Below are 51679 nucleotides of genomic sequence, written 5' to 3'. Positions count from 1 at the left end.
AAAACATCCTATAAGTTGCAAGCCTCATGCATCGAATACCAATAGTGCTCGCACCTTGTCCTAATTAGCTCGGATTTCCATGGATTATCATTGCATTACATATGTTTCAACCAAGTATCACAAAGGGGTACCTCTATGCCACTTCGTACAAAGGTCCAAGGAGATAAATCGCATTTTATTTCTCGATTTTGATAGATCTCAACTTGAGGACATCCATACCGGGACAACATAGAAAACAGATAATGGACTCCTCTTTAATGCTTAAGCATTCAACAACATATAATGTTCTCATAAGAGATTTGAGGATTAATGTCCAAGCTGAAACTTCCACCATGACACATGGCTTTGGTTGGCGGCCCAATGTTCTTCTCTAACAATATGCATACTCAAACCATTTAATCATGAAAAATCACCCTTACTTCAGACAAGACGAACATGCATAGCAACTCACATGATATTCAACAAAGTTGTAACAGTTGATGGCGTCCCCAGAAACATGGTTACCGCTCAACAAGCAACTTATAAGAAATAACATACATAAGCGACATATTCTTTACCACAATAATTTTTAAGCTACTTTCCCATGAGCTATGTATTGCAAAGACAAGGAATGAAATTTTAAAGGTAGCACACAAGCAATTTACTTGGAATGGCGGAGAAATACCACATAGTAGGTAGTTATGGTGGACACAAATGGCATAAGTTTTGGCTCAAGGTTTTGGATGCACGAGAAGCATTCCCTCTCAGTACAAGGCTTTGGCTAGCAAGGTTGTTTGAAGCAGACACAAGTATGAACCGGTACAGCAAAACTTACATAAGAACATTTGCAAGCATTATAAGACTCTACACTGTCTCCTTGTTGTTCAAACACTTTTACCAGAAAATATCTAGACTTTAGAGAGACCAATCATGCAAACCAAATTTCAACAAGTTCTACGGTAATTCTCCACTAATAGGTTCAAACTACATGATGCAAGAGCTTAAACATGATCTATTTGAGAGCTCAAAACAATTGCCAACTATAAAATTATTCAAGACAATATACCAATTACCACATGAAGCATTTTCTGTTTCCAACCAAACAGCAATAAATGCAGCAGCTTTTAACTTTAGCCATGAACATTAAAAGTAAAACTAAGAACACAAGTGTTCATATGAAAAAGCGGAGCGTGTCTCTCTCCCACACATGGATTGATAGGATCCGAATTTATTCAAACACAAACAAAAATAAAAGCACACAGACGCTCCAACTAAAGCACATAAGATGTGACGGAATAAAAATATAGTTTCACTAGAAGTGACCTGATAAGTTGTCGATGAAGAAGGGGATGCCTTGGGCATCCCCAAGCTTAGATGCTTGAGTCTTCTTGAAATATGCAGGGATGAACCACGGGGGCATCCACAAGCTTAGACTTTTCACTCTTCTTGATCATATTATATCATCCTCCTCTCTTGACCCTTGAAAACTTCCTCCACACCAAACTCAAAACAAACTCATTAGAGGGTTAGTGCATAATCAAAAATTCCCATGTTCAGAGAGGACACAATCATTACTAACACTTCTAGACATTACCCAAAGCTACTGAAAGTTAATGGAGCAAATAAATCCATTCAACACAGTAAAAGAGGCAATGTGAAATAAAAGGCAGAATCTGTCAAAACAGAACAGTCCGTAAAGACAAATTTTTTAGAGGCACTTAACATGCTCAGATGAAGAATCTCAAATTGAATGAAAGTTGCGTACATATCTGAGGATCACTCATGAATTTTCGCAGATTTTTCTGAGTTTCCTACGAGAGAGTTCTACTCAAATTCGTGACAGCCTAGAAATCTGTTTCGCACGTAAATCCAAATCTAGTATCAACCTTACTATCAAAGACTTTACTTGGCACAACAATGCAATAAAGTAAAGATAAGGAGAGGTTGCTAAAGTAGTAACAACTTCCAATACACAACAAAATAGTAGCAAAATAAAAACATGGGTTATCTCCCAAGAAGTGCTTTCTTTATAGCCATTAAGATGGGCTCAGTAATTTTAATGATGCTCACATAAGGATGAGAGTTGAAGCAAAGAGAGCATCAAAAAGCAAGTATGAAATAAATTTAAGCCTAACCCGCTTCCTATGCATAGGAATCTTGTACACAAATAAATTCATGAAGATCAAAGTGACAAGCATTGGAAGATAAAACACGAGTAACTTCAAAATTTTCAGCATGTAGAGAGGTGTTTTAGTACCATGAAAATTTCTACAACCATATTTTCCTCTCTCATAATAATTTCCAATAGCATCATGAACAAACTCAACAATATAACTATCACATAAAGCATTCTTATTCACATGCATAAAAGTATCATTACTCTCCACATAAGCATAATCAGTTTTATTAGTAATAGTGGGAGTAAAACTATCACAACCATCATTGTAATCATCATAAATTGCAGGCATGGTATAATCATAATAAACTTTATCCTCCATAGTAGGTGGCACCAAAATACCACTATCATTATAATCATCATAAATGGGAGGCAGAGTATCATCAAAGAAAAGTTTCTCCTCAAAACTTGGGGGACTAAAAATATCACAACCAGCTTCCCCAAGCTTAAATTCTTCCATAACATTAGCAATAATAGTGTTCAAAGAGTTCATGCTAATAACATTGCTACAACTATTTTGCAAACAAAGTTCCATGGGTTTTTTAATTCTCTCTTCAAACACATCATGTCCTAATTCCATATAAAGTTCATAAAGATCTCTAATTTTTTTTGTTGTTTTCCATTAAGCCTAACTAGTGAAATAAAAACAAGAAACAAAAAGATATAATTGCAGGATCTAAAGGAAATAGCTTCGAGCACTCACACACCGGCAACAGTGCTAGGAAATAGCTTAGTAGTCGGAGGATGTGAATACCTTTTACCTTACCTCCCCGGCAACGGCGCCAGAAAATAGCTTGATGTCTACGCACGCTTCTATTCCTGTAGACAGTGTTGGGCCTCCAAGAGCAGAGGTTTGTAGAACAGCAGCAAGTTTCCCTTAAGTGAATCACCCAAGGTCCCCAACACACCTAATACACTTGTCAGATGTATAGGTGCACTAGTTCGGCGAAGAGATAGTGAAATACAAGTAATATGGATGATTGCAAGTAGTAATTGCAATCTGAAATAAAAATGGCAGCAAGCGAACATATAACAGAACTTGTTGGAAATGGTGTTTCAATGCTTAGAAACAAGGCCTAGGGATCATACTTTCACTAGTGGACACTCTCAACAATGATCACATAACTGAATAAATAAATGCTACTCTTAAACACTCTCTTGTTGGATAACAAACACCATTCATTGTGTAGGGCTACAAAAGCACACCTCAAGCCGGAGTAAACAAGCTCCACAACTTCATCAAGGAATCACACACGATGCGCACACTGTCACCATCACACCGTGGAGAGTGAATCCGGAGTTCATATTAAAGTAACCTCTAGAGTGCATAATAGACCGTTGCAATTTAGACCGAGTACTAACATAGCATACACACTATCACCAATAGCTATGAAAGGGGGAATAGATCACATCAATACTATCATAGTAATAGTTAACTTCATAATCTACAAGAAATTACAATCATAACCTATGCCAAGTACTACATGATGCACACACTGTCAACATTACATCATGGAGAAGGAATAGACTACTTTAATAACATCACTAGAGTAGCACATAGATTAATAGTGATACAAAGCTCATGATCACATAAAGATCACACCATGGGAGAGAGATGAACCACATAGCTACCGGTAGAGCCCTCAGCCTCGGGGGAGAACTACTCCCTCCTCATCATGGGAGACAACAACGGCGATGAAGATGGCGGTGGTGTCGATGGAGATGACTTCCGAGGGCAATTCCCCATCCCGGCGGCGTGCCGGAACAGAGACTTCTGTCCCCCGAAACTTGTCTTCGCAATGGCGGCGGCTACGGAACTCTTCGTGGAATATCGTCGATTGTTTTAGGGTTTTCACTTCTGGGAGAATATATAGGCGAAGGGGCGATGTCGGTGGAGTCCCGAGGTGGGGTCCCCACCTGGCGGCGCGGCGGAGGGGTGGCCCGCGCCCCCTAGGGTGTGGGCACCTCGTGGCCCCCCTTCGTCTCTCCTTCGGACTCCGTGAAGCCCCTGGAAAAATAAGAACGTGGCCTTTTGTTTCGTCCAATTCCGAGAATATCCTGTGTAGGATTTCTGAAACCAAAAACAGCAGAAAACAGGAACTGGCGCTTCGGCATCTTGTTAATAGGTTAGTGCCGGAAAATGCATAAAAGTGATACAAAGTATGAATAAAACATGTAGGTATTGTCATACAACTAGCATGGAACATAAGAAATTATAGATTCGTTTGAGACGTATCAGTGAGCACATGCTCGCCATGACCGGGCATGCGAAGGAACTCTGTGACTTGGGGATAGTGATTCCTAACAAGCTGGGGATTAATCGTGTCCTCCAATCACTGTCACCTAGTTACAAGAACTTTGTGATGAACTACAATATGCAGAACATGAACAAGGAGTTACCTGAACTCTTCTCCATGCTAAAATCTGCTGAGATTGAGATACAAAAAGAGCACCAAGTGTTGATGGTCAACAAGACCACCACTTTCAAGAAACAAGGAAAACCTAAGAAGGGCAACTTCAAGAAGGGTGGAAAGAAAGCTGCCGCGCCTCCTGAGAAGCCTAAGGGTGGCCCTAAACCTGATACTGAGTGCTATTACTGCAATGGGAAGGGGCACTGGAAGCGTAATTGCCCCAAATACTTGGCTGATCTGAAGAGCGGCCTTGTCAAGAAGAAGAAAGGTATATCTGATATACATGTTATAGATGTTTATCTTATCGGTTCTCGTACTAGTGCCCGGGTATTTGATACTGGTTCGGTTGCTCACATTTGTAACTCGAAACAGGAACTACGGAATAAACGAAGCTTATCGAGGGATGAAGTGACGATGCGCGTTGGAAATGGATCCAAGGTCGATGTGATCGCTGTCGGCACGCTCCCTCTACATCTACCCTCGGGATTAGTTTTAAACCTTAATAATTGTTATTTAGTGCCTGCGTTGAGTATGAACATTATATCTGGATCTTGTTTAATGCAAGACGGTTATTCATTCAAGTCTGAGAATAATGGTTGTTCTATTTTTATGAATAATATCTTTTATGGTCAAACGCCTGAGAAGAATGTTTTATTTCTATTAAATCTCGATAGTAGTGATACACATGTTCATAACATTGATGCTAAGCGAATTAAATTGAATGATAATTCTACTTATATGTGGCACTGTCGTCTTGGTCATATTGGAGTGAAACGCATGAAGAAACTCCATTCCGATGAACTACTTGAGTCACTTGACTTTGAGTCACTTGATAGATGTGAAGCATGTCTAATGGGAAAAATGACTAAGACTCCATTCTCTGGTATTATGGAGCGAGCTACAGACTTATTGGAAATCATACATACCGATGTGTGCGGACCAATGAGTGTAGCCTCGCGCGGTGGTTATCGTTATGTTCTAACCTTCACAGATGATCTGAGTAGATATGGGTATATCTATTTCATGAAACATAAATCCGAAACTTTTTAGAAGTTTAAGGAATTCCAAAGTGAAGTAGAAAATCAACGTAACAAGAAGATCAAGTTTTTGCGTTCTGATCGCGGAGGCGAATATCTGAGTTATGAGTTTGGCATGCATCTAAAGAAATGCGGAATACTTTCACAATTGACACCGCCGGGAACACCACAGCGTAATGGTGTGTCCGAACGTCGTAATCGAACTCTCTTAGATATGGTTCGTTCTATGATGTCTCTTACTGATTTGCCGTTATCGTTTTGGGGTTATGCATTAGAGACAGCTGCATTCACTTTAAATAGGGCACCATCTAAATCCGTTGAAACGATGCCGTATGAATTATGGTTTAATAAGAAACCTAAGCTGTCGTTCCTTAAAGTTTGGGGTTGCGAAGCCTATGTAAAAAAGTTACAACCGGACAAGCTAGAACCCAAAGCGGAGAAATGCGTCTTCATAGGATACCCTAAGGAAACTATTGGGTATACTTTCTATCACAGATCCGAAGGCAAAATCTTTGTTGCTAAGAACGGAACCTTTCTTGAGAAAGAATTTCTCACTAAAGAAGTGACTGGAAGAAAAGTAGAACTCGACGAGGTTACTGAACCTTCTATCGTTGATCAGAGTAGCGCAGTATCGGAAGATGTTCCTGTACCGTCTGCACCGGTAACAGAGGAAGCTAATGATAATGATCATGAAACTTCGAGCGAGATATCTACTGAACCTCGCAGATCGACAAGGGAACGTGCCACTCCTGACTGGTATGATCCTTGTCTAAATGTCATGATTGTAGACAACAATGATGAGGACCCTGCGACGTATGAAGAAGCGATGATGAGCCCAGATTCCAACAAATGGCAAGAAGCCATGAAATCCGAAATGGGATCCATGTATGATAACAAAGTGTGGACTTTGGTAGAATTACCTGGTAGTCGCAAGGCTGTCGAGAATAAATGGATCTACAAGAGAAAAACAGATGCTGATGGTAATGTTACTGTCTATAAAGCTCGACTTGTCGCAAAGGGTTTCCGACAAATTCAAGGTGTTGACTACGATGAGACTTCCTCACCTGTAGCGAAGCTAAAATCTGTGAGGATTTTGTTAGCAATAGCTGCATTTTTCGATTATGAGATTTGGCAGATGGATGTCAAAACGGCGTTAATGGTGACATTGAGGAAGAGTTGTATATGGTACAACCCAAAGGTTTTGTCGATCCTAAAAATGCTGACAAGGTATGCAAACTTTAGCATTCTATTTATGGACTGAAGCAAGCATCCAGGAGTTGGAACCGACGTTTTGATAAGGTGATCAAAAACTTCGGGTTTATACAGTGCCATGGAGAGGCCTGTATTTACAAGAAAGTGAGTGGGAGCTCTGTAGCATTCCTGATATTATATGTAGATGACATATTATTGATTGAGAATGATATAGAACTATTAAGCAGTGTAAAAGGTTATTTGAATAAGTGTTTTTCAATGAAGGACCTTGGTGAAGCAAAGATACATTTTAGGCATCAAGATTTATAGAGATAGATCAAGACGCCTATTAGGGCTTTCACAGAGTACATACCTGGACAAGATTCTAAAGATGTTTAAAATGGATGAAAATAAGAAAGGATTCTTACCTATGTTGCCAGGTAAGGTCTTGAGTAAGACTCAAGGTCCGGCTACGGTAGAAGAAAGAGAGAGGATGAATCAGATCCCCTATGCCTCGGCAGTAGGCTCTATCATGTATGCCATGTTGTGTACTAGACCGGATATAGCACATGCAGTTAGTTTGACTAGCAGATATCAAAGTGATCCAGGAATGGAACACTGGACAGCGGTCAAGAATATCCTGAAGTACTTGAAAAGAACTAAAGATATGTTTCTTTGTTATGGCGGTGACCAAGAGCTCGTTGTAACCAGTTACACCGATGCAAGTTGGAACACTGATCCTGTTGACTCTAAGTCTCAGTCTTGTACGTGCTTATATTGAATGGTGTTGCAGTAAGCTGGTGCAGCTCGAAGCAGTGCACGGTGGGGAAGTCTTCAACAGAATCAGAATACATAGCGGCTTCAGAGGCTTCATCGGAAGCGTATGGATGAAGAGGTTCATTGTTGAGCTTGGTGTGGTTCCTAGTGCATTGGACCCACTAGTCATCTATTGTGACAACATGGGTGCCATCGCCAATGCACAAGAACCAAGGTCACACAAGAAGCTGAAGCATATCAAGCTGCGCTTTCATTCGATTCGCGAGTACATCGAAGATGGAGAAGTAAAGATTTGCAAAGTACACACTGATCTGAATGTAGCAGATCCGTTGACTAAAGCTCTCCCTAGGGCAAAGCATGACCAACACCAAAATGCAATGGGTGTTAGGTACCACAATGTAATCTAGATTATTGACTCTAGTGCAAGTGGGAGACTGTTGGAGATATGCCCAAGAGGCAATAATAAAGTGATTATTATATATCTTTGTGTTTATGATAAATGTTTATATACCATGCTATAATTGTATTAACCGAAACATTGATACATGTGTGTTATGTAAACAACAAGGAGTCCCTACTAAGCCTCTTGTATAACTAGCTTGTTGATTAATAGATGATCATAGTTTCATGATCATGAACATTGGATGTTATTAATAACAAGGTTATGTCATTATGTGAATGATGTAATGGACACACCCAATTAAGCGTAGCATAAGATCACGTCATTAAGTTATTTGCTATAAGCTTTCGATACATAGTTACCTAGTCCTTCAACCATGAGATCATGTAAATCACTTATACTGGAAGGGTACTTTGATTACATCAAACGCCACTGCGTAAATGGGTGGTTATAAAGGTGGGATTAAGTATTCGGAAAGTATGAGTTGGGGCATATGGATCAACAGTGGGATTTGTCCATCCCGATGACGGATAGATATACTCTGGACCCTCTCGGTGGAATGTCGTCTAATTAGCTTGCAAGCATATGAAAGGTTCATAAGAGACCACATACCACGCTACGAGTAAAGAGTACTTGTCATGAGACGAGGTTGAACAAGATATAGAGATACCGATGATCAAACCTCGGAAAAGTAAAATATCGCGTGACAAAGGGAGTCGGTATCGTATGTAAATGGTTCATTCGATCACTAAGTCATCGTTGAATATGTGGGAGACATTATGGATCTCCAGATCCCGCTATTGGTTATTGGTCAGAGAGAAGTCTCAACCATGTCTGCATAGTTCGCGAACCGTAGGGTGACACACTTAAGGTTTGATGTCGTTTGAGTAGATATTGAATATGGAATGGAGTTCGAAGTTTTGTTCGGAGTCTCGGATGGGATCCAGGACATCACGAGAAGTTCTGGAATGGTCCGGAGAATAAGATTCATATATAGGAAGTCATTTTATAAGTTTGAAAATGATCCGGTGCATTTATGGAAGGTTCTAGAAGGTTCTAGAAAAGTCCGGAAGAAATCGCTATGGAAGGTGGAGTCCCGGAGGGGACTCCACTAGCATGGCCGGCCAACCCTAAGGGGAGGAGTCCCAGGTGGACTCCATCCAAGGTGGCCGGCCACCCCACCTCAAGGAAAGGTGGGAGTCCCACCTTGAGTAGGACTCCCCCCTTGAGTAGGTTTCCCACCATATGGGAAGTTTTGGGTTGGGGTCTTATTCGAAGACTTGTAGTCCAACACTTGGGGGTTCCACCTATATAATTAGGAGCAAGGGGAGGGGGCCGGCCACTCAAGCCTCCCACCTTGGCCGCACCCCCTTGAGGCCGGCGCCCAAGACCCCCCTCTCCCCAAACCCTAGCGCCCCTCCTCCACATACAACTCCCGCAGCCGCATAGGCGAAGCCCCGTCGGAGTTCTCCACCACCACCGTCACCACGCCGTCGTGCCGCCGGGATTCCAAGGAGGATCTACTACTTCCGCCGCCCGCCGGAACGGGGAGAAGGACGTCGTCTTCATCAACACCGAACGTGTGACCGAGTACGGAGGTGCTGCTCGATTGTGGCACCGTCAAGATCTTCTACGCGCTTTGAAAGCGGCAAGTGATCATCTTCTCGCAACAACGAGATCTAATCTCGTAGGCTTTGGAAATCTTCAAGGGTTAGTCTCGTGATCCCCTCGTTGCTACCATCTTCTAGATTGCATCTTGGCTTGATTTTCGTTCTTGCGGTAGGAATTTTTTTGTTTTCTGTGCTACGAATCCCTACATCTACTACAACAATAATAATTCTCTTGGCCATATCCTATCATTTGCAATGTGTTCGACATGGCCACAATTGTCGAATCGAAGCACATGTACACAAACTTTGGAGGAATTCACACAATTTTTAGGTTAAGGAAACATTCTCACGTGCAGTTATGGTTAAATCTGTAACATTTGCAGTTATTATCTTGCCTTCATAAAAGTAAGCTTTCTCGCCTATTGATCAGGCTAGTTCACTCCTACTATGATGTCAATTCGAGATTCAAAGTACTTATTTGCTGATTTGAATTCCAGACCAATACCACCTGCTTCCTCCTAGCTGAGCTTGGTAGCCGATGCATCAGCTCCTTCCTCTTTCATTTCAAGGTTCTGTCTTGGAGGAAGAAAGATTTTGAAGACCTCAAAGATATGCTAGGATCTTTTAGCCTTATTTTTACCATGTACTATTTGTTACTATAAATATTTATGCTATCGATTGTCAAAAAAGAAAAGCTATTGGAGGAAAATAGTTGGGGAAAAAAAGTACTATTAGAGAGACTCTTTTGTAAATATCGGAGAAGACAATGACTAAATCGGAAAAGGCCTAGTAGTGCGCTAAATCTATTTTTTCAGCAAACCTGGTGCGCTAAATCGGTTCCTACTTTTTTTGCTCCCGGCTTTCGCGTTGCAGCCGGCATCGCATCTCCTGCCGTTTTCTGTGCGCGCCCTCCTCCCCTCACGCTCGGAGCTCAATTCGCCGCGGATTCCTTGGCCTCCACGCAGCGATCTCCCCCTGGGTTCGCGCGCCGTCTAGGGATCCCGGCTTCCTCCTCCGCGGCGACCGATGGCTGCTCTTCTGGCGCCCGCCATCTCCGGCGAGGTACGCGCATCCAACCCAACCCCTGTTTCGTACGGAAAACCTAGATCGCATCAGCCGGACAGCCGCGCGAGAAATTACGCCCCGTTTAGTTCGTAGGAGCCTGTGGGTTGTCGCTGTTGGCGCGGTTACACTTATTTTTTTGCGGGGGAGCGCAGTTACGCCTTGTTCATGCTTGATTTTTGCCAGGATTGGCAGTGGGCACGCGGCTGGATCATGCTTTGAGTTTGCACTAGAAGAGTTTGTTAGATGGTGAATTAGTGCAGTTACTTTGCACCATGATTGTAGCGTTCCTCTGCCATTAATATGCTGTAGGTTAAGGATGCCATCTCCAATCCTAGTCGTTGGATGCTAAATCTACATCGTTATATGTCCATTGAACAATGAGTTATAGATTAGGCGCAAAGGATTTGTGCTTCGCGGGTTCAAATTTGACTTGGATCTGATAGGGTCAGCCGGTCAGGATATGGCTGGATTCAGCTCTAAAATAACTGTTCTGTTTCACCGCATAGTCATTATTGACCAAATTAAATTATGCTGTTCCTCAATGTTGTTTGGTGTGCTTGATCGTTCTGGTGGTCTGTTTCTGACGATCCAAATAGTTGAACGAAATCATAGGGTTAGTAGTGTTTACAGTGCCTCTATGGTTGCGTTTGGCATTGAGGTGGATCATGATAATCCAGCTTTGGCCTATTTTTTGTTTTGTTTTGCCAACCAACTTTTGCCTGCTTCCATGGTTTTTCGCAGAAAATTATAAAATAATCTCAGACAGTTCAGGAACCACAAACTGAGCCTAAGTGTGGCACTTACGATTTTTTAGTTTGAGATTGTTCATCTAATTTCTGGTGACCTATTGATTGCAACTGTATCTTGTACTTACTTTCTGATAACTTGTCTATAACTCGTAAGCTTTCTAGATGGATTCTCACTTCGTCTGAAATTTTAGGATCTCAAATGCAATCTTGACTTGTAAGTGAAAGTTATGCTTTCTGCTGAAAGCCTGAAATTTCATTTTTTTCTCACAGGTGGGTCTACGGCTTTTACTGGCCCCATTAAGCTCTAATATTGTTGTCCGCACTGCCAGGTATACTTCACATCATCTTGTTTATTTTCATGTTGTGTTTCTTGTAAGTCGATTGTTTTTGGCAAGTTTCTTTGTTAAGTGGTTGGCTTATTGTACTTTTAAGAAATTGCATAGAGTTTGTTAACAAGGTAAATATACAACTGTCCAGAGTTGATCAGCATTGTTAGTCTACATCTTATAAACTGTCAATATCATCAATAAATATTTCCTTTATAGTAGCAAGAGCCAATTATTTTGTGCACCCTGAAAGCAAATATCACATCTCATAGGCATATGCTCATTCGGTTCTTGCTACGTGAAACTAGCATAACCTGTATTGTGCACTATATTCTTATTTGCTGTTAGGTAAGAAGATACTAATGTGCAGTTAGATGATGGTCCAGCACTACAGCTGGATACAACTTATACTTATTGCAGCAAGTAGCAACCGTGTTAATAGATGAGCTAGTGTTTTTTGTTTTCGATGAGAAATCCATCATTGTTTATGATACTCACTCTGCTGGTGCAGTTGCGCAGTGGGCATTGGTCTGCCTGTATACTCAACTTACAGGGCTATAGAAAAGAAAGATCAAGCTGAGAAAGAACGGTTGCTCCTTTACTGGGCAGGTCTGTAATAAATTGATTTGTTGTGCATTTCTACCGCCGAGGCATCTTCTTTCAGTGGACATTCCTTGCGACATATTGCTGTATTTATTTCACTAAATAAAAGTAGAGTTACCTTTTGAAATTATTTGTGTAGTATCTGCACTTGTCAAATAAAATTCTCCTATTTGCAACTTGCATTACTCAAATAGTTTGGATGAAAATGCTGTCTTTGTCAATTAAGGAACAGCCGTATGATGATACGGCACACTTTTTATATGCTACCAAATGTCAAAACCATCACCTTGTCATCGTAACATGATGGCATTGTTGATTGAATACCAATTGGACTATGGATATTGGTATAAAGACTTCAATAATTTGTTTATTTAGTATGCGATTGGTATGTACATTTGTGTGCAATATGAAACAAATGAGAAAGTTAGTGTTACATGAACACAAATCAATAATTCAATAAGTACGTGCATCTTCACTCCATTTGGTTTAATGTTTGTGGCCAAGGTTTTCTTATGTTGGTTTGGTTATTGCTTGTAACATTTGTATCCCAATGTTTTGCAGCATATGGATCCTTTAGCATTGTGGAAGTCTTTGCCGATAAGCTTATTTCAAGGTATAAACATTTTATGTCATGATTGAAGGGTACATTCTCGTTACTTGCAGCATGGGTAGGAATGGCAGTGCAATGTGAAGATTACTTTCACATTATTTGTAGCATGAATATGAATATGAATATGAATATGAATGAGACTGCAACATGGCATCCTTTGTGACCTTTTGGAGCTGCTCTTTGCATTTTGATATCAGATTCCATGTAGACATGCTTGACTTAAATATGCATACTGAACATGTCTTGTTTATGAAAGCAGTAAATTCTCATAGTACGCAATTGATTTGCAAGCATATTATTTCAAAATTTGCGAACTATTTTAGTACTAATGCTGTAATGCGTAGAATGCTTTTGGTTGCGTACAAATAGTATTTGAGTAGCATCAATGAGATATCCTGTATTATGATTACCTCTGACCGTCAGCCTGTTACTACTGGTATAAGCTGCAATAAAAATGTAAATAGTGATCTCATGGTGCACTGTTGCTTGATGATTTATTAAATTTATGTATGTTATATATTTTTTAACTGGAACCTTCTGGTGAGAGCATTACCGCAGAATGCACTGCAGTCCTTGCGGACTGCTCCTATTAAGTTAGAATACCTGCATGGACGGTACATCTGCTGCCTTACTTCAGAGAGTAATACAGTTCCAAATAGCAAGTGTACAGGAGTTGCCAGGTTTCTGTTATTTTATATTTACTTATTAGAGCCCAATTCTGCTTCCATGAATCAGATCTTAAAAGTTTTGAAATTCAAAACTACTTTGTCAAACCAGAACACTTAGGTTTATGGGAGAAAATCCAAACCATACAGGTGATTAGATAGAGAAGTTGTACTGGGAACTTGTAACAGTTGCAAGAGAAGAAATAAGACATGAGAGCATTACACATGTCGACTGAAAAACATAAAAACAAAATGAAGCATTCCAATATTACTGTGAAATTTTGAAGCAGGACTGTATTAATTGTTATTGCTTTATAGCCATTTTACGTAACTTACCTCAGTTTTATCTGTCCTAGAAACTATTTGACCATTTTGTACTCTGCTGATGTTTCTGCAGTGTTCCTCTCTATTACCATGCGAAATTTGCTATCCTTGTGTGGCTCCAGTTTCCTTCAAATGGTGTAAGTCATAAACCAATTCTGCATCCAAAAATGTTACTCCCTCCGGTTCATATTAATTGACTCTAATATGAATGTATCTAGACATATTTTAGTTCTAGATACATCCATATTGAAGTCAATTAATATGGATCGGAGGGAGTAATATGCATATGTATTCCTATATGTATGGTCAAAAACTATACGCTGTAATAATTGTTGATTCTTTGAAAGATCTGTATTAAGGAAGTGAAACAAACAAAGCATATCTTTTTTTAGATAGATGATGTTCTGTTATTACTTTAAAGAAGTAAAATATTCCCTCCGTCCATAAAAGGATGTCGGAGATTTGTCGAAAGCCGGATGTATCTATATACTAAAGAGTGTCTAGATACATGTAAATTTAGACAAACTTCTGACATCCTTTTATGGACAGTGGTAGTACATGATATGAAAAGACTAAATGTGTTATATGAGTATCAGCATTGGACAAGGCGTGTTAAACTTTGTCAACACCAAGTTCATTAGAAGCAGTAAACAAAAAATCACCTGACTGGTCCAGTGCTCAATTTGAATGGTTAGCTGATAAGATTTTGACTGAAAAGAGTGCAGTTATAGTGTAAGCTGGCAATTGATGAGGTTTATATTTTCTCATAGGATGATGTAGCCAGCAGCATCTGGTTCTTGGTTATACAACCTGGAGCTTGAATCATGTTATTCATCTATTCTCAATTCATTCATTGGCCCATTTAGTTTTTGTTTAACCATGAATTATTAATTATTAATTCATTATATAGGATATAGCTGAAAGCCTATGATCTGAAATTTTGTGTAGAGCATTGAACATTGCAGTCATACTTGTGCCGTAGATATCTGCTGGTTTTCAGCCAGATGATGACAACCCTAAACATACTGTTTTTTCTTCATGGAAGATGGTGACATACTGTTGACTAGAAGCTCAATCTAGGGTGTGTTCGGTTTGGGAATTAGGTGGAATGGAATGGAACCATTCCATTCCACAGTCACGGAACCGTTCCATCCCTGTGTTTGGTTTGGACAAAAAAATTGTCACGGAACGGTTCCATCCCTGTGTTCGGTTTTGGAATGGGATGAGAATGGAATGGAATGGGTGAGATTAGTCACCCGATTAATTATTCTAAACTCGATTAACTATTTGCTAAACTTGATTAGTACTGCTAAACTTGATTAATTATTGCTAAACTTGGTTAATTAGCACGCAGATCGAGACATTCCACCTCGTCCGGCCGATTTGCCCGGACGGGTGCGTTCCGCATCTGGACAGAATATTCCCTTTCGAGGAACGGTTCCATTCCATCTTATCCCTGAACCGAACGCGAGAATGGCTCCGAGGAATGGAATGGTTCCATTCCATTCCACCTAATTCCCAAACCGAACACACCCTAAGTGATCTGGTAGAATTATGGGCCTTTTAATACTAATAGATGTGCTCCCTTTCCCTTTCAGGGATCAAAGCATGTGTACAGAAGATACTTGCGCCCGTTTTTCCGGAAGCACCAAGGAAAAATTGATAGAATTCTGAATATTTTGTCCAAGGAACTTGTAAGTGTGTTTTAGTATTTCAGTATACATGTTATGATTAATATATTACTAACGGAGGTCATTTTGTAACTAAAAAACCAGACGAAGTTTGTGAGCAACCATGAGGATGAAATTCGTTTTGTTGAGAACATGGCTGTCAGGGGTGCTACAACAGGTATATTAGAACATCTACCATTTGCAAACAAAGAGCATGCTTGTGCAAATAATGCTTAAGATTGGATGTATATGAAAAATAAAAAATCTGATCATAAATTGGGATCGTTTGACCACTCACCTAATATTTTGAACTAAAGAAATTCTGTTCATCTTGTACCTGCAATGGACCATGTTGTTTTATTGATTTCACATTAAGAACTCCAAACTTCAAGGTAAAGAAGTAATTCGTTTTTTCTTGTGTGGAGTGCAGCAAGTTATATAGTAAATGGCCTTGACCAGCCTGGACAATCAGAGGAAGTTAACGTCACTGAAGACCGGGATTCAATTCCAACGGAGGAGGCTGACACACCTAGAGGCGAAACTCGAGCTTGACTGCCAGTCTCCGCAAAATGCATCTGCTGCGAAGTAATATCTTGTTTGATATGCTGCAGAAATGGCCCTTTTATTCAGCTTGTTATGCCATTGTGAATATGTTTTTACCGAAACAATAACTCAAACTATGTTTGAAGCTTTAGGAGTAGATACTACTATGGTGCTACAGAAATTTGCAGTACCAGTTTGTGAGTAGCTGTTTGGAACTGACTGGAATATGAGATATGGTTTAGTACATTGTCTGGTTGTCAGTTTATAGGTTTTTGCTTCGCCTGCAATTCAGGTCGCTGAAATTCGGCAGCCACGAATCAACCAGTTGCTTTTAGTTTATTGAGCATCGAGCTATTGTATGGTTCGCCAGTCTAAGTTCATCTATACAGTAAGCAATAACACTGTCTGCTGCTGATCGGGGTAGAAATAACAATCCCAATTCCCAATCCTTTTCTGGAGTCATTTTTTTTATTGTTTCTTCTGCATTTTACGGGCCAGAGGCTGAGCTGAATGATATAATGGGTGGGCGGCTGGTGAGGTCCTCGACAAACCATACACCTGATCGGTTATTGATGGAGCGACTTCTTGTTCTATTTGTCGAGCCTGTTTTCGAATTGTCAGTCGATATTTTATTTTGGGACGGAGGTGGTAGTACTATTTGAATACATAAACTAGGATTGATTTTTCTCAACAACAAAAAAGCATTCTATAATTTGCTAAAGCGATGCCACCTCATGGTAGTTGAAGCTTGTTTTTGACCAGAACTGTTCGTTGAGATTGCTTTTGACCGGACAGGCCTCACGTTTTCTTGTTGGAAGGCGGCTACTTTATTCGTCATCTCTGACTAGTATGGTAGTTGAGCATTAAGAAACCACTTGAGCAACTATAATACGAATTGTGTACGAAAATGCAGCCGAGCGAATATTCAATTTTGAACAAATGTTTCTTTTCCGAGCAAACGAGCTGACTGCTTTTGGGGGTATGATTTTTGAAGAACTTTATGAAGTGCCTTGTGTAGTTGCCTAGTTGGGGGATGATCTAGATAGAAGTAGTAGAACTATGAAATCAACAACTACAAAATCGGGCATCCGACACTGTCGAACTCTGCTGAAACCATGAAGTAAAAATACACAGTTCGAACCATTGGCACATAAACCTCTGGTGAGTTTGCATGGCTGTTTTACCAATCAATTGCTCCTATTTTCCTACGGTCACCTCCTCTTCCATGGCCGCTGGCTCCTTCTGTCATGCCCTCACGATTTTTATTTAACCAACTTGCAAAACCACTTTAGATGTGAAGATTTTGAGGTTGGGGGATGTCTAGTTTTACTAGTTCAGCTTGGGCTCATGGACCCATTCACCAGATTCCACAATTGAGGAATGGCTCAGCGCCTCAGGCCCTCAGGTAGATATAGCGATGCAAACCCAGAGATGTTTTATGTTTCATGTTCCGATGATTGGCATTTAATCATGATGTACTCTACAAATACACGGCATCACAATGTGACAAATCCATAAATATATTTTTCATCATTTGCCATCCTACAAAGGATGTGAGAAATTAAAAGTAGTTTAGTTGGCTTCAGAGTTCGGACAGCAGTTCTACAAACAACTAAAAAAGAATACTTGCATGATGCGAAACATACATAGTACTCCGTATTTCATTTACCAGCATTATGTGATGATTTTGTGGGCGCATAGTGAACAGGATTAGGAGATGTATGATAAATAAAACATGTTTCAGAATATGTGTTAAAATTACTTGAATCATTGCATCATATCAATTTGTGAATGAAGCATATGTTGACCTGGTACTTCATAATTCTAGTTTTGAAATAGCAATGTGAATACAATTAGCAGCCAGACACAATAATAGGATGGGAACGTACAACATACAAGTAGCAGCATTAGAAAAGTTGCATTCAACTGAGCCAAATATACTGGAATTAACAATGGTATCACAAATTCATTCACTTTGATGAAGAATGGACAATTCTAATCTCTTTTCAAGAGCTTGAAAACAAAACAAAAAAAAAACATGGTGGAGCCTATAAATCTCTTCATAATACCATGGAAATGAAAAGAATAAAATCCGTCTCAACTAATCAAAAGAATACTAGTTAGGACGCTGATGATGTAAAGAAGTTGTTTACTGAATATCCTGAACTGCTTTCGGCTACCAATCTGTCAACGGATGCTTTGTTGAACACCACCGTCTCCGACTTTGCCACCAAAAATTCAAGAATGAAAAAGAATAATTATTATTTACTAGGACCAACAACTATTCTTTGGGTAGATAACCTTGCAAAACGATGGTTTCGTCAATTGCGGACTTGGCAGCCTCCGTCACAGTCACTTCTGATCCATGTTCAGCTGCTCAAGCCAAGCACCATTTACTGTCTGATCAAACAAATCAGACTGATTGTTCCAGTCAGGCCTGTTTGTCGATGCAGAAGCTATACTGCCTGCCCTACCCAGCATTTCACCACCCCTCTTGCTGTTTGGTGACTGCCCCCATGCCACATCTGGCTCCTGTTCTGCAAAAAACCCTGATTGTTCAGGGCCTCTTAAGCGATTGAGCTCCTCACCGTCGAAACCCCAGTCCACCTTACCCATGGGAGAACCCACATTGCCCCATGAAGCATTAGAATTCCGTGGCGAACCCACGGATGGCAGCTGCTGCTTGTTCAGAGAAGCAAACTGCTCGTACATGTCACGCTGTGTGGCTCCGAAACGGGCACTAAGTGGGGACGTTGGCTCCATAACCCGAGGGGAGCGAGGAGACATGCCGCCAATTGGAGACTGGACAAGAGCTGAAGGATCAAGAGACCTCGGTGAGTACATTCTGTTGGTGTTGACAGGTGCAAGGAGACCCTTCTGCTGATGGAGCTTGTTAAGGATGGCTGATTTGTGGGCGGGCGAGTAGGCGGAGTGTCCTTGGTCAGTGAACCTTGGCGACATTGCCATGTCAGAAGCATACATGTCCTCGAGAGTGGAGGTGGCAATTGCTGTTGGCCTGATGCTAAGGCCAGTAGTGTAGCGGGGCTGCGCGCGGCTGCTGGGTGGGACGCAGAGTGCCCGCAGATACTGCGATTCCCAGTCGAGGAGGTCGTCGGCGGTCACATCCCTCGCATTGAAAGAAGAACGCAGCCTGCTGCCTTGCATCCAGTGCGCAGGGCTAGCTGCGGCGTTGTTGACAGCAGACGGTGACCCAGGAGGCGGCGCAAAGTGCCTGGGAGATCCTGGGAGGAACCCAAGCGCAGCGGCAGCAGCAGTCATGTCAATAGATGAAGCACGGGGAGAGAGCAGGCCGGCGCCGGTATTGTGCGGCACATGGCGGAGCTCATCTTCGTCGTGCGCGAAGAAGCAGATGCGGCGGGCGCAGGCGGCCCCCTCCTTGCAGAGCCTGGTGCGGTACTGCGTGGGGTGGAGCCAGCTCTCGAAGACGCCGTGCGAGTACTCGCAGTTGTCGCCGCTGGGGCAGCCCCCGGGGCGGCGGAAGCTGGGGCAGGGCACCGCGGTGTAGGGGTGCTTGCTGGGGTCGCGGCGGCGCGCGTTCTCCCCCGGGTGCACGAAGGGGCACTCGGTCCAGTCGTGCGAGTAGGCGCGGGAGCAGGGGCGCACCTTGAATGCGAACATGCGGAACTCGTCCGAGGCGTAGACGCTGCTCTTGATGTCCGGCAGCGTCGGGTCCACCGGGTACTCCTTCTTGGCGCGGTCGATGGTGATGGTGGGGGAGAGTGAGGACGAACGCGAGGACGGGGACCGGGGGGTGCCCTCGTCGTCCGGCGAGGAGGAGAGCGGCGGGGAGGACGCGCCGGAGGTGGCCACGGTGAGGGGCTGGCGGCGGCGGCCGAGGAGCGCCTCGAGGTCGGTTAGGGCGTCTGGGGAAGCGGGAGGCGCGAGGAGGACGTCGGCGGGGAGGCGGCCGGCGGAGTCCGGGGCGGCCGGGTCGGCGCCGGCCGCGATGAGCAGCTTGACGACCTGGACGGCGTTGCGGGAGCCGCCGGACGCCGCGCAGTGGAGCGCGGTGAAGCCGTCGGTGCCGGGGCGGCGGGATACGTCGACGGTGGTGGTGAGGTTGAGCAGCAGCGCGAGCACCCGCGCGCTGCCGTAGGTGGCCGCCACCATGAGCGGCGTGCGCGGCTCGTACGCCTTGCTCCGGCCGTACCAGAGCCCGACCTCATCGGCTAGGTCCGCGCCGGACCCAGCCAGCGCGTCCTTCATCGCGTCGGCGTCGTCCGCCGCGGCCAGCTCGAGCAGCGCCGCCAGCTTGTCCCGGCGGCCGGCGAGCTGGGCAGGCGCGAGATCGGGGAGGTCTCCCATTGATGCTGCTGGTACTCGTCGACGGGAACTCAACACATCTGGAAAAGAGGCAGCAGCAGGATGGGTTATATAGATTCAGCGGAGGTAGCCACGGAATCGAGATCAGGAGTCGTGGAATAAGGAAGTTGAGAGAAAGGAAAGGTTAGCTCGAGGAATCGGAGCTGAGCTTGGTTTGGAAGGGCACCAATCAGGCGATGAGGATAGCAAGAGCAAGCGGCGATCCGAAGACCGGGATCGACGGGGAGGGAGGAGAGGGATAATTAGGAAAGCAATAAATGAGCAGTATCAAATTACCTCCCGTCCCGGGAGTCCAATCCAATCGTATCCAATCCGGCCCGGTTGGATCGAGCGGCCTCCCGCCCGGCGGTCACCGGCGGCGGCGGCTGGCGGTGCCGGAACTGGCTTGGGGAACGGAGCGGGGGAGCCGAGTCTAGTCTAGAGAGAGAGAGGGACAGCGGGGAGGGTGGAGGAGGAGGACTCGCAGTTTACTGGTGGTGGTGCCGAGGAGTTAAATTGTCTCATTCCTCGGGCACCGCGGCCCGCGCCTGCCCGGAAATCTAGCCGGGTATCTTCCGCCGCCGCTGACATGTGGGTCAGACTGAGAGGTGGACCCACAATGGACCACCACTGTCACACACGGATGGGCGGTTAAAATATGTAAGGGGCGGCGCGGTTGAGGAATAATATTTACTGCGTGGTGGGGCAGCGGGGGGATTCAAACAGGCGGGTGCCGGTGCGCGTCGCGGTGGGGTCTGGGCGGCTGCTGGCGTCCGACACGAGGCGCGCATCTGGCCGTCGGTGGGAGGATTGGACGGCCGGGATGGCGCGGGGCAGGTGGCGGACGTGGGATTCGGCGCCGAAAGCCTCGGTTGCATCTCCGTCGACCCGTACGGAGGAGGTCGGCTCGCTGTGGTGCGCTGCGAGGAGGAAGAAAGGTCGTCGGTGGCCCCCGTGGACGGGGTGCATGGACCGCGCGCTCCGGCAGCCGGACGTGACAAACGTGGGTTGGTGGGCTTGATCCAGGGATGCGCGCGGCGGGCGGACGCGCCGAGGGGACCGCAGAGGTGGATTGGAGATGGGCTGGTGGAGTCCGCGGGGCCCGGAAGGCAGTCAAAGCTCGTGGGACAAGACTGTCAGTCAGTGGAAGGAGGGCGGAGAGCCGGAGAGAACGGATGACCTACGCACAGCACTGAAACGGTCATACGTTTTCTCTACCCGCTTCAGTTTCTTGACTTTCTTTAAGCGGAAATTCAATTCCGCTCTTGGTGCATATGATCTCTCTACTGAATGTTATATTTTAAAATATTACTTTTTTAACAAATATTTCATACATACATCTTCACAATATATGTATTCGTCAAGATTCATGAGAAACCAGTATTTTATGGTATGTAAAAAAGAAAAAAATATATCTTCGAAAAAATATTATTTTTAGCATTGCATTTTATCTTTTTATACACGCCACACAACGCGACTCGCCGGTTCCACGCTGTCCACACGACCAAGGAGACAGGCCAGCACCAGAGCCCATGGCAAGAACGCCAACCAACATGGCTCCCACCTTCCAGGGCCGCCGCCCCGGCTTTCCAACTCTGCACATTGCGAAACAGCGGAAAAACGAGCAACTTCGCAGCGAGGCCTTTGGACGATGAACTAGGAGCAGGCCGGCAATCGCAACCGACAACGCAACCAGGGAAACACCAGCTGCCAGAGGCCACCTGCATCCCCCATGGTTGCAAGACGCCCGCAGATCTGGGCGGAGATGGGCTCGAAAACAGGCCCGGGGCACTGCCTGGACCCGGAATCGTGGCAGTCAGATCCGTTGTGACGCTGAAAGTGCATGGAGCTCTCATGTGTGGTTTTGGTAATTCAAGATGAGCCATCTTGTAATATCCCAGGTTTAGAAACGATCGAGGGGTACAATTTAGGAAGGGATGTACATTTCATCGTAAAATGCGGGAAATTTCGCGCTTTTATAGAAAAACTGCATCGAAGGGGGCCAAGTTTCTCTCTCGACACCATTTAGGATTAGGGTTTCGAGAGTGCGATAAACTTGGACCTCACTAAACTCAATTAGGGTTTTCGAGAAGAGAGGGGAACAAATTCATTCTCAACTTAAGTTGCATGATTGAATTCCAACATGATATGTTTGAATTTCAAATTCAAACCTTAATTATGAATATTATAATTCAAATATGGCTAATTCAATAAACAATTGAATAAATATGAATATAAAACAATAGAAATTATAAGTAAAGCTCATTAGAGAAAAACCTTGAGCTTTATTGATTACCACACAATATACATTGTCATTTACAATATTCCAATTGGATTATGAATATTACAACACATTACAGAAATTGAATAAATGGAAAATAGAAAATGAAAATTACAAGATAATGTAAAAGGCTAAACTAGACAAATAAATCTTCATAGATTGCTTGATCAACACTTGATCCAGCTCTTCTTGATCATCAAATGCATCCCTGCAATCAAAGACAGAAAACAAAAAAAGAAGGATTAGGCCAAGTGGCAAATCCACTTGGCAAGTTAGTCAAATAAGATGGAATTTGGTGGATAATACCAAGTCTGTTGGGGGAACATGGCCAAAGGGCCCAAGTTCCAACCAGAGAGCACACATGCAGCTCACCATGCTACCTGCATGTTCTCCACACACACACAGCCAGGAGTGAAGCACCCAGGAAATGAAGTGTTGTCGACCAATGTAGCAAGGGAGAGGCAGTATATAAACTTTTCACAGCCAAACCCTAGAAATCCATCGACACGATCTCCAAGGGTAAGAACAGCCAGAGCCTTAGAACAGGAAGAACAGGAAGAACACCAAAGCCTTCCATCCATCCAGAAACATCAAACCATCCAGAACAGTTCCAACAGGAACTGTGCTGTTGAGCAAGTCACAAGGAGAAGCATCACAAACCAGCAGGAGGAGGCAAGCTTCACACACCAACCAGAAGCAAATCCTCTACATCAGCAAATAATCTAGGAGCTGGAGTGAGGTATACACAAATAATCATGAGCAAACACATATTTTGCTCATCAATAAGCATACACATGCATCACAGAAGCAAAGAAGTGTAGAAACCCTGATTGTATCATCATGTGGCTACCAAGCCATTTGGTGCTAGCAAACAAGTGACTTAGCTAGAAGGAAATCACCAAGGGAACATTGGTTCTGCCAACACAGTGACATAACCAAAGAAATCCATCATGGATTTATCCTATCTAACCATCCATATTCACCAAGCACCTACAGGTAGCTAAGCCATCAGAATATTGGACATTTATCTGTCCAGTATGATTTCAACATCAAATAACCTAGCAGTCCATAGAAGACTACCAGGAATATTGAATAGAAGCATCCAATAGAGGTAGGAGAAACCATTTCTAGCAGATCAAGTCTGCTAGGGTCACAACAGCTACCTAGCCACACAGAAAAGCTTACTGAAGCATCACATCATCACCCAATAGGGTTCAGCATGATCTAGGGTCCCCAACCAGTGGTTGGCATCCCTTTAGCTGCATCAAATCCATCCATGAGATTGATGACCCACAAGTATAGGGGGTGTATCGTAGTACTTTCGATAAATAAGAGTGTCGAACCCAACGAGGAGCAGAAGGTGTTGACAAGCAGTTTCGATGAAGGATTCACTGTAAGTCTCATAGACAAGTATTCAGGGGGTTTTGATATAGCAGATGAATAAAGTACAAGTAAGTAAAATGCGAGAGAAATAATTGCAGCGAGTGGCCTAATCCTTTTTAGCACAAAGGACAAGCCGGTTTGTTTACTTATAATGACCAAACGTTCTTGAGGACACACGGGAATTTAGTCTAGTGCTTTCGCTTCATATAGCTGATTAATCTTCATTGTTTTGATAAGTGTTGTGTGGGTGAACCTATGCTAATGCACCGCCCTTCCTAGGACTAATACATACTTGTGATTATACCCCTTGCAAGCATCCGCAACTACAAGAAAGTAATTAAGATAAATCTAACCACAGCCTTAAACTGCGAGATCCTGCTATCCCTCCCGCATCGATATACCAACGGGGGTTTAGGTTTCTGTCACTCCGGCAACCCCGCAATTGGCAACCGAATACAAGATGCATTCCCCTAGGCCCATAAATGGTGAAGTATCATGTAGTCGACGTTCACATGACACCACTAGAAGAATAACACCACAACTTAAATATCATAACATTGAATACTAACCAACATAATTCACTACTAACATTTAGACTTCACCCATGTCCTCAAGAACTAAACTAACTACTCACGAGACATCATATAGAACATGATCAGAGGTGATATGATGATGAGTAACAATCTGAACATAAACCTTGGTTCAATAGTTTCACTCAATAGCATCAATAACAAGTAGAAATCAACACCGGGAGAGTTTCCCCTATCAAACAATCAAGATCAAACCCTAATTGTTACAGCGGTGACGAGGTGCAGCGGTGGAGATGGCGGTGATGATGATGGAGATGATGGTGATGATGATGGAGATGATGTCCAGCTCGATGACGATGACGATGGCGTCGATTTCCCCCTCCGGGAGGGAATTTTCCCGGCGGATTTCAGCCTGCCGGAGAGCTCTTTTCTCTCTGGTGTTCTCCGCCCCGCAGAGGCGGCTGTGACTCTTCGCAACTATCCTCTGGTGCTTAGGTTTTCGGGACGAAGATGTACGCGAAGGAGAGGAGGCCAGAGGGGGCTATGGGCCCCCTCCTCACAAGGCGGCGCAGCTAGGCCTTGGCCCGCGCCGGCCTATGAGGTGGGCCCACGGCGGCCCTCCTCGGCAACCCCTTCTGGCTCCCTTCGTCTTCTGGAAAAATAGGATTTTTCATATAATTTCCGTCAAGTGTTGATCTTCCGAAATATTGCATTCTGACGGCGCTTTTTCCAGCAGAATCCTGACTCCGGTGCGCGATCCTCCAATAATCATGAAAAATGCAAAATAGATGAAATAACATAAGTATCATCTCCAAATATGAAATATATCAATGAATAACAGCAAATTATGATATAAAATAGTGATGCAAAATGGACGTATCAACCCCCCCCAAGCTTAGACTTCGCTTGTCCCCAAGCGAAACTGAACTCGGTAAACAAGACCACATGTTTATGGAGTGAAGAGTCGATAAATAAAATACGGACAAGAAGCATCATATTCATTCACACAAGACATTCTAGTGAACAACTTCCTCATATAATTCAACTTGAAACAAGTAGAAGGAAATCACAAATAAAGGTGCATAAGAAATCATAATTGGTGATGGCAAACTTCGTTCTTGGTCAGAGAACAGTTAACAGATTATACTTATCTATTGAGTAGCACTCTCATATTAAAGCTTATAATAAACTTGCATACTCAATCATAGTAATCTCCTCATAATCATTGATAACTTTCAAAGCCATATTCATTCAGATAAAACTTGTACTAAACAAGGAAGAGTAAAAGACATGATGAAATAGATCACAATATAGATGGTTGGATCACAACAACTCAATTGCTTGCTTAAGATGGAGGGAAATAGGTTTACCGACTCAATCATGAAAATAAAAGACAAGCCCTTCGCAGAGGGTAGCAGGGATTAAATCATGTGCTAGAGCTTTTTAAGTTTTGAAATCATATAGAGAGCATAAAAGTAAAGTTTTGAGAGGTGTTTGTTGTTGTCAACGAATGGTAGTGGGTACTCTAACCCCCTTGCCAAACAGACTTCCAAAGAGCGGCTCCCATGAAGGACGTCATCTCTACCAGCAAGGTAGATCATCCCTCTTCTCTTTTGTTTACACATGTACTTTAGTTTATTTAAGGATGACACTCCCCCAACCTTTGCTTACACAAGCCATGGCTAACCGAATCCTCGGGTGCCTTCCAACAATCTCATACCATGGAGGAGTGTCTATTGCAAAATTAAGTTGCTTACTGATGAATCGGGGCAAAACATGTGAAGAGAGTTATTAATGAAAGTTGATTAATTGGGGCTGGGAACCCCGTTGCCAACTCTTTTTGCAAAATTATAGGATAAGTGGATGAAGCCACTAGTCCATTAGTGGAAGTTGCCTAACAAGACTGAAAGATAAAACACCACATACTTCCTCATGAGCTATAAAACATTAACACAAATAAGAGGTAATAATTTTTGAATTGTTTAAAGGTAGCACATGAAGTATTTACTTGGAACGGCAGGGAAACACCACATATAGGTAGTTATGGTGGACACTGATGGCATAGGTTTGGTTTAAGGGTTTTGATGCACGAGAAGCATTCCCTCTCGGTACAGGTCTTTGGCTAGCAAGGTTAATTAGCAAGCATAAGAGTTGAGGGAAACAAACAAATATACATGTGATAGAAACAATCATGCATCTTACTTGTAAGCACAAACAATTTTAACTTCAGAATACTAAGCTAGGAACTAACAAGAAAGATAATAACATATCTACATGTATTTCCTCTTCTCTACTTAAAACTCAAAGTGTTGTTGCTATTGACCAATGCTAAGTTTGCCAAGACCAAATAGATTTACTCAATGCTCCCAAAGCGATACCAATACTAACAACAAGATCAATCATATAATAGAGATTGCAAACTAAAATAAGATGTGCAACATGTAAATGATAAGACTTCTCATTAATATTCCATAACGATAACTCACACCAAGGGATACATAGATAACCACTAAAAGAGAGATACTTCCATACCGCAACACATCTTATATGATAACTTCCCTACTCATGATATGACACTAATTGATAGTAAAAAGGTAAAAGATAATGATGATGTGATACCGCGGCACTCCCCCAAGCTTGGAACAAACCAAGGGGGTGCCAATGCCGATGATGAATTACTCCTCCGGCGGTGGTGATGGTGAATTCCTGATAAGCTTCTCAACAAGCTCCTTTAGCTCATCAATCCTGTACGTGAGGTTGTGGATCATCTCTGAATTGTGCTCGACGCGGTTAAGAAGCACGTCCGACGGCGAGTCCCAACTCTTAGAGTTGTTTCCCCACTCTTCAGTTTCAGGCTTCATCCTTCCTGCAGTGTTAGAATGATCTATATCCCGGTTCTTTGGGCAGCACTGCTTTGGGAACCCTTTCAGTTTGACTATTATGAATTAGAATGTGGAAGGGGTGGTAGGTGCCTGGAGGAGATGTCCTTGGAGCTAGGTAGTGACGTGGAACTCTTCCTCCGGTGCTAATCCGTGCGCTTTTCTTGGCGTTGAACAGATTTGACACCACTCTGATGCTTGCGACGGTGGCACGCGGGTGTACTCGCGGAACCTCCTCAACTTCCTCTTCATCCTCCTTGACTTCTTCTTTCAACTCGGGATCTTGAATATCTTCCTCCGAAGGCTCCTTGTCCTTGTTGTTGGAGACCATGGTGCTTCTAGATCAAAGATAGATCCTGGCAGAAACAGCTCGAAACAAAACACGGCGAGAAAAAGATATACGGACCTCCAGGGGTCCGGGGGATTATATAGCAAAAACTTTCACGACCAAAGGAAAGTACCAGGTCGAACCAGAGTCGGAGAGGGGCAACGAGGGGCCCTGCTCACAGGGCGGCGCGGCCAGGCTGGGGCCCGCGCCGGCCTGTGGGGGCACCTCCTCGTGTGTCTCCTCCACTCCGTTTCGATCTCGTAATTTTTCATATTTTCCAAAAGTTGCAAAAACATTGTTCGGAAAGTTAAACGCGGACTTTTTCTTACCAGAACTGTTACCTATTCAAAGTCGAACTCTGCAGGACTGTCAACTTGGCCTTTGATGAAAGCTTCCGGAGTTACCACTCGAAAAACATCAACATCTTCATTATAAGAATCACCAGAGATATAATGCTTGAGTCTTTGTCCATTCACCACTTGTGTGGCATTACCTTGTAGAGAGCTAATTTTAATCGCTCCTGATCGATACACCTCATCAATGACATATGGTCCTTCCCATTTTGAGAGTAATTTCCCTGCAAAAAATCTGAGACGAGACCGATACAATAGGACTTTATCTCCAACATTAAATTCTCTTTTGATAATTCTTCTATCATGCCATTTCTTAACTTTCTCTTTAAAGAGTTTAGCATTTTCATATGCTTCACTTCTCCATTCATCTAGAGAACTCAATTGTAGCAATCTCTTCTTACCGAGCAAGTTTAGGATCTTTATTTAGTTCTCTCACAGCCCAATAAGCTTTGTGCTCTAGTTCTAAAGGTAAATGACAAGCTTTCCCATAAACCATTTTATACGGTGACATACCCATAGGATTTTTATAAGCGATTCTATAAGCCCATAGTGCTTCCTTCAATTTAATAGCCCAGTTCTTTCTAGATTTATTAACAGTCTTTTGCAAGATAGATTTAATCTCTCTATTTGATAATTCTACTTGCCCACTAGTTTGAGGATGATAAGCAGAAGCAATTCTATGATTAATACCATATTTAGCAAGAGTTTTTCTAAAACCACCATGAATAAAATGAGAACCTCAATCAGTCATAATATATCTAGGAACTCCAAATCTCGGAAAAATAATATCTAAAAGCATTCTTAATGAGGTCTCACCATCAACACTTTTTGTAGGTATAGTTTCCACCCATTTAGTAACATAATCAACAGCGACAAGTATATGAGTGTTACCTTCTGAAGAAGGGAAAGGACCCATGAAGTCAAATCCCCAACAATCGAATGGTTCAATAACAAGAGTATAATTCATAGGCATTTCATTGCGTCTGGAGATATTACCAACCCTTTGACATTCACAAGATAAAATAAACTTTCTTGCATCTTTGAAGAGAGTTGGCCAATAAAAACCTGATTGTAGAACCTTTTGCGCGGTTCTATCTCCGGCGTGATGTCCTCCATAAACACTACCATGACACTTACTCAATATCTCTTGTTGTTCATATTCGGGAACACATCTTCGCAGAATACCATCCACTCCTTCTTTATTTAAGTGTGTTTCATCCCAAAAATAATGCCTCAAGTCATAAAAGAATTTCCTCCTTTGCTGAGCTGAAAAGGTTGGGGGTGATACGTCTCCAACGTATCGATAATTTCTTGTGTTCCATGCCACATTATTGATGTTACCTACATGTTTTATGCACACTTTATGTCATATTCGTGCATTTTCTGGAACTAACCTATTAACAAGATGCCGAAGTGCCGATTCTTTGTTTTCAGCTGTTTTTGGTTTCAGAAATCCTAGTAAAGAAATATTCTCGGAATTGGACGAAATAAAAGCCCAGAGGCCTATTTTCTCACGAAGCTTCCAGAAGACCGAAGACGAGACGAAGAGGGGCCACGGGGTGGCCAAACCCTAGGGCGGCGTGGCCCCACCCCTGGCCGCGCCGGCCTGTGGTTTGGGCCCCCTGTGCCGCCTCTCGACTTGCCCTTCCGCCTACTTAAAGCCTCCGTGACGAAACTTCCGATGCCGAGAGCCACGATACGGAAAACCTTGCGAGACGCCGTCGCCGCCGATCCCATCTCGGGGGATCCCGGAGATCGCCTCCGGCACCCTGCCGGAGAGGGGAATCATCTCCCGGAGGACTCTACACCGCCATGGTCGCCTCCGGAGTGATGAGTGAGTAGTCTACCCCTGGACTATGGGTCCATAGCGGTAGCTAGATGGTTGTCTTCTCCCCATTGTGCTATCATTGTCGGATCTTGTGAGCTGCCTATCATGATCAAGATCATCTATATGTAATTCTATATGTTGCGTTTGTTGGGATCCGATGAATAGAGAATACTTGTTATGTTGATTATCAAAGTTATGCTTATGTGTTGTTTATGATCTTGCATGCTCTCCGTTTCTAGTAGAGGCTGCGGCCAAGTTTTTACTTTTAACTCCAAGAGGGAGTACTTATGCTCGATAGTGGGTTCATGCCCGCATTGACACCTGCGACAGGTGACGAAAGTTCTAAGGTTGTGTTGTGCTTGTTGCCACTAGGGATAAAACATTGATGCTATGTCTAAGGATGTAGTTGTTGATTACATTACGCACCATACTTAATGCAATTGTACTGTTGCTTTGCAACTTAATACTTGGAGGGGTTCGGACGATAACCCGAAGGTGGACTTTTTAGGCATAGATGCGGTTGGATGGCGGTCTATGTACTTTGTCGTAATGCCCAATTAAATCTCACTATACTCATCATGATATGTATGTGCATTGTCATGCTCTCTTTATTTGTCAATTGCCCAAGCCGTAATTTGTTCACCCAACATGCTCGTTCGTCTTATGGGAGAGACACCTCTAGTGAACTGTGGACCCCGGTCCAATTCTCTTTACTTGAAATACAATCTACTTGCAATACTTGTTTTTACTTGTTTTCTCTCGCAAACAATCATCTTCCACACAATACGGTTAATCCTTTGTTACAGCAAGCCGGTGAGATTGACAACCTCACTCGTTTCGTTGGGGCAAAGTACTTTGGTTGTGTTGTGCGGGTTCCACGTTGGCGCCGGAATCTCTGGTGTTGCGCCGCACTACATCCCGCCGCCATCAACCTTCAACGTGCTTCTTGGCTCCTCCTGGTTCGATAAACCTTGGTTTCTTTCCGAGGGAAAACTTGCTGCTGTGCTCATCATACCTTCCTCTTGGGGTTGCCCAACGAACGTGTGAAATACACGCCATCAAGCATATTTTCCAGGCGCCGTTGCCGGGGAGATCAAGACACGCTGCAAGGGGAGTCTCCACTTCCCAATCTCTTTACTTTGTTTTTGTCTTGCTTTATTTTATTTACTACTTTGTTTGCTGCACTTATATCAAAATACAAAAAAATTAGTTGCTAGTTTCACTTTATTTGCTATCTTGTTTGTTATATCAAAAACACAAAAAAATTAGTTACTTGTTTTACTTTACTTAATATCATGCATGTTTTTATTTCACTAGTTAAGCATAATGGAAAACAACAAAAATATGAGAGATCTTTATGAACTTTATCTTGAATTAGGACATGATGTGTTTGAAGAGAGAATTAAAAAACCCATGGAACTTTATATGCATGCTAATGGGAATGTTATTACTATGGATGCTTTGAACACCATTGTTGCTAATGCTATGGAAAATTCTAAGCTTGGGGAAGCTGGCTCTGATGAGCATGATCTTTTTAGACCCCCAAGCATTGAGGAGAAAATTTTCTTTTATGATTACAATATGCCTCCTATATATAATGATAGCTACTTTGTTGAATTTGCTCCCACTACAACTAATAAAATTGATTATGCTTATGTGGAGAGTAATAATTTTATGCATGAGACTCATGATAAGAATGCTTTATGTGATAGTTATATTGTTGAGTTTGCTCATGATGCTACTGAAAGTTATTATGAGAGAGGAAAATATGGTTGTAGAAATTTTCATGTTACTAAAACACCTCTCTATGTGCTTGAAATTTTTGAAGCTACACTTGTTTTATCTTCCTATGCTTGTTACTTTGCTCTTCATGAACTTGTTTATTTACAAGATTCCTATGCATAGGAAGCATGTTAGACTTAAATGTGTTTTGAATTTGCCTCTTGATGCTCTCTTTTGCTTCAAATACTATTTCTTGCGAGTGCATCATTAAAGCTCGCTTGAGCCCATCTTAATGGCTAAAAAGAAAGAACTTCTTGGGAGATAACCCATGTGTTATTTTGCTACAGTACTTTGTTTTATATTTGTGTCTTGGAAGTTGTTTACTACTGTAGCAACCTCTCCTTATCTTAGTTTTGTGTTTTGTTGTGCCAAGTAAAGTCTTTGATAGAAAAGTAAGTACTAGATTTGGATTACTGCGCAGAAACAGATTTCTTTGCTGTCACGAATCTGGGTCTAATTCTCTGTAGGTAACTCAGAAAATTATGCCAATTTACGTGAGTGATCCTCAGATATGTACGCAACTTTCATTCAATTTGAGCATTTTCGTTTGAGCAAGTCTGGTGCCATTTTAAAATTCGTCAATACGAACTGTTCCGTTTTGACAGATTCTGCCTTTTATTTCGCATTGCCTCTTTCGCTATGTTGGATGAATTTCTTTGATCCACTAATGTCCAGTAGCATTATGCAATGTCCAGAAGTGTTAATAATGATTGTGTCACCTCTGAATATGTCAATTTATATTGTGCACTAACCCTCTAATGAGTTGTTTCGAGTTTGGTGTGGAGGAAGTTTTCAAGGATCAAGAGAGGAGTATGATGCAACATGATCAAGGAGAGTGAAAGCTCTAAGCTTGGGGATGCACCCGGTGGTTCACCCATGCATATATCAAGAAGACTCAAGCGTCTAAGCTTGGGGATGCCCAAGGCATCCCCTTCTTCATCGACAAATTATCAGGTTCCTCCCCTGAAACTATATTTTTATTCGGCCACATCTTATGTGCTTTTTCTTGGAGCGTCGGTTTGTTTTTGTTTTTGTTTTGTTTGAATAAAATGGATCCTAGCATTCACTTTATGGGAGAGATACACGCTCCGCTGTAGCATATGGACAAATATGTCCTTGGTTTCTACTCATAGTATTCATGGCGAAGTTTCTCCTTCGTTAAATTGTTATATGGTTGGAATTGGAAAATGATACATGTAGTAATTGCTATAAATGTCTTGGGTAATGTGATACTTGGCAATTGCTGTGCTCATGTTTAAGCTCTTGCATCATATGCTTTGCACCTATTAATGAAGAAATACATAGAGCATGCTAAAATTTGGTTTGCACATTTGGTTTCTCTAAGGTCTAGATAATTTCTAGTATTGAGTTTGAACAACAAGGAAGACGGTGTAGAGTCTTATAATGTTTACAATATGTCTTTTATGTGAGTTTTGCTGTACCGTTCATCCTTGTGTTTGTTTCAAATAGCCTTGCTAGCCTAAACCTTGTATCGAGAGGGAATACTTCTCATGCATCCAAAATACTTGAGCCAACCACTATGCCATTTGTGTCCACCATACCTACCTACTACATGGTATTTTCCCGCCATTCCAAAGTAAATTGCTTGAGTGCTACCTTTAAAATTCCATCATTCACCTTTGCAATATATAGCTCATGGGACAAATAGCTTAAAAACTATTGTGGTATTGAATATGTAATTATGCACTTTATCTCTTATTAAGTTGCTTGTTGTGCGATAACCATGTTTATCGGGGAACGCCATCAACTCATTGTTGAATTTCATGTGAGTTGCTATGCATGTTCGTCTTGTCTGAAGTAAGGGCGATCTACACCGAGTTGAATGGTTTGAGCATGCATATTGTGAGAGAAGAACATTGGGCCGCTAACTAAAGCCATGATTCATGGTGGAAGTTTCAGTTTTGGACAAACATCCTCAAATCTCTAATGAGAAAAGAATTAATTGTTGTCAAATGCTTAAAGCATTAAAAGAGGAGTCCATTATCTGTTGTCTATGTTGTCCCGGTATGGATGTCTAAGTTGAGAATAATCAAAAGCGAGAAATCCAAATGCGAGCTTTCTCCTTAGACCTTTGTACAGGGCGGCATAGAGGTACCCCTTTGTGAAACTTGGTTAAAGCATATGTATTGCGGTGATAATCCGAGTAGTCCAAGCTAATTAGGACAAGGTGCGAGCACTATTGGTACACTATGCATGAGGCTTGCAACTTATAAGATATAATTTACATGATGCATATGCTTTATTACTACCGTTGACAAAATTGTTTCATGTTTTCAAAATCAAAGCTCTAGCACAAATATAGCAATCGATGCTTTTCCTCTATGAGGACCATTCTTTTACTTTCAATGTTGAGTCAGTTCACCTATTTCTCTCCACCTCAAGAAGCAAACACTTGTGTGAACTGTGCATTGATTCCTACATACTTGCTTATTGCACTTATTATATTACTCTATGTTGACAATATCCATGAGATATACATGTTACAAGTTGAAAGCAACCGCTGAAACTTAATCTTCTTTTGTGTTGCTTCAATACCTTTACTTTGAATTATTGCTTTATGAGTTAACTCTTATGCAAGACTTATTGATGCTTGTCTTGAAGTGCTATTCATGAAAAGTCTTTGCTTTATGATTCACTTGTTTACTCATGTCATACACATTGTTTTGATCGCTGCATTCTCTACATATGCCTTACAAATAGTATGATCAAGATTATGATGGCATGTCACTCCAGAAATTATATTTGTTATCGTTTTACCTGCTCGGGACGAGCAGAACTAAGCTTGGGGATGCTGATACGTCTCCAACGTATCGATAATTTCTTGTGTTCCATGCCACATTATTGATGTTACCTACATGTTTTATGCACACTTTATGTCATATTCGTGCATTTTCTGGAACTAACCTATTAACAAGATGCCGAAGTGCCAGTTCCTGTTGTTTCTGCTGTTTTTGGTTTCGAAATCCTAGTAAAGAAATATTCTCGGAATTGGACGAAATAAAAGCCCGGAGGCCTATTTTCTCACGAAGCTTCCGGAAGACCGAAGACGAGACGAAGAGGGGCCACGGGGTGGCCAAACCCTAGGGCGGCGCGGCCCCACCCCGGCCGCGCCGGCCCGTGGTTTGGGCCCCCGTGCCGCCTCTCGACTTGCCCTTCCGCCTACTTAAAGCCTCCGTGACGAAACTTCCGATGCCGAGAGCCACGATACGGAAAACCTTGCCGAGACGCCGTCGCCGCCGATCCCATCTCGGGGGATCCCGGAGATCGCCTCCGGCACCTCGCCGGAGAGGGGAATCATCTCCCGGAGGACTCTACACCGCCATGGTCGCCTCCGGAGTGATGAGTGAGTAGTCTACCCCTGGACTATGGGTCCATAGCAGTAGCTAGATGGTTGTCTTCTCCCCATTGTGCTATCATTGTCGGATCTTGTGAGCTGCCTATCATGATCAAGATCATCTATATGTAATTCTATATGTTGCGTTTGTTGGGATCCGATGAATAGAGAATACTTGTTATGTTGATTATCAAAGTTATGCTTATGTGTTGTTTATGATCTTGCATGCTCTCCGTTTCTAGTAGAGGCTCGGCCAAGTTTTTACTTTTAACTCCAAGAGGGAGTACTTATGCTCGATAGTGGGTTCATGCCCGCATTGACACTGCGACGATGACAGAAAGTTCTAAGGTTGTGTTGTGTCTGTTGCCACTAGGGATAAAACATTGATGCTATGTCTAAGGATGTAGTTGTTGATTACATTACGCACCATACTTAATGCAATTGTCTCGTTGCTTTGCAACTTAATACTGGAGGGGTTCGGACGATAACTCTGAAGGTGGACTTTTTAGGCATAGATGCGGTTGGATGGCGGTCTATGTACTTTGTCGTAATGCCCAATTAAATCTCACTATACTCATCATGATATGTATGTGCATTGTCATGCTCTCTTTATTTGTCAATTGCCCAACCGTAATTTGTTCACCCAACATGCTGTTCGTCTTATGGGAGAGACACCTCTAGTGAACTGTGGACCCCGGTCCAATTCTCTTTCTGAAATACAATCTATTGCAATACTTGTTTTTACTTGTTTTCTCTGCAAACAATCATCTTCCACACAATACGGTTAATCCTTTGTTACGGCAAGCCGGTGAGATTGACAACCTCACTTGTTTCGTTGGGGCAAAGTACTTTGGTTGTGTTGTGCGGGTTCCACGTTGGCGCGGAATCTCCGGTGTTGCGCCGCACTACATCCCGCCGCCATCAACCTTCAACGTGCTTCTTGGCTCCTCCTGGTTCGATAAACCTTGGTTTCTTTCTGAGGGAAAACTTGCTGCTGTGCTCATCATACCTTCCTCTTGGGGTTGCCCAACGAACGTGTGAAATACACGCCATCAGGGGGCAAGTACTTGGATACAATAAAGTTAGCATAATCAGCGTACCAAGGACTATCTCGCGAGCTCACCTTTATTACAGCCAATTGTTCATTTGGAAAACTATCATTAACAGGAACAGGATCATAAGTAATGTTTTCCAATCTAGACAAATTATCAAGCAACAGGATTATCAGCACCTTTCCTATCTATAATATGCAAATCAAATTCTTGCAAAAGAAGTACCCATCTAATAAGCCTTGGCTTAGCATCTTTCTTTGTCATAAGGTATCTAATTGCGGCATGATCGGTATGAATTGTAACTTTTGAATCAACAATATAGGATCTAAACTTATCACAAGCAAAGACTACGACTAATAATTCTTTTTCGGTTGTAGCATAATTTCTTTGAGCACCATCAAGAGTTTTGCTAGCATAATGAATAACATTCAATTTCTTATCTACTCGTTGTCCAAGAACGAGCACCTACAGATAAAATCACTAGCATCACACATAATTTCAAAAGGTAAATTCCAATCAGGAGGTTCAACTACAAGAGCAGTTGTTAAGGATTTCTTTAGAGTTTCAAAAGCTTCCTTACAATCATCATCAAAAACAAAAGGTACATCTTTTTGAAGAAGATTAGTAAGAGGCTTTGAAATCTTGGAGAAATCTTTAATAAATCTCCTATAAAACCCAAGCATGACCAAGAACACTACGAATACCTTTAACATCCCTAGGATAGGGCATCTTCTCAATTGTTTCAACTTTAGCTCTATCAACTTCAATACCTCTCTCGGAAATTTTATGTCCCAATACAATTCCTTCATTAACCATAAAGTGGCATTTCTCCCAATTAAGAACAAGGTTAGTTTCTTCACATCTACGCAATACTTTATCAAGGTTTCGCAAGCAATTATCAAAAGAATTCCCATAGACAGAAAAATCATCCATGAATACCTCTACAATATTCTCACAAAAGCCATGAAAAATAGCAGGACATGCATCTTTGAAAAGTAGCGAGGAGCATTACATAAACCAAAAGGCATACGCCTATAAGCATAAGTTCCATAGGGACAAGTGAAAGTGGTTTTCTCTTGATCTTTAGCTTTAACAGCAATTTGTGAAAACCCAGTATAACCATCAAGAAAGCAAAAATGAGTATTTTTAGACAACCTTTCTAACATTTGATAAATAAAAGGTAAAGGGTAATGATCTTTCTTAGTAACCTTATTAACTTTTCGATAATCAATGCACATTCTATACCCTACAACTACTCTTTGAGGGATGAGCTCATCATTATCATTAGGCACAACGATCATTCCTCCTTTCTTAGGAACACAATGCACAGGACTAACCCATCTACTATCGGCAATAGGATATATAATACCAGCTTCAAGAAGTTTTAATACCTCATTCCTTACCACATCCTTCATCTTCGGGATTAGACGACGTTGATGTTCAACAACAGGCTTTGCATCATCTTCCATATTGATAGCATGTTGGCAAATAGAGGGAGAAATCCCCTTCAAGTCATCAAGAGTATAGCCAATAGCTCCTCGGTGTTTCTTCAATATTTCCAATAAACTTTCTTCCTCAATATCTGAAAGCTTAGAACTAATAATAACAGGATATATTTTGTTATCATCAATATGAGCATACTTAAGATTATCAGGCAACGGTTTTAAATCAAAAACAGGATCTTCCTTTGGTGGTGGTGTTGTACCTAAATCTTCAACCGGCAAGTCATGTTTAAGAATAGGTTGACGAAGGAAAATTTCATCAAGCTCATTTCTTTCTTCCCTAAAGACTTCACTCTCACTATTCTCCAAATGTTGCTTTGCAAAGGATTATTAGGAGCAAGAGCAATAGACGCACACCTGTTCAACTCTAAAATCATTATTAGGCAAATCAGCTTTATAAGGAGTTTTGGCAAATTTAGAGAAATTAAACTCATAAGATTCACCAACAAATTTAGTCATAATTTTTTCCTTCTTACACTCTATAACATGCTCCACAAGTATTTAGGAAAGGTCTACCAAAAATAATAGGACAATACTTACTAGCGAGCGAGAACCAAGTACCAAAAAGTCAGCAGGATATTTAATCTTACCACATAGAACTTCCACATCTCGAACAATACCAATAGGAGAGATAGTTTCTCTATTAGCTAGTCGAATAACCATATCAATATCTTCAAGTTCACAAGAACCAATTTCATGTATGATCTCCGTATAAAGCTCATAAGGAATGGCGCTAATACTTGCACCAATGTCACATAAACCATAATAACAATGATCACCAATTCTAACAGAGAGCATAGGAACACTGGCTTTCCTAGACTTATTAGGATGCGAAACAATATTAGAAGCATATTCACGAGAAAATAATATGACCATCTTCTACATTTTCGGTCACAAGATCTTTAACTATTGCAACAGCGAGGTTCAACCTTTATTTGTTCTTCGGGTTCTACAGGTTTCTTTGCACTTTTATTAACCGCACTAGATATAACAGAGTACTCCTTCATTTTAGCGAGGAAAGGAGTTTTTTCAATATAAGCTTCGGGAAGAATATGATCAACGGTTTCAATTATAGCACATTTATTTATAGATGAATCAACTTTATCTTTATACGGTTCATGATACTTATCAAAATTCTTCCTAGGCAATTCAAAGTGAGATGCAAAAGCTTTATAAAAATTTGCAACGACTTGAGAATCAAGACCATAAGTAGCACTCATATTACGAATTTATCAGTATCCATAAAAACTTCAATGCATTTATAATCATAGTTTATACCTGACTCTCTATCTTTGTCGTTCTCCCATCCTTCAGTATTCTCCTGGATCCGATCAAGAAGGTCCCTTTTAAACTCTTCTTTATTGCGTGTAAATGATCCAGAACAAGAAGTATCCAGCAAAGTCTTATCTTGAAAAGACAATTCTTGCATTGAAATTATCAATAATAATATTACCAGGAAGCTCATGAATGGGGCATTTGAGCATTAAAGACTTCAACCTCCCCCAAGCTTGGGCAATACTCTCTCCATCATGAGGCCAGAAATTATATATGCAGTTCCGATCTTTGTGAATTTCACTTGGAGGATAGAATTTGGAATAAAATAAAGGCACAATGTCCTCCCAATTAAGAGAATCCCTATTCTTCTGCAATTTATACCAATGCGCTGCTTTACCAGACAGCGATATAGAGAACAGTTTCTTCCTAACTTCATCCATAGAAATACCTGCACATTTGAATAACCCGCATAATTCATGTAAAAACAATAAATGATCACCAGGATGGACAGTTCCATCCCCTTCATAGCGGTTATCCACAACACGTTCAATAATTTTCATAGATATTATGTATGGAACCTCGTTCTCACCTGGCGCCTCATCCACTACCCTTGCAGTAGTAGTAGATTTCCCAAAGAGGAATACAAGAGAAGACCTCTCCATAATGAATTATAGCAACGAGTGAAATAAAAACAGCACGTACGGTAAAAGTTTCCCTTACCAATTCCACTTACCAATAGCGCATCACTCCCGGCAACGGCGCCAGAAAATGGTCTTGATGACCCACAAGTATAGGGGGTGTATCGTAGTACTTTCGATAAATAAGAGTGTCGAACCCAACGAGGAGCAGAAGGTGTTGACAAGCAGTTTCGATGAAGGATTCACTGTAAATCTCATAGACAAGTATTCAGGGGGTTTTGATATAGCAGATGAATAAAGTACAAGTAAGTAAAATGCGAGAAAAATAATTGCAGCGAGTGGCCCAATCCTTTTTAGCACAAAGGACAAGCCGGTTTGTTTACTTATAATGACCAAACGTTCTTGAGGACACACGGGAATTTAGTCTAGTGCTTTCGCTTCATATAGCTGATTAATCTTCATTGTTTTGATAAGTGTTGTGTGGGTGAACCTATGCTAATGCACCACCCTTCCTAGGACTAATACATACTTGTGATTATACCCCTTTCAAGCATCCGCAACTACAAGAAAGTAATTAAGATAAATCTAACCACGACCTTAAACTGCGAGATCCTGCTATCCCTCCCTGCATCGATATACCAACGGGGGTTTAGGTTTCTGTCACTCCGGCAACCCCGCAATTGGCAACCGAATACAAGATGCATTCCCCTAGGCCCATAAATGGTGAAGTATCATGTAGTAGACGTTCACATGACACCACTAGAAGAATAACACCACAACTTAAATATCATAACATTGAATACTAACCAACATAATTCACTACTAACATTTAGACTTCACCCATGTCCTCAAGAACTAAACGAACTACTCACGAGACATCATATAGAACATGATCAGAGGTGATATGATGATGAATAACAATCTGAACATAAACCTTGGTTCAATAGTTTCACTCAATAGCATCAATAACAAGTAGAAATCAACACTGAGAGAGTTTCCCTATCAAACAATCAAGATCAAAACCTAATTGATACAGCGGTGACGAGGTGCAGCGGTGGAGATGGCGGTGATGATGATGGAGATGATGGTGATGATGATGGAGATGATGGCCAGCTCGATGACGATGACGATGGCGTCGATTTCCCCCTCCGGGAGGGAATTTCCCCTGCGGATTTCAGCCTGCCGGAGAGCTCTTTTCTCTCTGGTGTTCTCCGCCCGCGAGAGGCGGCTGTGACTCTTCGCGACTATCCTCTGGTGCTTAGGTTTTCGGGACGAAGATGTACGCGAAGGAGAGGAGGCCAGAGGGGGTCGTGGGCCCCCTCCTCACAAGGCGGCGCGGCCAGGCCTTGGCCCGCGCCGGCCTATGAGGTGGGCCCACGGCGGCCCTCCTCGGCTCCCCCTTCTGGCTCCCTTCGTCTTCTGGAAAAATAGGATTTTTCATATAATTTCCGTCAAGTGTTGATCTTCCGAAATATTGCCTTCTGACGGCGCTTTTTCCGACGAGAATCCTGACTCCGGTGCGCGATCCTCCAATAATCATGAAAAATGCAAAATAGATGAAATAACATAAGTATCATCTCCAAATATGAAATATATCAATGAATAACAGCAAATTATGATATAAAATAGTGATGCAAAATGGACGTATCAGAGATCACCACTGCTAAGCAGTTCACATCAATAATCCATTCAATACATCAGAACTACACAGATAAATGAAACAGTTAAGAAAACCATGCACCAGGCCTTGCATATGATCCAAGGGATCACTGCAAGCAACAGTAGAGGCTTGAGCAAGCTTGAGCATCACATAAACCCTGGAAGGGCAACAGTATTGGATTTACCAACAAAAGCAACCACCAGAACTTGGTGGAAAGCTAAATCCACAAGCAACAGCAACATATAAATTGAAGCCATGCATACATTTAACCAATAGGAGGCCCTGGTGATCATAGGATCATCCCAAAGCCACAACTAATCAACCAATGTATCACAGATAATCAAATAGATGCATTATAATTGTATGCAGAAGCACACTAATAAGAGATGAAGCTGTCTAGCCAACATTCATGCTCAAAAGAGCATTCCCATGAATTACAACTCAATGAACATCACACAGATGCACTGGTTCTTGCAAAAATGCAAGGATTACATACTGTAATCAAGCCAGAGGCCAAGAAATGAATACACATGATAGTCTAGCACCAGTAGCAATCTCAGGAACAACCTAGCATGGCTAAAGCATCATAGAATGCTCATGAGCAAGTGCTCATGAGTCATAGCAGCATAGAGAGCCAGCACGCATGAATTAATCAGAGGGAGAAGAGGACCAGCATGGCATAGGTTAGGTCAGTAGGGAAATCGCAGCAGCAGCACGCGAGCAGCAGCACACGCACGACAGTAGCAGAGAGCACAGCAGCAGCGGCCAGCAAGCCAAAGCAACAACACGGCATGGCATCTCCATGAGGAGAAGCAGCCGCAGCTCAGCTAGAAGAAGGAGAAGAAGAGAAGAGAAGGGGAGACGTACCTGGAGTAGAGCACCACGGCGTACCGTGGCGGCGCGGCGGCACAGACCGGCCATGGCAGCACCAAGCCGCGGCCAAGCCAGGCGTCGTCGAGCGCAACGGCTCCAGCAACACCACGGCAAGAGCGCAGCAGCACCACAATGACCAGGGGCGCCAGCGAGCAACGGATCGACGGCGGATCCGTGCGGCCGTGTCGCAGAGAGGTTGGGAGCGAACATAGGCGGTGACGAATCGCAGATCGACGCGGACCATGAGGTGCGCCGTCAAACGACGGTTCATCCGCGCACCATCTCGTCGCCGGAGGTGGCCAAAGATGGCCAGGATAAAGCGGCGACGGCGGGGGTGACGGTGGATCGCCAGAGAGCACGGGGAGAGCTAGAGTTAGGGGGAGAGACAGCGTCTACGGCGCAACTGGGTCGGTTGGACCGAAGCCTAGTGGGCTAGTCCAACCTAACCGAGGGGCATTTTAGTCATTTCAAAAATGACTATTTAAGTGAATCTTTCCAGAATTTTTAGAAAATAAATATAGCTCTAAAAAAATAAAAAAAATATGAAAACCACTCAGCATAAAATTCTCTATCATGATAAAATATGAAATGGAATTTTTGAGACAAATGAAATTAAGACATAATTTAATGAATACTATAATCATTAAAAATCACACCTTATATTTTAAATAATGAAAACAAGTCCATTACACCTTTTGGACTTTAAAAACACCTTGGCAACATTCCAAGGTAGTATTTTACCTTAAACAAAGTATCCCTAAATTATTCTTAATAAGCACCTCTTACATGAAATAATAAAGCATCGGGAAGGGGGGACAAAACCCTAAAAAACTGAAAGCATGCATAATTGCTTCTTTAACCATTGCCCTTATCGAACAATGATGCTATCTTTCAGCAACAGAGGACAAGGGTTAGTCCACACCATCGAACTACAACACTTTGTAGTCTTCATGCAAGTTCATCGCTTGCTCATGTCATTTGAGTATTTTTACCAAATTACTTGCAAAGTACTATACTTACCACCCTTGCATGAAAAGCAAAATCACTATTTTCATAACTATGAATATGACTATGTGGTTGGCAATGGAACCGTGGAATGTGTTGACATGGTGGAGGTTCCATTGCAATGAGTTTATATCCATCTAGGATTAAACAACAAATATCGTCCAGTGATTCTTGTGCCGAAAAACTCGTGACCATAAGATCTGGAGTGGGACGGAGTAGTCACTTGTACTTCCACCTCTCGTACATCAACGGATGCGCTTACCGTACACACTTGATCCTGAGGGACAAGCGGTGCGGTGGGGATCCCATTCTAATTCCCCACGGTAATGCGGTCTATGATGGGTTGCATCTACCGGCGAAGGAGTTTATGGTAGAGCCCTGAATTGTCGTCGTGGTCGGGGGCTATCCTTAATTGGTATAAATGCACCGACGAGGACCCAGGGTCGGGGATTGAAACAAAGGGTGGGTGTTCGAGGTAGCGGAGGAGTATAACTGGCTAAGACCTTATACCGGGCCTGATACGTCTCCAACGTACCTATAATTTCTGATGTTCCATGCTTGTTTTATGACAATACTTACATGTTTTGCTTGCACTTTATAATGTTTTTATGCATTTTCCGGAACTAACCTATTAACGAGATGCCGAAGTGCCGGTTCTGTTTTACGCGTTTTTGGTTCCGGAAAGGTCTGTTCGGGCAATATTCTCGGAATTGGACGAAATCAACGCCAAACATCTTATTTTTCCCGGAAGGCCCAGAACACCGAAGGAGAGTCGGAGGCGAGCCAGGGGGGCCCCACACGACAGGGCCGCGCGGGCTCCACCCTGGCCGCGCCGGCCTATGGGGAGGAGGCCCCGTGGCCCCTCCGACTCCGTCTCTTCGCCTATATAAGCCCTTTCGACCTAAAAACGCGACACCTTTTGACGAAACTCCAGAAAGACTCCAGGGGCGCCGCCGACATCGCGAAACTCCAATTCGGGGGACAGAAGTCTCTGTTCCGGCACCCTGCCGGGATGGGGAAGTGCCCCCGGAAGCCATCTCCATCGACGCCATCGCCTCCATCATGCTCTGTGAGTAGTCCCCCCATGGACTACGGGTTCTAGCAGTAGCTAGTTGGTACTCTCTATCCCATGTACTTCAATACAATGGTCTCATGAGATGCCTTACATGATTGAGATCAATCTGATGTAATCGGTGTTGTGTTTGTTGGGATCCGATGGATGATACATTATGATTAGTCTATCTATAAAGTTTGTGAAGTTATTGTTGCTGCAATCTTGTTATGCTTAATGCTTGTCACTAGGGCCCGAGTGGCATGATCTTAGATTTAAGCTCTATACTTATTGCTTAGATTGTATCTACAAGTTGTATGCACATGTCGCCGTCCGGAACCAAAGGCCCCGAAGTGACAGAAATCGGGACAACCGGAGGGGATGGTGGTGATGTGAGGATCACATGTTTTCACGGAGTGTTAATGCTTTGCTCCGGTACTCTATTAAAAGGAGTACCTTAATATCCAGTAGATTCCCTAGAGGCACGGCTGCCACCGGCTGGTAGGACAAAAGATGTTGTGCAAGTTTCTCATTGCGAGCACGTACGACTATATATGGAAAACATGCCTACATGATTAATGATCTTGATGTTCTGTCTTAATGCTTTGATTCCTATCAATTGCCCAACTGTAATTTGTTCACCCAACACTTGTTACTTGTTATTGGAGAGTTACCACTAGTGTAGATCGCTGGGAACCCCGGTCCATCTCTCATCATCATATACTCGTTCCTACATGACATTGGAAGTAGTATCAACTATTTTCTGGTGCCATTGCTCCTGTGTTATTGTGTGACGCCCCGGAACCGGTATCCTGAGGATCCCAGCGAACCCGCCGAAATCCGCACGATATCGATTCAGAGACGCCCTCCGACACGACGTGCGCGACGAATCACACACGTGATGCCAGAGGAATTAACACGAGCGGTAACATTACAACAGGATTACAATAGAGCCCACAAGATACATATATTACAACAACGACTCCAACGAGTCAAGATACAAATATACCATACAAAGATCCGAATTCATACGGAAGATCGAATACGTCCGAGTACGGACAAGATACAAATTGGACTAAGAGTCCTGAAGATAACCGATGGCGTCCATAACCCTGCCTGTGCCAAGCCGGAAGGGTAACCTTGCTAACGTCGTCATCTTGTACCTGTCGAAATCGGGCCATCGGTTGCCGACAAAAGGGGGGAAGCAAAAGAGAAAGAGGAAAGGCGAGAGTAAGTACCAAGGAACAAACTCCGGCACGTACTTAGCGAGACTAGAAATGGCTATGCTCGCCGAGCGAGTATAAATATATATCGCCTGGGGCTATATGGTAGGTTTAGCGGTAACAAAACTATAACCAATAGAGACACGCTACAACATCCGTCTACTCAGAGAAGATAAGAGAGCGCACAAGGTAACAGATAAATACTACACAAACATAACCCAGCCAAATACACATATCCCCTTCAACAATTGCGAAGAGGCAATGTAAAAGGCACTCAACGGTGGACAAGTTTTATTAGGTATCGGTGGTAGTAATGCTATATTACTACGCAAGTTATTATCAGATTATTAACAACAAGTATAACGGTGTAAGTTGTTCTATGATCGAGCTATACAATTCCAAGTCGTCCATAACCGCGGACACGGCCTATCGATAAGATGTACACCCTCGTGGGGTTGCCCAAATGTAACCATACGCATGCTCGACCCACTTACGACAGGTGGATGTCTCACAACAAGACCGTTCCCAGTTCAACAATAAAGTCTAGGGGGGCCACCCAACTAAGCTACCCGTGACGAAGTCCGGCCGTGCTCCGAAGCGGACTCAGGGTTTGCGTTAACGGCTAGGCGTGCAAACCACACGCTACGCTAAACGTTCCGCGGGGTACAGTACAGAATATAAACACCCGAAGGCAACAGGAAGTAAACACCCAAAGGCAACAGTAAGTAAAGCATGGCATACATGGCATAGGCAAATAAAACCAAGGTTGTGGCCCCCTTTTCAACTGACTTGAGAAAAGTTAATGGGTGAGGGGGGGTCCCAATAATCGTCCCCACGCATGGGTAGAGCGCTCAATCTCGGAACAGATAACAAGAACTCGGGTCCTAGGGGACATTAGCGAGTCAAAGTTTCGATGCTTTCGCAAAGGGGCTCACAGATGCCTCTGCTTACAATTTTAGTTGTTAACAATTAAGTATAACATGTGTATCTCCAACAACTGATATAGCATGTGATAACCTCCCAACAACCCAACATATCCCGATAACAGATCGAGATAAACAACAGAACCTAAACACGCCTACGACTCGCAAGGCTCAAACATCAAGCAACGGCTATGGGTGAGGAATGATACATATAGGATTATTATGGTAACAAGTGGAATAGGACACGTGACTCGATACAGAATCGCAACATAAGGATAGCAGTGCGAGGGAGAGAGTAAAATAGGTGAAGAGAGAGGGCTCGCCTGTGAAAAGCTGCGAAGCACTTGTCGGAGAACTCGTCGTATCTCACATCAACACTTCGTGATCCTATCCGGGAAGAAGCAAATGCTGGAACACACAACGGATGCAATTCTTACAACTACGGAGAAGAATCGGCATGCTTCAGATATGATATGCATGCATGACATGGCGAGGATGATGCGATGCACTTATCCAATTTAATCGGAGTCGGAACCCCGGACAAACAAATTAAGGTTTGAGTTGCATTTCTACCGGCAAAGTTAAGTGGTTGTTAGCATGGCATAGCATGGCAAGGGTGCGCTACTTCAAAGTTAAATGGAACCGGGACAACATTTATATAATATCTCATATATTCCATATGTTCCATATTAGGGAATGCAAACTACCACGAATTTATATGATGCATGAGGCAACAGCAAGCATGGATGGCATAATCATGTTCATCACATTTTTCTGATCAATTTTCATATATAACACTTTTTATTTCGAGTTATAGATTAAGAGATATGATTTATACGAGATATACACATATTCTGCGATTTTCAGAAAAACAGGAAAAGAGGAAACTGTTTTATACCGCAGAGGTTCCAGCCACAGGGGCTGACGAGCGGGCCCAGGGGCGCTGACACGCAGCTGACAAGGCGGAGGGGCCCCGGATTGCTTTCCCAGACGCGTAGGGGGTTTTCCAGAAAAACTACAGAGCCAGGGACCTCGGGTTAGGAACGGTAAACGCAGGGGGGCGTTTCTGCAAAACGGTTAGATCTGGATCTGGTGGGGAGATTTCTCACCGGGGGCGGTCTAGCCAGAGAGGATGACGGGTGGGGCCAGGGGGTCGACGTGGCGGATGACGTGGCGAACCATCCGCGGCTTGCACGCAGGGCGTTCGACGCCGTGCGCGTTCCAGGCGCGATGGTCACCGCGGCATGGCGCGGGTGCGCGCGGGCGATTGGCGGCTTCCCAGCAAGCGCGCGTGGGCGCGTAGGCTTCGCCTCGTCGGCGTGGACCAGATGGTGGCGGAGCTGCTCCCTGGAGTTCACCGGAACAGCGTCGGCGGTGAGGTTCTGCGGAGGAGGGGTTCGGTCACCAGTGGAAAACTGAACCAGGAAGCGAGGAAGGAAACCGGGAGGTCTAGGGGGTTCGCGTGATTACCATGAAGCCGGTGGAGGGTTCGAAGAGGTCGGAGGAGACACGGGGCGGCCGGAATCGAAGAAGAAGGCCGCCAGGGACGGAGAGGGGAACGGCGATTCGGGAGCGATTGGAGGGGCCCCGGGACGATTCCTTGCACGAGGAGAACCGCGGCGTGGCTGCGGACCTGGAGGTGGCCTCAGAACGCGAGGGGACAGCCGGAGGTGGCCGGTCGACGGTGGCCTGTGGCGGTGGAAAACCCTCTGTAGTTTGGCTTGCGGGAGAGGAAAGGAGAGGGGAAAACGAGATGGAGCGGGTGCAGTGGTTGGCGAGATAAGGTTGTGAGCTGTCATGGTCCAGGAAAGGTGAGGAGAGGGGAGGCTCAGGCGGGGCAGGTGGAGCTGGGCGCGGTGATGGTGGAGGACCAGAAGGCTCACGCCCTTTGCGTGCCACAAGACGACGATGGGATATCTGTCTCCAAGAACGAAGGGGTACGGGCTGAGATGGTGGGCTGCAAGGGAAAAAGAGGTGGGCCGCCAGGAAGAGAAGAAGGAAAAGAGATGGGCCACCGGGTTGGAAACAAAGATGGGCCAGAGGGAGAGGGCAGCCCAGGGGAAGGGTTTTCTTTTTCTCTTTTTATTTTAAAACTGTTTTGGTATTTGAAAGCAAAACCAAACAAAGCCAAACCATTTTTAAAACTGTAAGACATTTGAAATAGTTTTGTTTATTTATATAGTTTTGATTGTTAGAGATTTTATGTAAGGAAAGGATAAGGGGAGGGTTTAATATAAAACCATATGGGAGGGTAACCGAAATAGTTTGGGTTTGTAAAAATAATTTTATTTATTAAAATCATAGATGATATGATGCATGATGCACGATGATGCATAAAAAGGAAAAGAACAAACAAATCTAATAGGGGTGCTACCCGGGGCCGTTACAATCGACACCACTAACAAGGGATCGCGCCCCGAGATTCCACGCCAAGGTACGGGGGAGAGAGGTGAACTATCGGATCTTCAGGCGACGTGTCGATCTCCTCGACACCACTAACAAGAATTCTTGCTCCATGTTGATCGGGCGACACCTCTAACAAGAAGTCATTGTTCCGGTGACGATGATGGCTCCGGAGAAGCAAAGGAAGGAATAACAGTCACACGGATCCACCAATTCAGGTAACAAGAGCGAATAATAAGAGTAGTCGGTATGGTCATGACTCCATCCCGCACTCAAAGTATTACTCTGCACATGAATAGGAGAGTCGTGTAACAGCTCCCAGAATTCTGATTGATGATATCGTCAAGCATTGTCAGCGAAGATTCGACGGAACCAAAGAACAATGAATTGTAGAAAGATCAGAGAGGCATAGATGACATCAATGGAGAAGACGAAGGTTAGCCGCCGGTGATGTTCTTCTGTCAGAAATCTTCAGAGATCGGTCCTAATAGGTGAAGGCATAGATCGTCCAACCCACGTCGGAACCTAAGACTCGGAGAAGCAGATAAGAGAGAAGACTCAAAACTCGCATAGGTAAGATGAGAAAGAATAGAGGTAAGGAGAAAAATAGAGCTAATCAGATCTATCCAACGAATTTCGAAAATAGGTTTGATACTAGACACAACAGCGTCCGTTGGCAAGATTATCCTACAGGCTGGACTAGTGGGGTACCGTCAACCTGAGGCTCTGATACCAACTTGTGACGCCCCGGAACCGGTACCATGAGGATCCCAGCGAACCCGCCGAAATCCGCACGATATCGATTCAGTAGACGCCTCCGACACGACGTGCGCGACGAATCACACACGTGATGCCAGAGGAATTAACACGAGTGGTAACATTACAACAGGATTACAATAGAGCCCACAAGATACATATATTAAAACAACGACTCGAACGAGTCAAGATACAAATATACCATACAAAGATCCGAATCATACAGAAGATCGAATACGTCCGAGTACGGACAAGATACAAATTGGACTAAGAGTCCTGAAGATAACCAGTGGCGTCCATAACCCTGCCCAGGCCAAGCCGGAAGGGTAACCTTGCTAACGTCGTCATCTTGTACCTGTCGAAGTCGGGCCATCGGTTGCCGACAAAAGGGAGGAAGCAAAAGAGAAAGGGGAAAAGGCGAGAGTAAGTACCAAGGAACGAACTCCGGCACGTACTTAGCGAGACTAGAAATGGCTATGCTCGCCGAGCGAGTATATATATATCGCCTGGAGCTATATGGTAGGTTTAGCGGCAGCAAAACTATAACCAATTGAGACACACTACAACATCCGTCTACTCAGAGAAGATAAGAGAGCGCATAAGGTAACAGATAAATACTACACAAACATAACCCAGCCAAATACACATATCCCCTTCAACAATTGCGAAGAGGCAATGTAAAAGGCACTCAACGGTGGACAAGTTTTATTAGGTATCGGTGGTAGTAATGCTATATTACTACGCAAGTTATTATCAGATTATTAACAACAAGTATAAGGTGTAAGTTATCTATGATCAAGCTATACAATTCCAAGTCATCCATAACCGCGGATACGGCTTATCGATAAGATGTACACCCTGCAGGGGTTGCCCAAATGTAACCATACGCATGCTCGACCCACTTACGACAGGTGGATGTCTCACAACAAGACCGTTCCCGGCTCAACAATAAAGTCTAGGGGGGCCACCCAACTAAGCTACCCGTGACGAAGTCCGGCCGTGTTCGAAGCGGACTCGTGGTTTGCGTTAACGGCTAGGCGTGCAAACCACACGCTACGCTAAACGTTCCGCGGGTACGGTACAGAATATAAACACCGAAGGCAACAGAAGTAAACACCCAAAGGCAACATGTAAGTAAAGCATGGCATACATGGCATAGGCAAATAAAACCAAGGTTGTGGCCCCTTTTCAACTGACTTGAGAAAAGTTAATGGGTGAGGGGGGGTCCCAATAATCGTCCCCACGCATGGGTAGAGCGCTCAATCTCGGAACAGATAACAAGAACTCGGGTCCTAGGGGACATTAGCGAGTCAAAGTTTCGATGCTTTCGCAAAAGGGGCTCTACGCATGCCTCTCGCTTACAATTTTAGTTGTTAACAATTAAGTATAACATGTGTATCTCCAACAAATGATATAGCATGTGATAACCTCCCAACAACCCAACATATCCCGATAACAGATCGAGATAAACAACAGAACCTAAACACGCCTACGACTCGCAGGCTCAAACATCAAGCAACGGCTATGGGTGAGGAATGATACATATAGGATTATTATGGTAACAAGTGGAATAGGACACGTGACTCGATACAGAATCGCAACATAAGGATAGTAAGGCGAGGGAGAGAGTAAAATAGGTGAAGAGAGAGGGCTCGCTCGTGAAAAGCTGCGAAGCACTTGTCGGAGAACTCGTCGTATCTCACATCAACACTTCGTGATCCTATCCGGGAAGAAGCAAATGCCTTGGAACACACAACGGATGCAATTCTTACAACTACGGAGAAGAATCGGCATGCTTCGGATATGATATGCATGCATGACATGGCGAGGATGATGCGATGCACTTATCCAATTTAATCGGAGTCGAACCCTGGACAAACAAATTAAGGTTTGAGTTGCATTTCTCACCGGCAAAGTTAAGTGGTTGTTAGCATGGCATAGCATGGCAAGGGTGCGCTACTTCAAAGTTAAATGGAACCGGGACAACATTTATATAATATCCCACATATTCCATATGTTCCATATTAGGTGATAATGCAAACTACCACGAATTTATATGATGCATGAGGCAACAGCAAGCATGGATGGCATAATCATGTTCATCACATTTTTCTGATCAACTTTCGTATAAAACACTTTT

General features: G+C 43.2%; 2 protein-coding genes across 2 annotated transcripts; one reads left to right on the top strand and one right to left on the bottom strand.

The window, feature by feature from the left end:
• Window positions 1–10442: 10442 nt before the first annotated feature.
• Window positions 10443–16382, top strand: LOC124675949 (HVA22-like protein k). Its single transcript, XM_047212037.1, has 8 exons — window positions 10443–10643; window positions 11666–11724; window positions 12233–12330; window positions 12886–12937; window positions 13997–14060; window positions 15522–15617; window positions 15699–15771; window positions 16024–16382. Exons 1-8 carry the CDS (start codon window positions 10608–10610, stop codon window positions 16143–16145), a joined length of 600 nt encoding a protein of 199 aa, XP_047067993.1. The 5' UTR covers window positions 10443–10607; the 3' UTR covers window positions 16146–16382.
• Window positions 16383–18063: 1681 nt separating this feature from the next.
• Window positions 18064–20494, bottom strand: LOC124675976 (zinc finger CCCH domain-containing protein 50-like). The gene has a single exon (XM_047212066.1). It carries the CDS (start codon window positions 20460–20462, stop codon window positions 18489–18491), a length of 1974 nt encoding a protein of 657 aa, XP_047068022.1. The 5' UTR covers window positions 20463–20494; the 3' UTR covers window positions 18064–18488.
• Between the last annotated feature and the right edge of the window lie 31185 nt (window positions 20495–51679).

This window comes from Lolium rigidum, chromosome 7 (genome assembly GCF_022539505.1).
Source record: "Lolium rigidum isolate FL_2022 chromosome 7, APGP_CSIRO_Lrig_0.1, whole genome shotgun sequence".
NCBI lineage: Eukaryota > Viridiplantae > Streptophyta > Magnoliopsida > Poales > Poaceae > Lolium > Lolium rigidum.
The sequence above is the reverse complement of the archived record's forward strand: the minus strand, read 5'-3'. Positions and strand labels throughout refer to the sequence as shown.

Coding starts and splice junctions, on each gene's coding strand:
- LOC124675949 (XM_047212037.1), top strand. CDS start 10,608: ATGGCTGCTCTTCTGGCGCCCGCCATCTCCGGCGAG. Junction 12,938..13,996: donor GCCGATAAGCTTATTTCAAG/GTATAAACATTT, acceptor ATGTTTCTGCAG/TGTTCCTCTCTATTACCATG. Junction 14,061..15,521: donor TCCAGTTTCCTTCAAATGGT/GTAAGTCATAAA, acceptor TTTCCCTTTCAG/GGATCAAAGCATGTGTACAG.
- LOC124675976 (XM_047212066.1), bottom strand. CDS start 20,462: ATGGGAGACCTCCCCGATCTCGCGCCTGCCCAGCTCGCCGGCCGCCGG.